The sequence below is a fragment of the Manihot esculenta genome, chromosome 9, assembly GCF_001659605.2.
Source record: "Manihot esculenta cultivar AM560-2 chromosome 9, M.esculenta_v8, whole genome shotgun sequence".
Taxonomy (NCBI): Eukaryota; Viridiplantae; Streptophyta; class Magnoliopsida; order Malpighiales; family Euphorbiaceae; genus Manihot; species Manihot esculenta.
Genome location: NC_035169.2, coordinates 17,742,888 through 17,814,976, shown reverse-complemented (window position 1 = coordinate 17,814,976; position 72,089 = coordinate 17,742,888). Strand labels below are relative to the sequence as shown.

Sequence of the window (72,089 nt, the reverse complement as noted above, 5' to 3'; positions counted from 1 at the left end):
ATTTATATTATTTTATGTTTTAATTCACACTTTAAAATTTTAATTAGTTTAAATTTTAGTTAATTCACTAGACTTTTATATTTGAGTGTAAATGGAATGTGAAATGTAATATTTTATTATTTTTTAAATATAAATTAATTATATATATATATAAATAATATTAACTCATTCTTAAATGATATATTTAATTATAAAGAGAATAGTAATCTAACTATATATTATGGAGTCAGCTTTAACAATAGAAAATTTTTATTTTTCATTAATAATTATGAAAATTTTATAATAAATATATTATTTTTAAATATTTTATATATTGTTATTTTAAATTAAATATATTTACTATAAAATATTTATAATTATTAGTGTAAAATAAAATTTACAACTAATTAAAAGATGTGAATTACTCCATTAACTATTAGATTATTTATATTTAATTTTGATTTTGAAAATTAACTAAAATTATACTGAAGAGTTAATTTATCTAAAATTTAAAATTTTGAATTTGTAATAAGATAAAAAATAATTTGACAATTTTAATATATTTTTTTATTGAAGTGAGTATATATACAGATTACAAGATTTTATTAAGGTAACTTCTAATAATCTTCTATCAATCAATTAGCTTATAATTATATAATCTCCTATAATTATATACAGATTATGTTCACACTCTAACATGCCCCCTCAAGTTGGATTATAGATATTTATCATGCCCAACTTGTTAGAAAGATATTCTATTCGAGACCCATTTAAAACTTTGGTGAGTAGATCATCCAGTTGCTCTCCTATCTTCACATAACTGGTGGAGATTAAATTTTTTTGAATCTTCTCACAGATGAAATGACAATCAACTTCAATATGCTTAGTCCGTTCATGGTATACTGGATTGGAAGCAATGTGAAGAGCAGTCTGATTATCACACTAATGTTTCTCAAGCGACACAACATCCATACCAATTTCCTTCAGCAGATGCTTTATCCATAGAATCGCACAAGTAGATTGAGTCATGACCCTGTATTCTGACTCGGCAATAGATTTAGACACCACATTTTGCTTCTTACTTTTTCAAGACACTAGATTTCCTCCAACAAATACAAAATAGCCTGTAGTCGATCTTCTATCACTTTTGGATCTCGCGCAATCAGCATCAGAAAAACACTCAAGTGCAGTATGTCTATGATCTTTGTAGAGTATACCGAGTCCAGGAGTCCCTTTTAGATAACATAGAATTTGTTCTAAAGTGGCTCAATGTTTCACCGTAGGTGCAGACATGAAATGGTTTATAATGCTTACTGCAAAAACAATATATGGCCGAGTCATCACCATAAGATAGTTAAGCTTTCCAACCAACCTTCTGTACCTCTCTAGATCATCATAAGTGTCTCCGTCATCTTTTGTAAGACATATATTAAAAATCATTGGTGTGCTACATGGTTTAGCTCCCATCTTCTCAGTTTCTGCAAGTAAGTCAATGACATACTTATTTTGAAACAGGAAAATTTTCTTTTTACTCCTCAAGATTTCGACTCCTAAAAAATACTTAAACTGATCCAAGTCTTTGGTATGAAAACTCACATGCAAGTAGTTTTTGAGAGAAGAGATCCATGTACTATCATTCCCTGTAATGACAATATCATCAACATATACAATAAGGAGAATAATACCAGTATCTGAATTTCTATAGAAGATTGAATAGTCATACTTGCTTTTTTTCAACCCAAATTTTTGAACAACTTCATTGAATTTGCCAAACCATGCACGAGAACTCTGCTTCAAACCATACAAAGATTTCTTCAAATAGCATACTTTTCCATACTCCCCCTAAGCAACAAACCCTAGTGGTTGCACCATATACACCTCCTCCTCTTGAAGGTCACCATGTAAAAATGCATTCTTGATATCTAATTGGTGTAAAGGCCAATACTGAGAAGCAACTAGGGAAATGAACAAGCAAACTGAGGTCATTTTTGCCACAGGAGAAAAAGTGTCAGAATAGTCAACGCCATGGTTTGGGCATAACCTTTGGCGACAAGACGAGCCTTAAGCCTCGTTATGGAGCCATTTGGATTGACTTTGATGGCAAAAACCCATTTACAGCCCACAACCTTCTTGCCAGAGGTAAATCAACTAGTTTCCAAGTATGATTTTCATCTAGAGTCTTGATCTCCTCAAACATTACATCACGCTATCTAGAATGAGCCAGGACCTTTTTAACTGTCTTAGGCAAAGAAATGGAATCTAGAGAGACTATTAAGGAGGTAGAAGAAGGAGACAGGTGATCATAAAACAGAAAGTTAGCAATAGAATGTATAGATTTACACTGTCGTTTACCTTTACAAAGACTAATAGGGAGGTCAAGGTCAATCAGTGGTGGATCTGATGGTGAAGAAGATTCTGGTGCAGGGCATATATCTTTAGGTACTGGTCTCCGAGAGTAAACTTGAACAACTGACGATTTAACAGGAGGCTGAGTATTAGGAGGAATATTACCATCAAATTGTACAGTAGAAGGCATACTCGAAGAGGTTCCACCATCAAATATGATTCTATAGATGAGCCACTCATCATCCTCTTCTTGATCAGGAGAGGTTTGTGCAATAGGATAAAAAGGAACTTGCTCAGAAAAGACTACATCTGTTGAGACTATATATATATATTTTTTATATATAGGAGGGAGAGATCCCAATTAAATTAATCTAAGCCAAGCAACTCCAATACAATCTACATTTAGCAGTAAGCCAGCCTCACAGTCGGGATTATCCAACCACACAAGCTCAGCCTCTCCTGCCACTGCTAATCTCGCAAAATGATTCACAACACTATTAGCTTCTCTAAAAATCTTTTTAACTTCCACCTCCCAACTTTGCTGTAAAAGGCTATTGATGTTCCTTAATAAATTAGCAATTTTGAAAGCTCCTTGACCTTGTCCTTGAACTAAAGCCACAGCAGCTGCATAATCAGATTGTAATTCAATCTTCTTCCAACCTCTTTCCCAAGCCAACCTTAAAGCACTGTAAATCTCCCACAACTCCACTTCCAAAGGATCACATCTACCCAAAGCAAGCGTAAAACCGCTAAGCCAGCGACCGAAATGGTCCCTGAAGACACCAGCACAACCTCCACCACGAGAATTCACACTACCATCTGTGTTAACAGTTATCCATCCTAAGCCACCTGGTTGCAAGCAATGAAAGACAAATACTTCAACCCATCCTTGTGCAGCGAGTCTCTCTGCCATGCCACCTGAACCGTTTTCGCCTCCTTCAAAATAAAATCCGATGAGAGCTCAGAGTGATGAGAATTACGATCAAAGACAAAGGAATTTTGCCATTTCCATAGCCACCATAGACCGACAGCAAACACAATATCCCAAGAAACACCATTGATCTAAGCATCAATACTCTATAAATTAGAGGCCAGCCACCTAAATACATCATTGGTATGAAAGAAATTATTCTCAATTTGTTCAGCACCAAGCTGATTCCACAATTGCATTGCCAAAGGGCAATCTCTTAAAGCATGGAAGATCGTTTCCAGTGTAGAAGAGCATAAGCCACAACCATCAAAATTAGTGAAATCTCTCTTCTTTCTCTCTATGTTACACATGATTTTTTCCATATGCAACCTCCCATATAAACATTCTAACCCGCTGTGTTCCTCTAGCCTTCCATATCCATTTCCAAAATTGCTGATGGTCTTTCCCATTAGGATTTAAAAGAACTTTATATCGTGATTTAATAGAATACCTACCCGATGAGTTTCTGCTCCAAATCACGCCATCAGCATCCTCAACACCATTAGATAGAGTTAACGGTTGTAAGAAGCTCAAAATATTTTGGGGAAGAACTTCCCTAAAGACATCTCAATTCCATCCTACACCTTCAATCCAGTAGTTGCGAATCTTGTCTGATAGACTCAAATGGGAAGTAAGCACCAAAGCAAACTCAATGAAATGTCCTATAGACAGCCATGAATCTGTCCAAGAGAGTATCTCATTCCCAGAAACCACATTGTGACTGATTCCTTTACGAAGAAGCTCCAAACCAAAACACATCGCCCTCCAATTCATAGATGCTCCACTTTTCATCTTCATATCCCATGAAGCTCTACCAGCAGCATATTTCTTAAACAAACATTTAGCCCAAAGCTCATCACAACTATGCAAAGCTCTCTGTAATACCTGGCTAGATCAGACATCAGAATTCTTACTGTCCGGTGGAAATCGAGGATGTCAGAGGTTTCTAGAAGGGTAAGAGAAAGGTTTTCTAAAATATTTTCAAGTGTTTTAAAGGTTTAGAATGGAATAGGATTGAGTTTTGAAGAGAAAAGACCAAGGGAACAAAGTGTGGGTTCGGCCGCCGAAAGTAAAGTTCGGCCGCCGAAAGTGCCCTAGATTCGGCCCCCGAAACTCCAAGTTCGGCCGCCGAACGTTGCATGGTTTTGCATGCAGGTTTGGCCGCCGAAGTTGAGGCGGTCAGTCGCCTATAAAGGGTCCTCAGTCGGTGAAATGGATCAGATTTGCTTCCTTTTCACGAACAGAGGTGAGTTCTTGTTCCCCTTGGAAGGTTTTCATGGTTTTTCATCTAATCTTTCAAAGTTAGTAAGTTTTATGGTGGTTTTTGAAGGTTTTGTACTTTGAGCAAAGTTTTGGAAAGTTTGGAGCTTAGATCCTCCATAGCTCTACGTTTGGATCACACCAGCCTTTGTTCTTCAAGAGGTAAGTGTTGATTCATGGTTTTTATGATGTTTTACATGAGTTTGATGAAGGAAAAAGGGAGTTTTGCATGAGTTTGCATAAGTTGTGCATATTAGGGTTTATGGACCCTTTATGCTTTATGTTTGTTTGATGAGTTTGTTTGTTGGAGTTTAAGTTGTCTTAAGCTCCTATGTGCTTGTGGTAGGAGTTATGCATGTTTTAGAAAGGTTGGCTGCATGTGTTAAGGGTTTGGAGGTTGGAGAAGCATGTTGGTGCACGAAGCTGAGTTCTGGATGAACTCAGGTTCGGCCGCCGAAGGAGGATTCGGCCGCCGAACATGCTGAGGAGGTGGCTTCGGCTGTCGAAGCTGCTTGAGCTTGCCCCCGAAAGTTTAGACTTTCGGCTCTGGAGGAGAGGTTCGGCCGCCGAAGGTGCCGCCGAACATGCCCGACTTTCGTCTCTGGAGGAGACATTCGGCCGCCGAAGGTGCTGCCGAAGGTGCCCTGTCCAGCCTTCCTTTGCTTGTTTTGCATACATGTTTTGAGGTGTTTTTAGGGGTTTTTAGGGAGATGTATAGAGGTATGTTAGAGTATGTTTGGTACCTCATTTGAGTCCTTCATTGTAGGGTTGGACCCGAGGAACCGAGGTGTTTAGCAGTAGTAGCTGCTTTAGAGTTAGAGGTAGCCCAGAGTTAGCCAAGCAGTGGCTACAGGTGAGTGGAACTAAACCTAATATTTTACTTGAGAAATGACACGTTTCTAGCATGATCCATGCATCATAAAAATGCCATGTTATGTATTAGGTTGTGTTGCATTAGAATCCACGAATATGATGCATTGCATAAGATGATACTTGTATGGATGAATGTTGGATGATCCTTAGCCCTTGATATAAGTAGAGATACTATGAGATCAGATGAGATATGGCATGAGATAGCCATACCAGGTCGCTCCTGGATAGTCCAGGTCGCTCCTGGTACTATGAGTTAGACAGTCAGTCTGTCAGATCAGATAAGAGAAGTCCAGGTGATGACCTAGTCTCCTTGGCACAGTGGGACATGTTATGATATGAGAGACATAAGAGAAGTCTAGGTGATGACCTAGTCTCCTTGGCATAGCAGGACATATTATGACATGTAGTAGGGCTAGTGGTGACAAGTTCATCCTTGAGATGATATGTTTGTGATGTGATGCACTTCATGAAAGCATGTAATTAATGAACTGTTTTATTGTTCCTACTCACTGGGCTATAGAGCTCATCCCACTCCCTTAACCCCAGTTTTGCAGGTTCTGAGATAGCTACGGGAAATCAAAGTCAGCAAGAGTAAAGAAAGATATGCATGAATGTATGTTGTAATAGCATAGTGGACATGATGTAATTAAAAGATAGTTGTAATGTAATGTATAGATATGTACTGTCATAGACTGGATAGAATTGTGCTTTACCCTAGTGTTTGTTTTACCTTAGTGTGGTGTATGATCTATCTCTTTGTACATGAATCCTGTTTTACGTTTCTTGATGAGAAATGTGTGAATCAGGCTTAATGTATGGCTTTGATGAGATACTAGTGGATTGTGTTACAGGCTTACAAAGGGTTTCTATCCCTTGACCCACAGGAGTTTGTAGTCACTGGTATAGGCCCTGAGGGCCGTTTCAGATTGGCATATCTGAGTAGCAGTAATTAAGCCTGGCAGTTTTACAGGATTGTTGATTATGTTTAATCATGTATGGGATTTATCAGGTACACAGAGAGTATAGTTGGCTTGCTACGGGTCCCGGCGGCCTTAAGCCAATCTGGATCCTAGTGCCAGTGATGGTTCAGACCGTTACAGAGGGGTATCGGTTTCCGGGTCGTTACAGATTGGTATCAGAGCATAGGGCCTCAAGAGTACGATGTGTTGAGTAAAGATGCTCAAGAAATAGAGATAGCTCACATCAGAAAGAGGTGTTGTCTTGTGTAGGAGGGTAAGCACAATAAGTAAAATCATGTCCAATAGGATAGAATGTGGAGTTTTGTCTTGCATGTTGATGTGGAATGCCATGATGAGATACATGTGCATTATTGATATGTTTTCTATATGTGTTGTGGATTCATGTGTTCTCACATGGATCATTTGATGTTTTGTGTGATGTTGTGCTTTTCAGACACAGGATGAGAGGAACTCGTCGATCTGCTAGATTGACTGGAGCTCCGCCAGAGAATGAGGGTATGGATACCTATCTCCCTGTTCTGCAAAGGACAACGTCAGGTAGATTAAGCAGAGAAGGTACATCAAGGGACCCTAGAAGGTCTTTTGACGAAAGTAGAAGGGGAGTAGCTCAGGGTGGTATGTCAACGGATATGAGGGAAGTAGAGGAGGATGAACAGAGAAGAGATGGTAGTTTGGGCATGAGTATGTTAGGAGCAGGTATGGGTGAGTTCCAAGGAGGCACTCAGGCCTCGAGATTTATTCCACCTCAGTATCCGCCCTACCCGTGGGGGTCAGGGTATCCGATGGGTGGTACAGTGGGTTTCCCTAGTTATAACCCATATCCCACCTTTATGCCCTATCCTCCCTTTTACCCGCCATATCCACAGAATACCATGTTCCCACCCTTCTTTGGTTATCCAAGTTTAGCAAACCCTACCTCAGGGAATATTGCACCTCCTCCACCACCAGTAACCCCAGTTGTCCAAACACCTAAGCCTAGTTCATCTGGAGGAGGTATGGTACAGATGACAGACTATTTGAGGTTAGATGTTCCCAAGTTTGAGACGGGTGATGACCCTTTTGAGTATCTTAGAATAGTAAAGATGATATCTGATGAGTTGGGAGCCAGAGAGAGTAGAGCCATTCAAATGGCAGGGTTCACATTGAAATGTGAGAAGGCAAGGGAATGGTTCAACCAGTATGTGGACCCGAGGGTAGAAAGCTTATCCTGGGAGCAGTTTGCTACAGAGTTTGCAGGATGGGCATTTCCAGATGGATCAAGTGAGCGTAAGGCGAGTGAATTGGAGCAGATAAGGCAGACAGAAAACATGAGTATAGACAGTTACCCAGAGAATATGGATAGTTTTCCTTTGGGTGAGACTGCTGCAAAGAGTAAAAAGAAAGTTAGAGGCCTGAAAGGGCCAAAGAAAAAAGAGTTCTGGAATAGATTCAAGTCTAGTATGGGTTTTAACGATGGCTTGAGTTCTGGTTGGAAAAGTTCTAGATGTACGAGGTGCGGTAGGATGCATAAGGGAGTTTGTCTAGTAGGGACAACAGCATGTTTCAGGTGTGGACAGGAGGGACACATAGCACGTGAGTGTTCCACCGCGACTTTGATAACACAGTCCCATCAGACAGCCTCAGACAGAGTGGCTCAGCCAGGAGCTCTAGCCATGGCGCAGGGCAGAGGCAGAGGGAGCGGGATCACTCCTTCTTCCACAGGTTCCCCAAGTGAAGGTCCATCAGTGCCAGCACGGATCTTCGCTTTGACACAGCAGGAGGCTCACACATCAGACATGGCGGTGACAGGTACTTTTCACTTCCATATGTTTTGATGTGTCTGCTGTTAGAGACTCTGATGTTTCGCTTTCCTTAGGGCCTTGAGAGCCACAGAGAGTAGGGGTTTGATAGCTTCTGGGATTAGAGTGTCCTCTTTGGGTCAGTGGACCTAAGTGTGATCCATCAGCGGCAGAGTCAGTCTGCCAGTTGAAGTCAGTGCTAGTTGTGAGTAGGTGCCTTTCAGCTGACCTAGTGGTGCTAGAGTGACTGTTTGATGTCATTCTAGGGGTGGAGGGGCTAGCTACTCATAGTACTGCCTTAGATAGCAGAGGCAGAGTAGTCAGTCTTAGAGATCAGGATGGATCACAGGTAGTCTGTTGAGGGGACAGTGTAGAGATGCCTAGAAGTTTGATATCAGCCCTATAGGCTCTTAAACCGTTCAGGAGAGGTTGTCAGAGGTTTCTTGCTTGATAAAGCATAGTAATTAGTCAGATTAGGGAGGGAACCAGTTTTAGTGCCCGTAGCCAGAGAAAAGGTTTAGATGTTGTCCCAGACAGGTTGCCAGGTTTACCACCTGCTAAGAGAATAGAGTGGGAAATAGGAGTGGTGTCTAAATTCAGAACCATTCCTAGTCTTCTCTGCAGGATGGCACCAGTAGAGTGAAATAGATAGTAAGAGCCAGATGAGTAGTTGCTAGAGTTGGTAGACAAGGATTGTATCCAACTTAGTACCTCACCCTGGAATGTTCCAGAGTTGTGATGGGAAACGAAGGATGAATCCGTGAAACTTTGTTTCGACTGTAAGTCGTTGGACAAAGTCACTACCAGCACGTATCTGTTACCTTGGATCGACGATCTACGTGAGACCAAATAATAGTCGCCAGTGGTCTTATCAGGACGGATCTGAAATCCAGGTACTATCAGGTAGGATGAGAGTAACCAAGAAAGTAAGGACAACGTCCAGAAAGAAATATGGGCACTAAGAATTACAGGCTAGTAATATCTTGATAGCATTCATGACTCTCATAAGTAGAGGTTTTAGTGCGAGTCTGAATCCCTCCGGTATTGATACTACCGTGGTAAGGTCCAGAAACATAGAGGAGAGTGCCCATTATCAGAAAATGGTGTTGCAAACCTTGAGAGAACATGGCTTATATGCCAAGTTCTTTAGGTGTGAGTTCTCGTGGAGAAGTAGTGCAGTCTAGAAGAGTTTAGTATCAGAAAAGGAATTGAAATACCCCAGGAAAGTAAAAGTTATAGCAATTGGCTTAGACCCATCTCTGTGACAAGGATGAGTAGTTATTGGGTTTTGGCAGATTGCTACAGAGAGGTCAGTTTAAGACATCCTTAAAAAGTGTCACTCTAATGAGCAAGAAAGACCCGAAGTTGTGTGACTAGTGTAACAAGGGTTGTGAAGCACTAAAGTAAAACTGACATCAATACAGTACCAGTGGTAGCTTTGTCTACCAATACAGGCTTTCACAGTGTTTTGTGATACATCCTTTGTGAGATTAGAGTATGTGGTAATGCACATGACAGGGTAATTGCTTATGTTTCTGAACAGGAGTGGAAGAAGCATGAGTTATATTATCCTACACGTGATTTCGGAAATAGTAGTTATCTCGAGATGTGGAGGTAATACCCGTATGGGGTAAAAGATGAGATCTTATCGATCAAAGGAGTTTACAGTGATGAGTCTGAAATAGAGATAATGGGTAAACTGTTTAGCGACTCTGAGTGTACAAACCAGTAGCTATGGGGTGAGGCAGATAAGATGTTAGCTGCCTTCAGTCGGAAGTCGCTTACCAGTTTATCCTATAGGAATAGGTATTACTTCAGATTGATGATCAGTTGGATCAGCTGGCAGGAGCCAGATGTCCTCCAAGTGAGATCTGAAATCTGGGTACTAGCTGTTGAGAGCTAGAGTTAGTCTCAGTGTAGCAGTGAGTGAGCAAAAGAGAGGAAGTCAGTAAAGTAAAGAAGAAGAAAGGCAGGCAAGGATCAGAGTGCGTAACGGAAAGTTACAGTGTGTTTATGGTGTCTCTAGGATATGGTAATCCAGTAAAGGTTGAGAGATAAGATGTTAAATACGTGGAATCCTAAAGAGAATGAAAGAGGTAGGATTGACCTGCTTCTAAGAGGAAAACCATTTGAGTTCCTTATTTCTTTTGTTCTGGAATAGTGTTGGATCCGATAGAGGTTCTGTATGAACCAGAGGTGGAGATCTCAGGGAATCTCACCTGTATAGCATAGTTAGAGCGGATCATACACACTCAGCTCACAGAATAGAAGAATAGGAAGATCTGAGAAGAGAAGTCCCTTAGAATCACCCCAGGAGTGTCGTAAGGATAGGAGACCCGGGAGTTTTTACTCCAGCGATATCTGCGTTTCTCTTTGAAAAGCAGATTTCCACTTGTTTGTTTATTTGTATGTTTGTTAACATTCGAGGATAAATGTTTTAAAGGGAGGAAGAATGTAATACCCGGCTAGATCAGACATCGGAATTCTTACTGTCCGATGGAAATCGAGGATGTCAGAGGTTTCTAGAAGAGTAAGAGAAAGGTTTTCTAAAATATTTTCAAGTGTTTTAAAGGTTTAGAATGGAATAGGATTGAGTTTTGAAGAGAAAAGACCAAGGGAACAAAGTGCGGGTTCGGCCGCCGAAAGTAAAGTTCGGCCGCCGAACGTTGCATGGTTTTGCATGCAGGTTTGGCCGCCGAAGCTGAGGCGGTCAGTCGCCTATAAAGGGTCCTCAGTCGGTGAAATGGATCAGATTTGCTTCCTTTTCACGACCAGAGGTGAGTTCTTGTTCCCCTTGGAAGGTTTTCATGGTTTTTCATCTAATCTTTCAAAGTTAGTAAGTTTTATGGTGGTTTTTGAAGGTTTTGTACTTTGAGCAAAGTTTTGGAAAGTTTGGAGCTTAGATCCTCCATAGCTCTACGTTTGGATCACACCAGCCTTTGTTCTTCAAGAGGTAAGTGTTGATTCATGGTTTTTATGATGTTTTACATGAGTTTGATGAAGGGAAAAGGGAGTTTTGCATGAGTTTGCATGAGTTGTGCATATTAGGGTTTATGGACCCTTTATGCTTTATGTTTGTTTGATGAGTTTGTTTGTTGGAGTTTAAGTTGTCTTAAGCTCCTATGTGCTTGTGGTAGGAGTTATGCATGTTTTAGAAAGGTTGGCTGCATGTGTTAAGGGTTTGGAGGTTGGAGAAGCATGTTGGTGCACGAAGCTGAGTTCTGGATGAACTCAGGTTCGGCCGCCGAACGTGCTGAGGAGGTGGCTTCGGCTACCGAAGCTGCTTGAGCTTGCCCCCGAAAGTTTAGACTTTCGGCTCTGGAGGAGAGGTTCGGCCGCCGAAGGTGCCGCCGAACATGCCCGACTTTCGTCTCTGGAGGAGACATTCGGCCGCCGAAGGTGCTGCCGAAGGTGCCCTGTCCAGCCTTCCTTTGCTTGTTTTGCATACATGTTTTGAGGTGTTTTTAGGGGTTTTTAGGGAGATGTACAGAGGTATGTTAGAGTATGTTTGGTACCTCATTTGAGTCCTTCATTGTAGGGTTGGACCCGAGGAACCGAGGTGTTTAGCAGTAGTAGCTGCTTCAGAGTTAGAGGTAGCCCAGAGTTAGCCAAGCAGTGGCTACAGGTGAGTGGAACTAAACCTAATATTTTACTTGAGAAATGACACGTTTCTAGCATGATCCATGCATCATAAAAATGCCATGTTATGTATTAGGTTGTATTGCATTAGAATCCACGAATATGATGCATTGCATAAGATGATACTTGTATGGATGAATGTTGGATGATCCTTAGCCCTTGATATAAGTAGAGATACTATGAGATCAGATGAGATATGGCATGAGATAGCCATACCAGGTCGCTCTTGGATAGTCCAGGTCGCTCCTGGTACTATGAGTTAGACAGTCAGTCTGTCAGATCAGATAAGAGAAGTCCAGGTGATGACCTAGTCTCCTTGGCACAGTGGGACATGTTATGATATGAGAGACATAAGAGAAGTCCAGGTGATGACCTAGTCTCCTTGGCACAGCAGGACATATTATGACATGTAGTAGGGCTAGTGGTGACAAGTTCATCCTTGAGATGATATGTTTGTGATGTGATGCACTTCATGAAAGCATGTAATTAATGAACTGTTTTATTGTTCCTACTCACTGGGCTATAGAGCTCATCCCACTCCCTTAACCCCAGTTTTGCAGGTTCTGAGATAGCTACGGGAAATCAAAGTCAGCAAGAGTAAAGAAAGATATGCATGAATGTATGTTGTAATAGCATAGTGGACATGATGTAATTAAAAGATAGTTGTAATGTAATGTATAGATATGTACTGTCATAGACTGGATAGAATTGTGCTTTACCCTAGTGTTTGTTTTACCTTAATGTGGTGTATGATCTATCCCTTTGTACATGAATCCTGTTTTATGTTTCTTGATGAGAAATGTGTGAATCAGGCTTAATGTATGGCTTTGATGAGATACTATGGATTGTGTTACAGGCTTACAAAGGGTTTCTATCCCTTGACCCACAGGAGTTAGTAGTCACTGGTATAGGCCCTGAAGGCCGTTTCAGATTGGCATATCTGAGTAGCAGTAATTAAGCCTGACAGTTTTACAGGATTGTTGATTATGTTTAATCATGTATGGGATTTATCAGGTACACAGAGAGTATAGTTGGCTTGCTACGGGTCCCGGAGGCCTTAAGCCGATCTGGATCCTAGTGCCAGTGATGGTTCGGACCGTTACAGAGGGGTATCGGTTTCCGGGTCGTTACACTCGCCATGCCAGCTTGCCCACAAGCGCCTAGTTCATGTGTTTCATACAACGTATACCCAGTCCACCCATATGTTTAGGCTTAGTCAATGTCGCCTAATTGACCAGGTGCAACTTCTTATCACTAGAATTTCCATGCCATAAAAAGTCCCTACATATCTTTTCCATTTCTTTGCAAACTGAAACAAGAAACACTGTAGTCTGCATTAAGAACACTAGAATTGCATTAAGAACCGAGCTAATCATAGTGACCCTCCCTGCTTTAGAAAGCGTAGAGGCCTTCTAGCTGGACAATCTATGTTTCATCTTGTCAATAAGCTCCCGAAATGAAGTTGGACCCACTCTCTCATGAAACGAAGGCATCCCTAGATGGCTGCCAAGACTATCAGTTCTAGCCATCCCTGCCATATTCACTAAACTTTCAGCCAAATCTGAAGTAATATTTGAAGAGAAAAATATGGAGGACTTGCTGAAATTTATTCGCTGCTGTAATACCCGGCTAGAGTCCGGCATCGAAATTCCTGTAGTCCGGTGGAATCTCGGGTGTCGGAACCCTCTAGAAGTGTGATACATATGTTTTCTAAAGCATTTTAACTTGTTTTAATGTTTTAAGAATAAAGGAAAATGAGTTTTTGTAAGAAAAGAACCAAGGCAGAAAAGCCAGGTTCGGCCGCCGAAGGTGATTTTCGGCCGCCGAACTTGCATGGCTTTCGGGTTTCATGTTTGGCCGCCGAAGGTGGTCTGGCCAGCCACCTATAAAAGGCCCTAGATTGGTCAAATGGATAAGATTTTCTTTCCATTTGCACGAGCTGAGGTGAGACTTGATCTTCCTTGAGTGATTTATGTGTTTTCTCAAATCTTTCATGGTTTTGATGGATTTTCATGTGGTTTTGAAGTTTTTGAGCAAAAGAGCAAAGTTTGGAAGTTTGGAGAATTTGAGAGAGGATTTCTCCATATCTCCACGTTGGGATCGTTTATTCTCTTGTTTGGAAGAGGTAAGTAAAGATCCTGAACTTCCTTTCTTGATTTTTGAAGGTTTTATGGAAGTTTTATGGATAGTATGCATGATAGGGTTTAGTTGAGGTTTTTGATGATTTTTGTGTATAAGCATGTATATGTGTTATGTGCTATGTTTGTTGGGGTTATAAGTTAGTTTTAGACCCTTTTATGCATGTTATATGGTATGTGCTAGTTGTGAGTAGTTGTTTGCATGTTGAGGTAAGTTGGGGGGAAAGTTTGCATGAAACAGAGCAGGGTTCTGCCCAACGGGCAAAACCAGGTTCGGCCGCCGAAGGAAAGTTCGGCCGCCGAACCCCTTGTGGAGGCAGTTTCAGCTGCCAAAGCTTGCCTCCGAAAATTGGGACTTTCGTCTCTGGAGGGAAGGTTCGGCCACCGAAAGTGCCGCCCAAGGTTGAGTTTCGTCTCTGGACGAGACTTTTGGCTGCCGAAGGTGCCGCCGAACATGCATGAGGTTCGTCTCTGGAGGGACTTTCGGCCGCCGAACCTGCCGCCGAAAGTGCCCTGTCCAGCCTTCTTTTGCATGTTTGATGTGATTGTTTTAGGATCTTTTAGGGGGGTTTTGGGGAGTTTTATAGAGATGTTCTTGAGTTAGTTTGGTCCCTCATTTGAGTCCACCTGTGTAGGAACGGACCAGAGGAACGAGAGAGGTCAGCAGTGAGCACTGCTTCAGAACCTGCAGAGTCAGTTCAGAGTCAGCCAAAGGTGAGTGGAACTAAACTTAACTATTTTAATATGAGAAATCAAATGCTTTAGCATGTTTCATGCATCATGACCATGTTATAGGTTGATTGCATTAGATATCACGAATATGAGGCATTGCATACTTTGTTATTGATGTGGGTGAATTCTGGATGATCCAATAGTCCCTGAGAGCTGGGTGCCTACCTCTACGCCCTGGCATAGATGAGACAGATAGTCAAGTGCCTACCTCTACGCCCTGACACAGAAAAGAAAGACCAGGAGCCTGCCTCTACGCCCTGGCAAATGGTAAGTAATGTATGCTATGTGATGAGATAGATAGTCGAGTGCCTACCTCTACGCCCTGACACAGATAGATGCTGGGACTAGTTGGTGATAGGTTTACCCTTGATGTGGCTTGTTTGTGATGTGATGCATTCCATGAGATCATGTTCTAATAATATGTTTTATAGTTCTGCTCACTGGGCTAGTATAGCTCATCCCTCTCCCTTAACCCCAGTTTTGCAGGTTCAGAGTCCAGAGAGAAGTCAGCAGGGTAGAGAAGAGTAAAGAGATGTAATAGCTAGTGTGGACATGTAATTATAAGAGATAGTTTATGTTGTATAGTGTATGGAGCTGTGCTTGTCCATTATAAGAGTTATAATTCTTCTGTATACATGATCTCTTTTATGTAAATGAGTTTACCTTATGTGTTTAAAAACCATGCTTAACATAGAATGAGTTTAGCCCACCTAGAGCAAAGATGAGAGCTCTAGTAGGGGTTTACAGTACAGAGTTAGTGCATGCACCGGTTGAGCCTTGGTACAGAGAAAAGTTTTAACTTTTACAGCAAATGTATGATCATGTATGGGAATTCACATGTACACAGAGTTCACAGCAGGCTTGCTACGGGTCTCGGCGGCCTTAAGCCGATCTGGATCCTAGCGCCGGTATCAGTTCAGAGAGAGTCGGGCTCATAGAGGTTCTAGTTGGTCAAGCACAATAGGAAAACATGTCCACTAGGATAGGATGTTAGTCCTGTCTATATGATGATGTGAAATGCCATGACTCATGCATGTGCGTTATTATATGTGATGTATGCTTATGTGCTTTGTTATGTGTTGTTTTCAGAGAGTTAAGATGCGAGGAACTCGTCGATCCGCAAGATTGACTGGAGTCCCACCAGAAAGTGAGGGTACAGCTGCTCGTCCTCCTGCACTGCCAAGGGCAAAGACTCACAGGTCAAGCAGGGAGAGAACATCAAGAGACCTTAGAAGGTCTTCTGACGAGAGCAGAAGAGGAGTAGCCAGAGGGGGAAGGTTAGAGGAAGAGAGAGATGCTATGGATGCTGACCAAAGTAGAGATGAAAGCATGGGTATGGGTAGGTCTGAAGAAGGTATGGGGGAGTCCCAGGGAGGCGCACAGGCCTCGGGGTTCGGCTATCCACCCTTTCCACAGGGCCCGAGGTATCCGATGGGAGGTACGTCGGATTTCTCCAGCTTTGCCCCGTATCCACCCTATATGGCTTACATGCCTTATCCATCCTTTTATCCACCATATTCCATGTATCCACCCCCACCTTTTCAATCAAGTTCAGCACACCCTGATCCTAGAGAAACAGTACCTCCACCACCACCAGAACCAGTAGCCCCTGTTGTTGAAGCACAGCAACCTAGTTCCTCAGGGGGAAGTAAAGTGAAAATGACGGAGTACTTGAAGTTGGATGCTCCTAAATTCAACACGGGAGATGATCCCTTTGAGTATCTCAGTGCAGTCAGAATGATAACTAGTGAGTTGGGAGCCGAGGATAGCAGAGCCATTGAGATGGCAGGGTTCACATTAAAATGCAAGAAAGCCAGAGAATAGTTTAAGAACTATGCGGACCCCAGAATAGACAGCATGTCATAGGAAGAGTTCGCCAATGAGTTTGCTGGGTGGGCTTTTCCTGACAGTTCCAGGGAGATGAAAGTTGTAGAGTTTGAACAATTGAGACAGACAGAGGAGATGAGCGTTGATGAATACACAGATAAGTTCCTGGAATTGTTACCTTACGTGGGTCAGGCGTATGATACTGATCAGAAGAAGGCAAGGAGATATGCCACGAGGCTTCATCCCAGGTATTGCTCCTTGATCCTTCCAGCAGAGAAAGAGAGTTTCCACTCTATAGTGGATGCAGCTAGGAAGATGGAGGCGAGTGCCATTATACAGGGAACAGTCAAACAGTCTAAGGCACAGTCTTCTGGTTCTAAGCCAGTTTCCTCCTCATAGAGTACAGCAGGTGCGAGCAAGAAGAGATGGGATAGAATAAGAGGTAAAAAGGGCAAGTTCTGGAACAGGATTAGATCTGGTCTGGGAATGGGTAGTGGCTCCAGCTCTGGCACAGACAATCCAGTATGCAAGAGATGTGGGAGACCGCACAGAGGAGTTTGTCTGATGGGATCTACAGCCTACTATAGATGTGGGCAGGAGGGACATATTGCACAGGAATGTCCTCAGGCGACCTTAATGGCACCATCCCAGCAGATAACCTCAGGCAGTGTGGCACAGCCAGCAGCTTCAGCCGTACCTCAGAGCAGTGGCAGAGGAAAAGGAAGAGGGTCAGCCTCTTCATCAGGGATGGGTTCCCGAGGTGCAGGTCCGTCAGCCCCAGCACGGATTTTCACCATGACTCAGCAAGAGGCAGACACGTCGAACACAGTGGTGTCAGGTAATCTCATCATTGGGTGTTCCGAGGTGTATGCTTTGATGGACCCCGGTGCTTCTCACTCTTTCATTGCTTCTAGAGCTGCAGAGAGGTTGGGTTTGATAGTCTCCGAGTTAGAGTGTCCTCTTTGGGTTAGTGGACCCAAGTGTGATCCATCTTTGGCAGAGTTAGTCTGTTGGTTCAGTCCAGTGTGCATAGAGAGTAGATACCTTTCAGCTGACCTGGTGGTTCTAGAGTTGATGGATTTTGATGTCATTCTAGGGATGGATTGGTTATCTACGTATAATGCTACCTTGAACTGCAGAGACAAGGTAGTTAGTTTCAGAGACCAGGATGGGTCAGAGTGTGTCTTCAGAGGAGACAGGAGGGGGACACCTAGGGGCGTGATATCAGCCCTTCAGGCTCGTAGGTTGTTGAGGAGGGGTTGTCAGAGGTTCATAGCTCATGTGAGGGAGCTAGATAGTCAGGTTAGGGAACCATCCTCAGTACCCGTTGTTAGAGAGTTTCCAGATGTGTTTCCTGAAGAGCTTCTAGGACTACCACCTGATAGGGAAAATAGAGTTCGAGATAGAGTTGATGCCTGGTACCAGACCGATCTCTATTCCTCCCTACAGGATGGCACCAGCAGAGCTGAGAGAGTTGAAAGAGCAGTTACAGGAGTTGGTAGACAAGGGTTTCATCCGCCAGAGTACCTCACCTTGGGGTGCTCCAGTACTTTTTGTCAGAAAGAAGGATGGATCTCTTAGACTTTGTATCGACTACAGGCAGTTGAACAAAGTCACTACCAAGAACAAGTATCCTCTACCCAGGATCGATGATCTATTCGATCAGCTATCAGGAGCAGGTTGTTTTTCGAAGATAGATTTGAGGTCCGGATACCACCAGCTGAGAATCAGGGAAGAGGATGTACCCAAGATAGCTTTCAGGACCAGATATGGGCATTATGAGTTCCTAGTAATGCCGTTTGGGTTGACTAACGCCCCTGCCGCATTCATGGATCTCATGAATAGAGTTTTCAGAGAGTACTTGGATCACTTTGTGATTGTCTTCATAGATGATATCCTAGTGTACTCCAGGAATGCAGAGGAGCATGCCCAGCATCTGAGGATAGTCTTGCAGACCTTGAGAGAGCATGGCTTGTATGCCAAGTTCTCTAAGTGCGAGTTCTGGCTGAGGAGCATTTCCTTTTTGGGGCATGTAGTATCAGATGAAGGTATAGCAGTGGACCCCAAGAAGGTAGAGGTAGTAGCCAACTGGCCTACACCCACTACAGTAACAGAGATCAAGAGTTTTCTGGGTTTAGCAGGCTACTATCGGAGGTTCGTTCAGGACTTCTCGAAGATAGCTGCTCCTATGATCAGACTGACCAGAAAGAACCAGAAGTTCGTATGGTCTGAGGAATGTGAAGAGAGTTTTGAGGAGTTAAAGAGACGGTTGACTTCAGCACCGGTGTTAGCTCTGCCGATCAGTGATGAAGAATTCACAGTGTTCTGTGATGCATCCCAAGTGGGATTAGGTTGTGTGTTGATGCAGAAAGACAGAGTGATAGCTTATGCTTCTAGACAACTGAAGAAGCACGAGCTGAACTACCCGACACACGATCTGGAGATGGCAGCTATTATTTTTGCACTCAAGATGTGGAGGCATTACCTCTATGGGGTAAAATGTGAGATCTTCACGGATCATAAGAGCCTGCAACACATCTTGAGCCAGAAAGAGTTAAACTTGAGGCAGAGACGGTGGGTAGAATTGCTCAGTGATTATGATTGCTAGATCTAGTATCATCCGGGTAAGGCTAATGTTGTAGCTGATGCCTTAAGCCGGAAGTCACTAGGCAGTTTGTCCCACATTACCGCAGAAAGGCGGCCGGTGGTGAAGGATTTCTATAGGCTCATAGATGAAGGGCTACAGTTAGAGTTATCTAGTACAGGTGCTTTGATCGCACAGATGAGAGTTACACCCGTGTTTCTGGAGCAAGTGGCTCTGAAACAGCACGAGGATCCTGAGTTAGTGAAGATTGCCAGGACTGTTCAGTCAGGCAACAGTGCAGGATTCAGATTCGACAGTGAGGGGATTCTTCATCACGGGAAAAGATTATGTGTACCGGATGACAGCAGTTTAAAGGAAGACATTATGAGGGAAGCTCATAATGCTAGATATAGCGTTCACCCTGGAGCCACCAAGATGTATCAAGACCTAAGAAGAGTGTATTGGTGGCCAGCGATGAAAAGAGAAGTGGCACAGTGTGTGTTAGCCTGCGAGATATGTCAAAGGGTGAAGCTAGAGCACCATAAGCCAGCTGGAATGCTTAACCCACTATCGATCCCAGAATGGAAATGGGAGAACATAGCGATGGATTTTGTAGTGGGGTTACCGGCGACGTCCAACAGACTAGACTCCATATGGGTGATTGTGGATAGACTGACTAAATATGCTCACTTCATTCCAGTCAGGAGCAACTATTCTGTGGACAAGTTGGCGCAGGTATATGTAGAAGAGATAGTAAAGCTGCATGGAGTTCCAGTGTCGATAGTATCAGATAGAGGACCACAGTTCACCTCCAGGTTTTGGCGGAGTCTGCAAGCTGCTATGGGCACAAGGTTGGATTTCAGCACTGCCTTCCATCCACAGACAGACGGTCAGTCAGAGAGGACCATCCAAACTATTGAAGATATGCTCAGGATGTGTGTGTTAGACTTTGGCGGTTCTTGGAGGCAGCATCTACCTTTGGTAGAGTTTGCTTACAATAACAGCCATCATGCTAGCATAGGGATGGCCCCTTATGAAGCTCTGTATGGGAGGAAGTGCCGAACACCTGTTTGCTGGGAAGAGGTAGGAGAAAAGGCTCTAGCAGGGCCAGAGTTAGTGGAAATTACCAGCAGATTAGTGCCGATCATCAGAGAGAGGATCAGAACTGCGGTAAGCAGATAGAAGAGCTATGCAGATATTCGCAAGAAGCAGATAGAGTTTCAGGAGGGTGATATGGTATTGCTGAAGGTGTCTCCAATGAAGGGAGTGGTTCAGTTTGAAAAGAAGGGTAAACTAGCTCCACGGTACATTGGTCCCTTTGAGATCTTGCAGAAGGTCGGGAATGTGTCGTACAAGCTGGATTTACCTGCATCTATGGAAAGAATTCACCCGGTGTTCCATGTTTCTATGTTGAGGAAATTTGTGTCAGATTCGAATAAGGTTCTTAGTGAGCCTGATGTAGAGATCCTAAGAGATCTTACCTATGTGGAGCAGCCAGTGCGGATCCTAGACACCCAGATCAGGAAGTTGAGGAACAAGGAGATACCAATGGTGAAAGTCCTTTGGAACCACCATAACCTAGAAGAGTGCACCTGGGAGACACGGGAGTCTATGCTCCAGCAATACCCATATCTGTTTTACGGTTAGTTTTCCCTCTTTTATGTGTGTTTATGTGTTTAGTTGTTCGAGGAACATTCGGGGACGAATGTTCTTAAGGGGGGGAGAATGTAATACCCGGCTAGAGTCCGGCATCGGAATTCCTATAGTCCGGCATCGGAATTCCTATAGTTCGGTGGAATCTCGGGTGTCGGAACCCTCTAGAAGGGTGATACATATGTTTTCTAAAGCATTTTAACTTGTTTTAATGTTTTAAGTATAAAGGAAAATGAGTTTTTGTAAGAAAAGAACCAAGGCAGAAAAGCCAGGTTCGGCCGCCGAAGGTGATTTTCGGCCGCTGATCTTGCATGGCTTTCGGGTTTCACGTTTGGCCGCCGAAGGTGGTCTGGCCAGCCACCTATAAAAGGCCCTAGATCGGTCAAATGGATAAGATTTTCTTTCCATTTGCACGAGCTAAGGTGAGACTTAATCTTCCTTGAGTGATTTATGTGTTTTTTCAAATCTTTCATGGTTTTGATGGATTTTCATATGGTTTTGAAGTTTTTGAGCAAAAGAGCAAAGTTTGAAAGCTTGGAGAATTTGAGAGAGGATTTCTCCATATCTCCACGTTGGGATCGTTTATTCTCTTGTTTGGAAGAGGTAAGTAAAGATCCTAAACTTCCTTTCTTGATTTTTGAAGGTTTTATGGAAGTTTTATGGATAGTATGCATGATAGGGTTTAGTTGAGGTTTTTGATGATTTTTATGTATAAGCATGTATATGTGTTATGTGCTATGTTTGTTGGGGTTATAAGTTAGTTTTAGACCCTTTTATGCATGTTATATGGTATGTGCTAGTTGTGAGTAGTTGTTTGCATGTTGAGGTAAGTTGGGGGGAAAGTTTGCATGAAACAGAGCAGGGTTCTGCCCAACGGGCAAAACCAGGTTCGGCCGCCGAAGGAAGGTTCGGCCGCCGAATCCCTTATGGAGGCAGTTTCGGCTGCCAAAGCTTGCCTCCGAAAATTGGGACTTTCGTCTCTGGAGGGAAGGTTCGGCCACCGAAAGTGCCGCCGAAGGTTGAGTTTCATCTCTGGACGAGACTTTCGGCTGCCGAAGGTGCCGCCGAACATGCATGAGGTTCGTCTCTGGAGGGACTTTCGGCCGCCGAACCTGCCGCCGAAAGTGCCCTGCCCAGCCTTCTTTTGCATGTTTGATGTGATTGTTTTAGGATCTTTTAGGGGGGTTTTGGGGAGTTTTATAGAGATGTTCTTGAGTTAGTTTGGTCCCTCATTTGAGTCCACCTATGTAGGAACGGACCAGAGGAACGAGAGAGGTCAGCAGTGAGCACTGCTTCAGAACCTGCAGAGTCAGTTCAGAGTCAGCCAAAGGTGAGTGGAACTAAACTTAACTATTTTAATATGAGAAATCAAATGCTTTAGCATGTTTCATACATCATGACCATGTTATAGGTTGATTGCATTAGATATCACGAATATGAGGCATTGCATACTTTGTTGTTGATGTGGGTGAATTCTGGATGATCCAATAGTCCCTGAGAGCCGGGTGCCTACCTCTACGCCCTGGCATAGATGAGACAGATAGTCAGGTGCCTACCTCTACGCCCTGACACAGGAAAGAAAGACCAAGAGCCTGCCTCTACGCCCTGGCAAATGGTAAGTAATGTATGCTATGTGATGAGACAGATAGTCGGGTGCCTACCTCTATGCCCTGACACAGATAGATGCTGAGACTAGTTGGTGACAGGTTTACAGTTGGTGACAGGTTTACCCTTGATGTGGCTTGTTTGTGCTGTGATGCATTCCATGAGATCATGTTCTAATAATATGTTTTATAGTTCTGCTCACTGGGCTAGTATAGCTCATCCCTCTCCCTTAACCCCAGTTTTGCAGGTTCAGAGTCCAGAGAGAAGTCAGCAGGGTAGAGAAGAGTAAAGAGATGTAATAGCTAGTGTGGACATGTAATTATAAGAGATAGTTTATGTTGTATAGTGTATGGAGCTGTGCTTGTCCATTATAAGAGTTATAATTCTTCTGTATACATGATCTCTTTTATGTAAATGAGTTTACCTTATGTGTTTAAAAACCATGCTTAACATAGAATGAGTTTAGCCCACCTAGAGCAAAGATGAGAGCTCTAGTAGGGGTTTACAGTACAGAGTTAGTGCATGCACCGGTTGAGCCTTGGTACAGAGAAAAGTTTTAACTTTTACAGCAAATGTATGATCATGTATGGGAATTCACATGATCATGTATGAGAATTCACAGGTACACAAAGTTCACAGCAGGCTTGCTACGGGTCCCGACGGCCTTAAGCCGATCTGGATCCTAGCGCCGGTAGCAGTTCGGTTTTCGGGCTGTTACAGCTGCCCAGACACAAGCGAAAAATCATTCAAAATCTTCAAGATACAACCCATCTGCTCAACCGAGACTTCAGCGAAGAGAACCATATCATCGACAAACATCAAATGAGATATAGCTGGGCCTCCTCTACATATAGGTATAGGCTTCCATAACCCTTCATTGACCGACGCAGCAATCATATTATTCAACTGCTTAATACATAAAATAAAAAGATAAGGGGACATAGCATCACCCTATCGAACCCCTTGGGAAGGCCTGAACCCTTCTAATTTTTTACCATCCTATAGTAATTTCAACGTAGCTGAGCTGACACGCTTCATAATATTATTGATCCAACCATCTGAAAACCCAGTATTGGATAAAACTAATTCAAGAAAGTCCCAATTAAGTCTATCGTAGATTTTTTCCAAGTCGATCTTCAAAGTCATATAACCCTTAACCCCTTTAGCCTTATTCATCGAGTGGAGCACCTCTTGATATATAACTATATTATCCACAATTTGCCTTCTTGGCACAAAACTGCTTTGTTCCGGGCCAATAAAAAATGGCATAACATACTTTAACCGATTAACCATAGTTTTTATAATAATTTTATATAAAACGTTACAAAGATTAATTGGTCTAAACTGAGCAATATGGGTCGGATTTTCAACCTTGAGAATTAAAGTGATTAAAGTGGAATTTAGCCCATCAGGTAAGAGATTACCATGCAAAACACCCAAAACAATATCACACATAGTATTACCTAAAACACACCAAGCACGTTGGAAGAAGCCTGTTGTGAAACCATCCTCACCAGCAGTTTTAAAAGGTGCCATCTGAAATAAAGCTCGAACCACTTTCTCTTTCTAATACGGTTTATCAAGGTCAGTACGAAGCTCCTCAGGGATTCAACGACAAATAATGCCTTCAAGATTAGACAACACATAAGTCAAATCATTAGTGAAGAAGCCCTTGTAAAGCTGAACAACCAAATTTTCTAACGAAGCCTCATCAGTCACCCACTGCCCATTAGAATCTTGAAGTGCTGAAATTAATTTTATCTTCTTTTTAACTTTAGCAGCTAGATGGTAGAATTTAGTGTTTCGCTCACCAGAGACAATCCATTATTCCTTTGATCATTAGAACCGATAGAGCTCTTCCTGTTTTAAAATCTCCTCCATCTTCTGACGTAAAAAAAAGTCCAGCTTGACTAAATTAGGAGAGTACCCGTTTAAAGCAAGAGCATATAAAATTTTAGGACTCTATTACAATTTATTATTTAATTTTTTTAAATTTAATTTAGTTCTCTAATTATAAATTATGACAAACTAAAAAAATATAATTTTTAAATTTAGTTATATTATTTAAGATTTAAAGTACCGTAAATATTTAAATTTTTCTACACAATACCCAAATATAATTCACTATGTTGTAATAGAAAAAAAAGACCTAAATCGCAACACTGCCGCCCGTCCCCTCCGCTTCTCCACCTCTCACTCTAATACAGCCGCACGCCTCCCTTCTCCCGCCGATCGCCCCTCTGCTCTTGACGCTGTCAAATTCGTTGCTGCATCCGCTGGTCCTGGTTGCTTCTCCGCTTCCGCCGCTTCCTCTGGTCCTCGTCGCTGCTTCCGCTGGTCCAGTACTTTTGCTGTCTGGTGCTGCTCCTCGTCCTCAATCACGCCGCCGTCGCTCCTCGCCGCGTCTTTAGTCACTGCAGGTTTGAATGGGTTTTGAGATTGTGGTTTCAGATATGTGCCTTTTGTGAGATCTATTGATGCGGGTTTCTGAAATTTCTGGAAATGTTAAGATTTATGTGGATGTGTTCGGTGTTGTATATGTGAGATTTATTGATAATTTGTTATAATAAAGACTATTGTGAATGGATTGGGAGTTGTTTTATTGAGATTTCTGAAAATGTAAGATTTCTGGAATTCTTGGAAATGCTAAGATTTATGCAAATGTGCTGAGGGTTGTAATTGTGAGATTTATTTAAAATTTGTTGAAATAAACACTATTTTGAATGAATTCAGTGTTGTTTTTATGAGATTGAAATGGGTTTCTGAATTTCATTAAAATGCTAATGTGTGATTTTGCCTGAAATTCTTTTTATTTTTTATTTTTTATTTTTTGTGATCACGAGTTAAATGGGTTTGGGAAGTTTTTGGTAGTATGGGTAATGGTAAATGGGTTTGGCACAGATACAGGTTTGGTATGGATTTGGGTAGTGTAATTTGTAAACAGGTGCGCGATCGGGTACTTAAAATTTCCTGGGTACTCTACCCGGTACCATCCCCTGGATGACCAAAGATGCACACTAAGATTAGCCCATTAGAACCTGTCTGCAGGTCAATTACTTTGTTCAATCGCTCTATTTAGAAGTATCTCTCTTTTATTTTTAACCTTTACGTATTTATTTTTTCATTTTAATCTTTAAATAAAATCAAATGCAGTTCAGTTCATTCTTCAGTTGTGCACGACTGTTGTGAGTAAAAATCAAAAGAGATGCATCAAGTGATAGAAGAGGAAAATGAGGAACGTCGCCATCAAAGGAAGATGGAAGAGGTTCTTGAAGTCAAATCCCTTAGGCGCATTATCAGTGCCTATCTCAAGTACCTCTCTCCAATCTCTTTCTCTCTCACTCTGGTATCCATTGATTGGTCAAATTATTTCTGGGCAGAGAAATGAAGTTGGATGATTTAACTTGTTCAGCTTCTTCTAGCTCTTTCTGAGTTTATTTGTTATTATGGCTTCATTTGACATTGGATGGAGCAAATAATTAAAAAATGCCAATTGAAGAAAGCTAAAATCTTTTGGAGACGTACAATATCAATGGTGGAGATTTTAATTTATTCTGTAGTTTTCTTTCCCCTGTGTTTGTTGAAAATTATAAACTCTTCTTATGGAGCTGAAGGTTTTAGACTGTTGTTCCAAAGATATTTAATTTCCTTCCAAATGAGTGTTTATTAATATTTTGGTTCAAGATCCCCTGATACTTCATTTGGTTTTTGTGCCTTTCTAACATATATAAAATGTCCTGATTTCTTGGTTCGCACCTTTGTTGAAAAAATGTATATGATTACAAACTCATTTTTTGAATTTTTTTTTTCTTATTTTCAGCATTTAAGGTCATGTTCATGACAACTCCCACCTTAAGAAAGTACTATTTATCTTATTGACTTTTTTCCTTCTTTATTCAGCTATCCAGATGCTGCAGAAGAGGATGTAAAAAGATATGAAAGATCTTTCAAAAAGCTTCCGCCTGCCCACAAGGTATTTTTGACTGCTTGACCAAGTGATTTATCTACATGTGAAACTTAACTGATGCCATGGTGTTTAAAGCTCAATATTTAATGGTTATCAAGTCAGTAGATAACTTATGATATTGAAGTCCACCTAGGACAATATATTCTTTGCAGTTTGCCGCAGTAGATTACTCAGGCAATACAGATTAGTATCAAAGTCAACTTAGACCTAGGATCATGGTTTTAAATAACGGCCGTTACGTTACATAACGGCTGTTATGTAACGGGTTTTGGGGGGCCGTTACCCGTTATATAACGGCCCCTCCTGATTTGCATGCGTAACGGCCGTTACGTAACGGTAACGGCCGTTACCAATAATTAAAATTCTTTTATATCTTTTATTTTTTGCTCCCTATTCTCATTTTCATTAGTTTCTACACTTTTCAGCAGCTTCAAAGACTATATTTTTTAAGTTTTCTCTTCCCTTTCTCTTTCAAATTTCAATCTTCCTTGCATATTTCTCATATAAACTTAGATCCATTATAAACTACTCTATTTCCAAGCTTATTTCTTCTAAAAAGTTAGTTAAATTTTATCTATTTTAGTTTTTAATTGTTGTTTTTTTTTCTTTTTTTTTTTTGTAAATTTTTGTGGATTAAAGTGTTAGTTTTGAGTTAAAATTATACTTTGAGCTATTAGTTTACTCAATCTATAAAGATTATGTTGATTTTTCTTATTTTAAACTATATGATGTTTAACTTAAGTTAAATAATCTATATTTTATATATTTATGTTTATTATGCATTTGTATACATTGTTCTAAATTAAATCTAATCAATATCATTTTATTTATGAACTTTGCAAATTTTTTTAAAAAATTTGCGTAGCGCCAGGCTGTTACCGTTACGTTACGGCCGTTATAGGTCTGTTTCCGTTACCCGCGACCACGACCGCAAACATGGCCGCGACCACGACCGCAAACATGGCCGCGACCACGATTTAAAACCATGCCTAGGATAACCAATTGGTTGTTTTTCTCGAGGTGTGCAAGACAGCAAGTTTTTCTCTTGGGGTGGATTTGAGTATGTTTTGCTTAAGTCTCAAGGGTGCATGCATTTGCAATATCTATTTAGTGAATCTGACCAAAGACCAAATTCTGATGGTTTACCTTGCATCAACAAAGTGCTAATATTCTTATCCCAATTCTACATTTGGATAGACCAAATTGGCATTGTAACATGTGTGTGAGTAGCCCACTGCTAATGACCTACAGTTTAAACTTTTGAACATTGTGGATTGATAAAATTAAGGACTCTAGTAGAGTCTAAACTTCTGAACATTGTGGATTGATAAAATTAAGAACTCTAGTAGTTGGAGGTTCAGTTGCCAACAGCTTCAAATCTGAGCTTTTCCAATATCTTAAATGTATATTGTAACTAATTTCGAGTCACATGCCTTACATGTGCGTTTTGGTGGTATTTAGCATTTAACCATACAATTCATCAAAAAGCTAACTGAAAAATTGTGAAAATAACTTGTATCAATTATTTTAAAAAATACGGGCTAGAAGTTATTTATATTATGTAAAAATACAAATTTTTGTCAGTAATGTGATTCAAAGTAACAATGACAAACACACACACACACACACACACACACACACACACACACACACACACACACACACACACACACACACAAGTATCAAGTGGCTTTACATAGTAACATTTCAAATGAGGCACATGATTACAAATAATATGTACATTTGAGTATTTCTTTCACCACCACTTGATTAAACAGCTTTTGCAAAACACTTTTCTAATAATTATTGTAAAAAGGTATACCCATAATTTGTAACCCAAAACTTGTATGCCATTATTTGTGAAGTAATACATGTATTAATATTCATAATTTATTAATGATTGATTTCAAGAGAATGGATAGTTTGCAGAAAAAAGTTTTCTACTTTTCCTTAGCAGTTAACAGATCATTTCATATTTATTACATGATTCATGTTGGTAGAACTGCAGTAAATGCTTTGTGGGTTATAAGCAAATGGATCCTTCTTGTTTTCTCTAAGACAAAATTGCTTGAAAGGTAAGAATAATATACGGACCATTATTCACTTTTGCATCCTGTCTGTTGTTTTGATGTTTTATAATTGCCATGTGTGACAATGCACTACTGGCAGCCTTACAACATTTTGGTGTGTGGGAATGAATATTTTCTTTTTTCCCCTGAAGTATTTAATTTCTACTCTCTAAGTTCCTTTGGTTTTCAAAAAAAAAAGTTTCTTTCCTTTGTGTCTATTTGTGGTTAATTCATTTGCTATGTTTTTCAGGCTTTACTATCCCACTATCCTTTGAAGTTTCAAAGACTAAGAAGGTAATATTCCCTTCTCTTAGTTCGTTTAGTTGGATAGTTACGATATTTTGGACCGCGAGTGTGCATGGTCTGATTTAGTGAACTTGTGCAAATTAATAGTTTATAGGAAGCAGAAGTTTGGACATCAACTTGACAATACCAATTGAAAATGGTCCAAATTGACCTGAGTTAAACCACACACAGTATACATAAAGGAAAAAAGTGTAACCTAAAATAAGGGAGTGTAGATATGTATTTTATTGTCCCATCAAGAGTTGAAACCCCAATTCATTACATATATAAACTAGTTGGGTTTTGCACAAAGGTAGATTTTTACTTGAGTTGAGGCGCAATTTGGCTTGCGTCAATTTGGTCCACTTGCTTCATTTGTTAATAATAGCTAAAAGGTATTATTACTTGAGGCACATAGCCTGCTTCTCTGTTTAGATTTTCACTTTTCTTTTCCATTTCAATTTTATTTATGTTGGAAGCTAAAATTTTTTCATTTGTGCTGTTTTTTGCATTTGCTTCTTATTTCTTAACTTAGCTTTAGGCATGGAATTACAACATAATGTGGTTCCTCTGGTTTGCTCGGCGATGGTACTTGTAATATGTAAGAGAAGTAGTATGGTAGAAAAAGAATGATAGAAAACAACTTTCGGTTTTCCAATTCTTTTTTGACAACATTGGTATGTATTGGAAAACTGGTGTACTTGGAAAATTATCAAGTAAAGTTCCTATTTATGTGAAAATCTACCTCCTTTCCCCTGTATAGGTTCTCACTCAACTTATCTTATTTAAAATTTTAGCATACTTAGAATTTCTAGGAAGATATAATCGAAATAAGCCAAAGTTTGGTGGATTATTAATTATTTACTTTTGGTTCATGCCTGGAAATTAGATGATGTTAAGTTAGTATTCATGATTCGTCTTCCAAATTCATGGTTTTTATAACGAGTATTAATATTCTTTTCAAGTTTTACTTTGATGAAGCTTGGAAATTGGGTGCAAAATGTGGGAGTTTATTTTTATATCTTTAGACTGGTGTGGATAGTGAAAGGCATGGTAGCAAAGTGCTTTTTATTTAATATGAGGCTAAAGGACTTCAATGTAAACTTATGCCTTATTTATTGTGTCCTGATATTTAGAGAACAGGGTTACTTACTGGTCCCCCTTTTCCCTTCCTCCTCACTCTCTCTTGGGGTTGTTATCGGACAGCCTATCTTATTTAATATATAAATTAGGGTTGTCCCCCACTTTCCACCTGGAACTGAGTATTTGGCATTTGCTACCTTTTTGCTCTGAAATTTCTCTCCCCTGTAGTGCTATAGTGCTTTCTTTTTAAATGAAGCTTTACAACATGCATGAAGAATGAAATATTGGTTACCACTATTGAATTATATTTATGCTTTTATTTCTGCAGGTGTATTTCTATGAATGCTTACTTCATATATAACATGCTTCAGGTGAGTTTGAGTTTCATTTCTCCTTGGGCAATCGTCTCTTCTATGCTGTTCCCCTCCTTTTCCTTTTTTCAAGTATTATGTCTTTAAACATTCCAGTTGGCTAATGCTATTTAGGCATTTGAACCTCCCTTGGATATGAGCCAAGACATGGATGGTTGTGAGGACTCGCACCTTGAACATGCCCTGCATGATAATCTATTCAGTGAGGGGAATTGCTGCTCCAGTCAGTCTACCTCAGCTACTGGAATGCATTGTTCCAAACCTGGTGGAGCCTGTTGTGGTCAAGGAAACAACACAATGTGCAGGTCACCAGATGGGGTGACAACTGATGAGGTCTCTGAGATAGTGATGTAGAATATTGCAAGATGACTGCTGAAACTGTAATGTCTGGTTGATTCCTTTTATGTCCTTTTCATTTAGAAGTTTGACTTCTGTAGATAACAACAGGAGGTGCAAATTGAAGGCTGCTGTGAGCCTGCTACTGGGAGCGATCGAGGAAGCTTGCAAAATAGTCAAACAACAGTTGAACTTGCTGAAAAATATCACTCTGACTCCAATGGAAATGTAATGTTCTTTAATTTATTGCATCTTTTTATTTCGTTGAAATGAAAATATTAAGTGTTATGAGTGGAAAATTAGTTAATGGTTAGTAAATGTTGTAGTTGATATCAATGTAGGTTAACAAGTGTTGCAATGGATCATCAGACCTGCATTTCTGTATTTTAAATTTGACATTAATCTCTTTCTTTCCCTACTAAATGATGACAATGATGAACAAACTATAAAATCAATGATTCTCGGGTTCTATATTATTTGGAAGATGAAAGATGTCATTGCTGAGGGTTAAGGATACTTACAAATTCCCAGCAAGAGTGGATTGGAAATCATGAATAGTGTTAGTTGTTAGTGGAAATGACCCATTATGCATTCTGAGTATTAATAACTTGCCTGTATCTCATGTTAACGTTGCTGGGTAATTTATACCAGTCGTCCTTCAACTTTGGTGGTTGTTACAGTTCAATTTCTCATCTTCAATTTGTTACCACAAACATGCTTATCTTTAAGAACCATTCCATAAAAGCCCATCATCTTTAAAACTGTTATTTAAGTTCCTCCTCTTTGAAAATGTCATATAGAGCACCCTCAAGCTATTTTCCATTTATTTGTTCATTAAAACGGATGTGTGGCAGTGCTACGATGTAAAAGAAAGAACTTTTAAAAAAATGCCATTTTCATTGATACTATTCTCTCTCTTCTCTCTCTCCCCTAAGATGTGGGAGAAGAGATATTATTATGAATATCTTATGGGTATTTTTTATTGGGATACTAATGTGAGAAGTTGAAAATATAAGTGGAGGGTGGTAGCCTGGTAGGTTTAAGCTACTGTCTGTCTTGGTCTGAAAATTACTTGTGTCTATTTACTTCTAAGGTGTTTCCAGTTTGTAAGTGGATCTAATTTGTAAAGAATTTCAACTGCAAAATACTCGGTTTTTTCCCTTGTTTGCTTGACTATGATTATTAGGTTTTCAAATATGGGTGAATATTGAGTTTTATCTTCATTCTCAATTTTGTTTATGAAATTACCAAAATTATGGTGCATTGCCTTGCAGTTTATGTATTTAAATAATTCTTCCACATGCTACCATGTACATTCAGGATGCTTTGTCACATCATGATTGGTTGGATCCATCACTCCAGTTTAATGTTCCCTTGGTTGATGTTGATAAGGTATATCACTATATTGTTTATCTTGTCATTGAAACTAATTTTACAAGCTCTCCTCTTATACTTGTTATTTGGTGCAATAATGAATAAATCTTTATAATTTGCTACTCTTAATTTGGAGTTATTTTTACCTGCATCACATATATTGACATGGCTACCCAGTTAGATGTTATTCTGTTGTGGTACCATACTTGCAAATTTGGGTTCAGAAACATTGACAAGCAAAGGGGAGAGATGTGCATGTAACTTATGAAAATATTTAGCAAATAATACTAATGCGTTGCAATTAATTTCATCTGCTAATGAAGCTGTCGAGGCGTCAACTCAACTGAGCCTTAAACCCAACATTTCTTTGCTGCATTACTCTTAATATTACTGCATTTCTGTACGCTACTTCTGTCCCCACTCATAATATTTCACCATCATAATTATGATACATCTGACCCTCATCCCTTTATCATGTTAACTGATGTACCATGTTCCTGTACCATGTTCCTGTTACATGTGCAAGGATAATAAGTTGATATCAAAATTTAGGCTTTTTATGAACTTTACTTGTCCCAGGAAGAGAAAAAGAGATCCTGACTTGTTAATTAGTCAAAAACACTACGTAAACACAATTAGGAGTTTTAGTTCAAGTTTCAAACTGTAGAAGCAAAAAGTACCACAGACGTGGAGTTGCAAGCTTTTGGATATGCTAGCTTTCATATCATATCTTGCACGTGATTTTTTGTGACTTTATAACTCATTAATGTATAAATTTTTATTTTATAATAAAATACTTTTTGCAATTACAGTATAATAATGAATGCAGATATATTACTAGTAGAATTATCAATTGTAGTGTCATGAAATTTTATAACGAAAACATAAAGCACAAATCAAATATGTGAGATGAATGAAGTTTATGGTATAATATGAATAGTTATTTTGAGTATACAGCTAGCTCAAATAGTTATAAGAGATTAATTTACTAATGGAAAAAAGTTAGGAAATTAATATTGATGATGGTCTTAATTGAACAAGTCAAAAACTATGAAGAAAAATAATCTATAAAGGTTTCACAAGTGGAAAAAAAGAAAAAAAACTGAGAAAATAACAAATTAAATGAATTATATAATTGTATTGAACAATTATCACTTTGTTGTTCTCGAAATAAGTATCTTTGTACAAAAAGTTGTATCATGCATCACTTTTTATATTCAGAAATATGATAATGTTATCATTTTCCAAGAATAGGAATTTGTATGAAAATAAAATACTTATCAAGTAAAATAAACAAACAGCAACTACAACTATGTAAAGAATTTTTTTTTTTTATTAATGATGAGTTTAAAAGTCAAGTTTAAATGTTAAAATAACTATTTTATATTGCATCATCATTAATGTAGGTTTTGTTTTCTTTTGAACTCTACTCGATATTTATGGTGTAATGTAAACTAGAAAAAGGGAGTCAGAACATTCAACCTATATGTTAAACTTGATATGTTCATTCAGATTATGAAATCAGATAAGACATGATGAAATGAAATTAAGATTAAAGGTATATTGAACATCCAGATTTCATCTCCACTTTTTAATATGCAAGTGTCAAGTATGAAGTGGTGAAGTATGAAAATCTGTCAGTGCTGTGAACAAAAAGATAATAGTAATTTAAATATTGTTATACATATATGATATTCGTGTGCATATATGAATTCTATGTACCTATATATAAAATTTATTCGCTGTGGAAGTCTCTAGAATCTTCTCATATTAGCTTATATAAGATACTCATGAAAATTTCTTATGTACAAATTAATCTGTACAAGCTTTCTTTAATTTATAATGAAAACTATTCTGGTAAATGTTTAATCTTTCTAAATTTGCATTACAATGTATTGTTCAAAACTGATAGCCAGCAATTGCAAATCCCTTACATCTCAAGTGAAAAAGTTCACAAAATCAACAGCTTCACAATTTAGCCACCAAAGAATGAATAGCCTGAACTCATTACTATTAACATACTGTGCTAGAATTGGTGATCACCTGATTCAATTGGCTTTCATTGGATGAGTCTTGGTTACTGTAATCTTTATAAAAGAGAAAAAGTGACAAACTACATGAAAGTGTTGATTATACTAACTTGTATGCATAAAGAATGAATAGCCTGAACTCATTACTATTAACATACTGTGCTAGAATTGGTGATCACCTGATTCAATTGGCTTTCATTGGATGAGTCTTGGTTACTGTAATCTTTATAAAAGAGAAAAAGTGACAAACTACATGAAAATGTTGATTATACTAACTTGTATGCATAAATAGTTTAAATTTATAGAATTTAGTAGTAAATGGGATTTTACATAATTTTGGATTGAAAATTTTGAACAGTTTAGTCATGGGTCCCTTATTGCTCACATAATTATTTTACCATGCTTCTTATTTGTCCATTCTTGTGTGCCCCTGCAATCAGTGCTTTTAAGTATATATGGTAAAAGAACTTCCCATCTATTGGGCCAGTATAATTGATACAAATATCACTGTTTGTCTACCTCTCCTTCCCCCCATTCCTCGGTCCCCTTCTTTTCTGAAAGATGCCAACCATTGCATGAATTCTCTGTAATATATACAAGTATGAGTTAATTTTTCCTTTACAGGTCCGATGTATAATAAGGAATATAGTAAGAGACTGGGCAAATGAGGTAATGATGCTTCACATCTGCTAGTTCTCTATTATGTTGTTTGTGATATCTGAGATTTATTTGTGCCTATTATTATGAATTGGTCTAGGGACAAAAAGAACGTGATCAGTGCTACAAGCCTATTCTTGATGAGCTTGATTCTTTATTTCCTAACCGCAGCAAGGATAGGTACATGATTTTTATTTTTTTCTGTTTCTTATTTTAGGATAGCTTCTTCTCTGGACAAGTGTAACGTGTCAAGACTTCTGATTCATTTCTTCATCTGTATTGTTAATCTATTATTCTACTGTCTTAACTGTAAATTCTATTCAACAGTCCTCCTATGTGTTTAGTTCCTGGTGCTGGTCTTGGGCGGTTGGCCTTGGAGATCTCCGGTTTGGGTATGTCGTAGATGCTAAATTAGTCACAAATCTACTTGATTCAATTTCATTCTGCTCTTAATTTTTCTTCTATCACGAAACAGGTTTTGTAAGCCAGGGAAATGAATTTTCATACTATATGATGATATGCTCAAGTTTTATTCTTAATCAGTAAGAATTTCTTAACTATTGTTCTGTGATAATGCTTTGTTTATGCATTTTTTTAAAGTTGATCTGTGAAAGAGTTAACCTCTCTCTTACAATGGGTGCTTTGTGTTATTAGCACTCGGGCTGCTGGAGAGTGGACTATACATCCTTGGATCCACAGCAATTGCAATTCACTTTCAGACAGTGACCAGCTTCGTCCTGTTTCGATTCCTGATATTGTTCCAGCAAGGTATACATACCATTATTTGTGTTTCTTCTATCAGTGAAAGCTTTGCATGTTATTTAACACCAACTCTTTACCCTTGAGTACATGTTGTATAAGAATAGTAGAAAATGTTAACACTTAAAATTAATGAGAGAACCTATGAAGCTTTTAAAAAATTGGCTAGTTCAACTCCCAGTTTTATGTTTTTATGAATTTTGCCCTTTGAGGTTCTTGATTATTTTCTGGAATGTGGGATGGTATTTTTGCATTTGTAATGTTAAATTGAACCTGCAAAATTGTGTTACAGGGATTTCAAGACAGTAAATAATCATCAATGTCTTCCATTTATCATTATGCTTGTGTTGAGACAACCATTGTAACAGAGAAAGGAGATGAGAAGAGAGTAGATGAGAAAAGAATAGAATGGAGGTGAGAGGAGAATAGAATTTGAGAGAGAGAGAGAGAGGGGGAAGATTTCTTTATTGATTCTTGTTCAATGCCAGCTGGATCCTTCTCAGCTCTTATTTATACTCAGGAGGTAGTTATAACTTATAACTGCCTCTTAACAGAATAGCTGACCTGTAAATGTTTTCCTCTATTCTTTCCTCTCATTATTCTTCTTCTTTCTTCTAAAATATGTGATGATACCCTCCTCTCGAGGATCTTCTTGTCACTAAGAAGATTGAAAATCAGGAAACTGAGTCAAGATGAAGGACTTAAATTCCCTCGTAGCTTCTTCTAGAGGTAAGGTGGCCTACAGAATGAGCCCTTGTAAAACTCTTTGGCCATCCCTCAATATTGTTCTGTTCGTATTGGTTGTATGAGGACCTCATCATCCTTGGGAGAAGGCAAATCTTGTTCTACTGTCGTTCCCTTCCCTATCTTCTTCTTCAATTATGAAAAATGAAAAACAGGATGAATTGTTTGTATCTACTGGCAGTTGGAGCTTATAGGCTATTACTTATTTCTCTATTATCTGATATGGCCCATAATACCTTGCAGCTTGCTTGAAGAAGTCTGTCTGTATGGCTGCAATTTCAAATATACTCTATTCTCCTCTTCAAATAGACGATCTGACATCTTCTTATCTGCATATTGTTTCATCCTGTTCTGTGGTGCCAGCAAATTATCCCTTATCAACTGAGACATAGACTGCCCTTTCTTTAAAAATTCTACCACTGCTTCTACTGGAATTACTTGCAATGGCAGTAATCCCCATGGAGCAGGGGGATAACTGGACATCCATAGAGTGCCTCAAATTGAGACATTTTCAAGGCACCATGGTGACTTGTATTATACCACCATTATGCAAGTGGTACCCATTTAACCCAGGATTTAGGCTGCTAGTAGCACAAACACCTTAAGTATCCCTCTAAACTCTGGTCAAGTCTTTCAGGTTGCCCATGTGATTGAGGGTGATAGGCTGAGCTGTAGGCTGAAGTGGTCCCCAATCTCTTAAGCATCTCTCTCCAAAACAAGGTAGTAAAGACTTTGTCTCTATCAGTGACTATAGATGCTGGCATCCCATGCAACTTGAATATGTTGTCCAAAAATATTTGGGCCACAGATGAAGCAGAAAAAGGAAGCTACGAGACCAAGAAATAGGCATATTTGTTGAATCGACAAATTACCACCATTATAGTATCCTTGCCCTTGGATTTTGGGAGCGGCTCTATAAAATCCATAGAGACCTCCTTCCAAGGCTTGTGAGGACGCATGGAGTGGCCGTAACAACCCAGGGGAAGCACATTGCTTTGCTTTGCACCTAGCACGTGTCACAGCTTTTTACCCGTTCCGAAACATCCTTAAGCATACCTGGCCAATAGAAGTGCCTCTTTAATCTGACATAGGAGCATTGATGCCCAAATGACCCCCCAATTGAGAACAGTGAAATAATTGTCTCCTCAGGTGCCTCTACTGCCCACATACAATTTACCCGATGTGCATTCTCATTAATGGAAGGTGAGAAATTATATCAGTCATTGCATTGTTCCCTTTATAACTACTGATCACCTGGTTCATCCAAAGGGGTTGAAGAGAAGACTGCATTATTGGCCTTAAGTGTTTGTCCCCTATAACTCTTGACAAAGCATTTGCTACGTTATTGTCTACGTCTTTTTTATACATTATTTAGTACTGCAGTCCCAACAACTTAGTGACTCCTTTCAACTGCAGATTATTATGTAATCTTTGCACCAGCAGATATTTACATGATCAATTTTGATATAAAAGAGTTCTTGCTCCAGCCTCTCAATTATGTCTCCATTTGGAGACAGTAAAAGTGATTGCTAATAGCTCCCTTTCATAAACTGACATGGCTTTGTTCCTTGGCCCAAATGCTTTGGATATGTATGCAATGGGGTGTCCATTTTGCTGCAGTACAACACCCATACCAGTACTGCTAACATCAGTCTCCACAGTAAAAGGCTGAGTGAAATCTGGAAGAGCTAACACATGCTTGATACATAGCAAACCTGAGTTGAATGAATGCCTATTATGCAGCAGGTGTCTATTGAAAGGCATCTTTCTTCGACATATCTGTGAGAGGCTGGCTGATAATGCCATAATTTCTCACAAATTTTCTGTTGTATCCCGTGAGCCCCAGGAAGCTTCTCCATTCCTTAATTGACTAAGGAACAGGCCAAGAAACCATGGCTTGGACTTTGACTGGATCTGTTGAAACACTTTTACCAAATACAATATGGCCCAAATACTCAATTTCAGCCTTGGCAAATGCACATTTGCTAAGTTTAGCAAACAATTTCTGCTCCTGTAAGACTTTGAAACCTCTTCCAGATGTTGTAAGTGTTGTTGCTAGGATGGACTATAAATCAAAATGTCATTAAAAAAGACCAAAACAAATGTCCTCAATTGTAAGTAGTTGCCCCATGCAATTCGTTGAGGAAATCATCTATAATAGGAATGGGGAACTTCTCCATATACCATCCTTTTTTTGACAAGTAATACATGTGAGGCATGGGGGGCTATTGTTGGGTTGTATTATACCATTCTCCAACACGTCAGTCACAAGTTTTTCTATTTCAGCTTTCTATAAATGGGTATATCTATATGGCCTGATATTAACAGGCTGTGCTTGTGCTTTCAAGGGTATGGAGTGATTGTGAGATCTAAAAGAGGGCAAACCTTTTGGCTCCTCAAATATTTCTTTGTACTTCTCTAATAATCTCTGGTACTCCTCTTCTTTGACTTCAGGGAATGACTTCTGTGATGAACTATTCACTGCCGCATCTTGAAAACTGGCAGAAAGGAACGCAGAATAGTGGACTCATGAAATCTTCACCCTTCTTGTGGTTTAACTGTGACTCACACAGTGCGGCTGCTCAACTCTTGCTTCAGATTCTCCTAAACCCTTTAGAAATATTAGTGCTCCTTGTTTTGGGAAACTGATAACTGATTGCTGGAAATCAAATAGGAAGGGATTGTGGGCTTTCATCCAATCCACACCCAATATGACATCAAAACTTCCCATGGCCAACAATATGTTGTCAAAAGAGAATGTCTGCCCTTGGATCCTCCGCTTAAAGCCAAGTGAAGTACCCTTACTGTACACTTTGCTGCCATCTGCTACTGTAACTGTAATGACAGAAGTCTCCACTACTTGTACTTTTAATTCTTGGGCCACTTTTTCATCCAAGAAGCTGAGTGCTTCAACTGTCTGCAAAGATCATTAGATCAATAGCTGCCTGTTCTGATGCTGCCCTATCATCCTTATGGTCTCATCCTCTTGACTTACTTCTAAGGCATGCACAGACAAAATGGCTTCGTTTTGCATAGGAGCCACATCTCCCTCTGTAAAATCATGCCACTCTTCTGTTTCTTCCTCAGTACGCCGTCCACTTCCTGCATGCCCAATGGTTCGCGATACATGTTTTAATAGATTAATAAATATTTATGTTGGATCCAGAAAGGGAAAAACATACTACTGAAGTAATAAATGTATTATTTTACTTCTGAAACATTAGATTTGCAAGGATCTCTGTGCTTGTTGCAATTGCCTTTGCATTTTCATGACTACCTTTATTATTATTCCTTAAAATCTTTGTTGAATTTTCTTGCAAGCAGTGCAGGGATTACTGAAGGTTTCTCCATGTGTGGTGGAGACTTTGTTGAAGTATACAGTGATCCAAGTCAAGTAGGTAAGACAACTAAAATGATTTCATTTATTATTATTAAAATAAATGTGCTAGTAATAATTATATCATCATTTTTGTTACATGCACAAGCATAGCTGTTGTACGCTTCTATCATCTAAGATGCTATTGAGTTATGGATTTAAACGAGAATGAGGCTTGAACTCTTTAATGCTTGTAGAAAGATAATATTTATTTTTGTATATCACAATAGAGATTATAACCTATTTATACATGAGAGACGGTAACTAAACAGGAAGGAAAATCAAGCCTATAATTATACAATCCCTAAGATTAAGCAACTGATCCATCTATCAATATTTACTTCCTATATTAACATATTTACTTTCTATAACTTATAACACTCCCCCTCAAGTTGGATCATAAATGTTAATCATGCCCAACTTGTTACATATATAATCAACTCGAGTCCCATTTAGAGCTTTAGTGAAAATATCTCCTAATTGTTCTCCAGTTCGGATATGTTCTGTTGATATTATCTTTTGTTGGACCTTTTCACGAACAAAATGACAATCAATCTCAATGTGTTTAGTCTTCTCGTGAAATACTGAATTGGAGGCAATGTGGATAGCTGCTTGATTATCACACCACAACTTAGCAGGCACCAAATTTGTGAACCCAACTTCTTCCAACAGTTGACGTACCCACAAGATTTCACAAACGCTTGTGCCATAGCTCGATATTCAGATTCAGCACTAGAACGGGAGACCACATTTTGCTTCTTACTTTTCCATGAGACCAAGTTACCTCCCACAAAAACACAATACCCAGTAATTGACCTCCTATCAACTTTCGAGCCTGCCCAATCAGCATCACAAAAGCATTCAATATTTGAGTGCCCATGGTTACCATAGAATAGGCCTCGCCCTGGGGCCCCTTTAAGGTAACAAAGAATCTGTCCCAGAGCATCCCAGGATCTGCAAATGGCTCACTGTCTTCTGTGGTAAGTTGAAGGTTAGGGGTCATTGGGGCACTACAAGGCTTAGCACCCAATTTTCCTGTTTCTTCCAACAAATCAAGAACATATTTTCTTTGAGACAAGAAGATGCCTTTCTTACACCGCATAACTTCGATTCCCAAGAAATATTTCAAGGAACCCAAATCCTTTGTATGAAACTGTGTTTTAAGAAATTCTTTTAGGGATGTGATGCCAGCAATGTCACTTCCTGTGATAACGATATCATCCACATATACTACAAGCAGAATTACTCCACTATCAGAATTTTTATAAAACACTTGAGTGATCACACTTACTCATCTTCATTCCAAATTGTTGGACCACCTCACTAAACCTGCCAAACCATGCCCGAGGACTCTGTTTCAAGCCATAAAGCGATTTTCGAAGTCTACAAACCTTACCTGACTCCCCCTGAGCAACAAAACTAGGTGGTTGCTCAATATAAACCTCCTCCTGAAGATCACCATGAAGAAAAGCATTTTTAATATCCAGTTGATGCAAAGGCCAATCATGAGTAGCCGCCAAGGAAATAAACAATCGGACAGATGTGAGCTTGGCAACTGGGGAGAATGTATCAGAATAGTCAACTCCATAAGTTTGTGCATAACCTTTGGCCACTAAACGGGCCTTGAGGCGAGCAGTAGATCCATTAGGATTTACTTTCACTGCAAACACCCATTTGCACCCAATAGCCCGCTTTCCTGGGGGCAAGGACATCAATTCCCAAGTACCATTAGTGTCAAGGGCCATCATTTTCTCTTCCATTGCAGCACGCCAACCAGGATGGGACAAAGCCTCAATAACAGTTTTGTGAATTGAAATAGAATCTAAAGCAGTGACAAAACAACGAGAAGAGGAGGATAATTGATCATAAGAGACACAAGATGAAATAGGATAAGTGCAAGTACGTTTACCTTTACGAAGAGTAATGGGCAAATCCAAATCAGACAATGAAGGATCAGTAGGAGCAGGATCTGTCGACGAAGAAGCGGGTAGCGGAACGGAGTCAGAGTCCTCTAAGCGTCTGGAATACACATGAAAGATGGGAGGGCGACCTGGCACATGAGCGAAAGGTGTAGGAGTAGGAGACGAAGAGCGAACAGTGTATAACAAGAGGACATCTTCCTCCTCCTGGGTGTTATAAACAGATGATGGCGGAAAAAACGGAGTAGACTCAAAGAATGTTACATCCGCAGACACAAGATACCGATTCAGATTAGGAGAAAAACACAACGATACCCTTTCTGACGTCGAGAGTAGCCAAGGAAGACACATTTGAGTGATTTGGGATCCAATTTAGTAACCTGTGGACGAACATCACGAACAAAACAAGTACAACCAAAGAGACGTGGCTCAATAGGAAACAAAGATTTAGTGGGAAATAAAATGTTATAAGGGATATCACCATGAAGGACGGAGAAAGGCATGCGATTGATCAAAAAACAAGCAGTGGATACAGCATAAGAGGGCTCTGGCTACTTCAAGAAGATGTCGATTTTTTCTTTCAGCAACTCCATTTTGTGAAGGAGTGGCAACACAAGAGGACTGATGAAGAATCCCTTTTTGTAACAAATAAGATTGAAATTCCCCAGAGAGATACTCTTTAGCATTATCAACTTTGCAATATACAGATGGAAGTATTGAATTGGGTTTGGATTTCAGCATAAAATGCATAAAAAATAGAAAAATAATTCTGAACGACTCTTCATTAAAAATAACCAAGTAGTACGAGAGAAATCATCAACAAAAGTAACAAAATACTTAAAGCCAGACTTAGACACAACAGGACAAGGACCCCAAACATCTGAATGGACTAACTCAAAGGGAGATGAAGCCCGTTTATTGACTCGAGACAGTGTAGGTAAACGATGATGTTTGGCAAATTGACAAGACTCACAATCTAGAATAGACAAAGAATGAAACTGTGGATATAACTTCTTCAAAACTGAGAGAGAAGGATGCCCTAAATGACAATGAACATCAAAAGGTGTTAAACGCGTGGAGCATACCAGAGATCGAGGAGATCGAGGTAGTTGCTGATCCAAGACGTAAAGACCCTCTGACTCACTTCCTCTACCAATAATCTGCTTCGTCGAAAGATCCTGAAAAACACAGTAATCAGGAAAGAATGAGACAACAATTTAATGCACGGGTGAGTTTACTCACGGAAAGCAAATTAAATGCGAACTTAGGGAGACATAACACAGAGGATACAGAAAGAGAAGGGGTTAAGTTGACATGACCAGAACCCATGACAGACGATTTAGTGCCATCAGCAAGAATAACATAAGAAGGCGATGTATGAGACTCAAGATTGGACAAAAGGGTAGAATTTCCTGACATATGATCGGTACCATCAGAATCAATAACCCATTTGGAGAATGAAGACACAAGACATGCAGTAGAGTTACCTGACTCGGCAATTGCAGTGATAGAGGAGGAATTAGAAGATTGATGCCTGGTATTGGATGAATTGTGCATACTCATCTGCAGATATCAAAATTCCCTGATCGGAAGATCCATTCAATTTGTGTTCCGTGATTTTAGTCATCATAGGAATCACATCAGTTACGGTGGTGGTTTTAACTCCAGCCATAAGGACAACCAACCCAAAAACGATAGCAACAAAAGAAACACAGAATCAGAAAACAGTACCCGGCGTGAACAGTACCGATGAACAGTACCTGACGTGAACAGTACCGATGAACAGTACCACGTGAACAGTGCCGATGAACAGTACCAAATAAAACACCTCCACCCAACACCCGAACGGCAAACAAACCTCAAATCTGACAAGGAGTCGGTGTGGTGATTCCAGCGATGGTGAGATCCAAATGTTACCCTTTATGGATAACCCAAATGAACGGAGCCCTAAGTCTCCCAAAAAAAATTTTAAAACTTTACGAGAGAGAAAAGAGAAAAAAAAATCTCTATGAGAAAGGTTTTGATACCATGTAGAAAGATAATATTTATTTTTGTATATCACAATAGAGATTATAACCTATTTATACATGAGAGATGGTAACTAAACAGGAAGAAAAATCATGCCTATAATTATACAATCCCTAAGATTAAGCAACTGATCCATCTATCAATATTTACTTCCTATATTAACATATTTACTTTCTATAACTTATAACAATGCTGAAGTGTCAACGAAATTTACATCTTTCTGTATTATATACATATGTGTGTGTGTGTGTGTGTATCGACTGATGATGATTTATTATAATTTGCTTATTAATTTAGGTTTAGGGTGTTTTAAGGCATTGAAAATACTGGTACAAGTTTGTATTATATATTGTTTACTCAATTTAAAGGATTTAGAAGAATGTTAGCTCCCTTGCCTTTTTATCATCTCCATATTTTTTTTTGGCATTTTGCATATCTATTATGCAAAAGCTAGGTTGTTAATGCAAGAAGGGACGCTAAGACAACATGATACCTTATGGCCTTAGGCAAGATACGAGGCAAAAAGCAAAGTATCTCCAGAGAACAACGAGAACAAAACATAAAATTTCTCAAACCAGGAAATAAAAATAAAACAAGTTACTGTCGTGCTAGTTTCAGGGTTTCAGGAAATGGATCTAGTTAGGGGCGAGTGGGTGGAGTTGAGAGATTAATGGCTGATGGAGAAGAAATCTTTTTCTTCTTTCGACCTACGATGACAGTAACACAAGCTCATTAAGGGAGAACTTGAAAATCTCGAGTTAGGTATTCAATAACTTTTGGCAAATTAATCATGTCTCTTTTATTGACTAACTCATCTGAACTTAAATACAAGGAGGGAAGAGATAACCTCTTCCTATAAACAAGGAAAGTTAATTAGCATAGTTAATTAGCATGATCAGAATATGAAGGATCATCCTCCTACAATTAAGAAAAGTGGAAAAAAATAAAGCAAAAGACCAACAACAAAACTAATAAGCACTATTAACACATAGGAGACAACATTACCAGCAAGCAGGACATCATGGGCATCATAGTTGTGAAAGGCTCAAGGGCATCAAGGTGCAATGGGGGTTTGGAGCCTAGGTGCAAGGCACAAAGCGCAGGCACGCGGCTGAGCAATTTGAGGCGCAACAAAATTAAAAAGTAAAAAATCCATTAAAATTCAAGTAACATAAAGCTAAATGCAATAAAATCAAACACCAAACATCAAATGCAATATAATCTTTACTTGTTTTCTACTTTCACAATCACAAATCACATTATCACAGTCCACAATCTGCAATTCGCATTCACAATAAACTCTAAACTATTGTTTGCTAACTATATTCACAAATCTCAATTTACTTGATTAATTAATATGATAATAATATAAACACATAATTAACATGAAGTTAAAAAAAAATCAACAATGACAACACAATAGGTGACTGGTTGGCAATGGCAGAGCAACATGCCAACAATATGACAACCATGGGGAGAGAAAGAGTAAAGAGAAAGAGAAAAAGAGAGAATAAAGAAAGGAAGGAGAATGATAAATTCAAAAAAAAGAATTATATATTGAGAATGAACTGCAGAGATGAAGTCTAGGCATGTTGAAGTCTTGAATGTTGATTTTTTCTTCCTCTCCTTCCTCTTTTTCTCTTCCTTTTTCTTCCTTCTTTTCCCCCTCCTCTTTTTCCTTCTCTCTCCTACGACTGCTAAATGTTGTTAAAGTCTAGTGCAAATTTTGAAGCCCTTTTATAGAGGGCGCCTGGAAGGGCATGGGCATGCCTTGCCTGTGCCTTGCGCTTGGTGCGCCTAGCGTGCCTGAGGAGCGCTTCAGGCATAGTGCCCGTGTGGTGCCACCCCAGGCGCTAGGCGCCTTTCATAACACTGATGGGCATATGTTGCTAGTTTTTCTTAACTGCATTAGTGACTTGTTTGGTCTGCATTCCCTTCTTTCCATGAGTGAATCTCTTGTAAATCTAGAGAGGATTGTCTACATGCTTGTCCTCAAGCACCTCAAGCACAATATGGGAAAATTGTTGTTGCAATTGAAAAGTATTTGCCCATGAGGCATCAATAGGAGATGAAGCTGTCCAATGAACCAACACTTTAGGTTGTCTAGCTTGAATGCGCGTTCCCAAATTAGCCAAGGGTTGTGACTGCTCAGTTCGTGGTAGAGTCGGAAGAACTGGAAGAGTGCTAGAATGGTGGCAAAGTAATGAATTTGAGTTTGTTCACATGAAAACTGGGCTTATGCGAGATTCCGTGGTCAAATCCAATCTGTATGTAGCCGTTTTTCCTAAACAATGAATGGCCCATAATGTTTTGGTCCTAATTTCTGATTACGTCTTGCAGCAAGGGACATTTGGCTGTAAGATTGAAGCTTGAGTAACACGTGATCCCTTATTGTGAATTTAGATGTCATGATGATGCTTCATCTTTTGTTGGGCTGAGAGCAGGTTCTGCCTTAAAGAGGATAAAAAAGCCTAGTGACTTTGAAGAATAGAATCCAATGCATCAATGTTAGAGCTTCCACGAGGTGGCAGCCTCCTGTAAACAACCTCAAAATTTGTCGTTTTCAAGGAGGAATGATAGCTGGTGTTATAGCAACATTCAGCTCACGCAAGCCAATCCAACCATCTGTTGGGTTGCTCACTTGTGAAACATCGACGGGACATTTCAATTGTATGATTTGCTACCTCCTACCTCTGTTTGGCTATTTGATTGAGGATTGTATGCTGAACTAAAAGCTATGAACGGAATAGTCCAATCCAGAAAACGCTAGTAATTGTGACATTTGGATCACTAACCATTGTTTCCAGCAGCCCATGCAACTTGAAAATGTAATCAAAGAATAGGCGAGCGACCCTTACAGCTGTATATGGATGGGCAAATGGAATAAAGTGGGCAAATTTTGAAAACCACCAAAATTACTTTCTTACTCCTAGAAGTTGGGTAGCCTTCCATAAAGTCTAAGGCAATATCTGTTCAAATTTGAGAAGGGCTGGTTGTAGAGTGATGTTGGCAAGAACTGCAGCTGTGGACAAAATCTTTAACTTGATTCTTCATTCGCGTTCAATGGAAGTCTCAAGGTGATGCAATACAATGTCTTTTGATACCCTTCGTGCCCTTGATTATCCAAGGCTGTCAAAACAACTTGAATATGTGGAGAATCTTTGGGCAAGTATACCCTATTTTTGTACAACAAGAGTTCTTGTTTAGAGGACCATTGTAGGGCTGCTGTGCCATTTTGAAGTTCCTGAAATTTTTGTTAAACTTCAGGGATTGTTGCTGCTCATGTCGGATTGCATCAAATAAACTCAACTGGGGTATCGAGATTGCCATAAAAAATAGATGTATCGTCACTCCTTCGTAAAAGAGAATCCGGAACTATATATGTTATATCTATTTCCTATATTTAGCCGATGTGGGACAGATCCCACAATTACGTGGACGGTGCATATGTAATTTTCATGCCGCTGGAAAGGATAGTCTGCAAAAGAGATTCCCAACCCCATCACCTTCTAATATTTTTAACCTGTTAATTTTGTCTCGGTATACATGCTCTCATACGAACAATAGCAGCCACATAAGATAATTCAACACATTGTATTGATACCTTATGGATGTATTTTTTGTTGCATGCAGGAGTATGGGATGCAGTTGTAACTTGTTTTTTTATTGATACGGCACACAACATTATTGAATACATAGAAATCATATCAAGGATTCTGAAAGATGGAGGAGTAAGTTCTTCTTTGCATCACTGTCTGAAATTCCTTTTCTTTAACATTTGAATGACGTGATCAATTCTATCAATGACAGATTTGGATAAATTTGGGACCCCTACTATATCATTTTGCAGATACGTATGGGCAAGATGTAAACTTCATTTCATTTATTTACTTGTTTATCCTCAATATATGTAGTGGATTATTTTGCTCGTTTCTCTTGTTTTATCTTTTATTTTCCCCCCACTTTAGGAGATGTCCATTGAATTGAGTTTGGAAGATGTAAAGAGAGTTGCATTATATTATGGGTTTCAATTGGAGGTAAGCCCATTTCTGGATATTCTCTGGTGACTTAGCATGCTTGATATTCTGTGCAACTACATCTGAAAAAATTGTTATTAATGGACTGCAGAAGGAAAGCAGAATTGAGACAACTTACACAACAAATCAACGTTCAATGATGCAAGTAAGCCTCTTATACCGTGGCATAGTATATTCTCCTATTAAAATTTCTGGATCTTAGTGTGTTATGTGATGGAGAGGGACAATCCAAGCCTCTGGTGTCTCCCTGAATTGTCATTTTCAAGAGTGACAATTAGAGCTGATTCAAGTTCAAGTATGGCTGAAAACAGTTCAATTGAGACCGCAATTTGGAACCGAACTGAATTAACTGAACCATATGACTCAGAACTGACCAAACTGAACTTTCTAAACCCTGTTTTTAATGATTTTTTTTACCAAACTGGAACAAAATTATCAAGATACATCATAATGTATAATTCTTTTCCAGATTTCAAAATCACAATTATCAAAAGTTAAAAAAATTGCAAGAGGATTCCAAATAAACACAATAGATATAGAATAATGCATAGTTGCATAAAATATGGGTTAATTGCCTTCGTTGATCATTCAACGGGACAGGATTTATGTAGCTTTTGCAATACCACTTTATCCGAATTCCATAAGCATGGATTTTTATTTTTTCTTTTTCATATTCATACAAACTAGGGCTGCGCATGTAGGAACTGAACTGGAACCGAAAAGCACCGATGGTGTAGGAATCAAACCAGAACCAAAAAGAATTGATGATGTAAGAACTGAACCGTATCAAACCAAATTTATTTGGCTGTTTGATTTTGTTTGGTTTTTGTTCTGGTTTTTTGTTAAGAATCGTACCGGAATTAAATTGAAACCGTACCGAACCGGAACCGTATCGATGAATCGAATTATATATATATATATATATATATATTTATATATTTTAAATAATTTATAATGATATTATAATTCTAATATATAGTTCCAATAATATATTTTATATATTGTTGAATGAATCGCACATTGGTTGTTGAAAGGGGTAATGTGCTCTTTATATGGGCCATAGGCACTCCTCCCCTTTGAGCTAGCTTTTGGGGTGAGTTAGGTCTGACCCAAATTTAACATGGTTTTAGAGCCTCCCCATTCGATGTTGGGCCTCGCATAAATATATCGCATCAGTAAAAATTCTGGGCGTGAGGGGTGTGTTAAATCTCATATCGGCTGTGGAAAGTGGTAATGTGCCCCTTGCATAGGCCACAGACACTCCTCTTCTTTGAGCTAGTTTTTGGGTGAGTTAGGCATGACCCAAATTTAACATATATCATATAATTTTTATAAAATAAACACATATAATTGCAATATTGTTTAATTATTAAATATTTCTTATCATTTTATTTAGCCAATTTAGTTAGTTGATTATAGATATTATATTTAAATAGATTACATATATATAATATATACACTAATAGAATTATACTATTAGAATATAAATTACTAAAATAATTATATATATATATATATATATATATAATTGTTATTATTATTATCTATATATATAATAACAATATAAAATTATTATATCTTTTAGTCATTGGTCAATTATTAAATATTTATAATGGTATAATTTAACTAATTTAATTAGTTTATTAAAGTTCGTCCTATCTAAATAGATTCTGTATCTGCACTACCTCAATATTAATAGAATTATATTAACAAAATGTGAATTACAAAACTAATTATATATAGATCGATATATGTGAGTATATATAATTGCAATGTTATTAGTAGCTATATATATATATATATATATATATATATATATATATATATATATATATATATATATCAAATAATATATATGTAATTGCTAACTAGATTATTTATTAATAAAAAATAAATTAATAAAATTAGAAACAAATTAAATTAAAATAATTGTAACTGTTTAAAAAATACTATACTAATTATATATAGATCGATATATGTGAGTATATATAATTGCAATGTTATTAGTAGCTATATATATATATATATATATATATATATATATATATATATATATATATATATATATATATATATCAAATAATATATATGTAATTGCTAACTAGATTATGTATTAGTAAAAAATAAATTAATAAAATTAGAAACAAATTAAATTAAAATAATTGTAACTGTTTAAAAAATTACTATTCAGCTAAACTATATTATTTTAGATATTAAGTTTTATCTAAAAAATAAACTCCAACTAAATAAATTTGTAACATATCAGAAGAATGGTAAAAATTTATCTAGTTGGAGTTTATTTTTTGTGGAAATATTACAACAAAGTTTTTGGAAGCTTTATTGGGAGTTTTTTTATTTTTTTTTCTCCGTCTTTTAAGAGTTTGGAAATTATAATAGAAAGATTATATTATGTTTGGTTATTTAGTATCTTGATATATTTTAAATGAAAATATTATATGATATTGTGGATATTTGATATTATTTTGAAATTGAAATATGAGACTTGTTAATTTGAAATAAATAATAGGAAAAATTACTTTTTAGTCCTTGAAGTTTAATGTAATTAACATTTGTCCTATTTTGGCGATCCAACACTTAAGTCCCTTACTTTCTCTTCCGTCCAAATTCATAGTCCTTTCGTCCAAAATAGTCGTTTGGGACACGTAAATTGACAAAATTGATCCTCACTAAAAGTCCCTCTATTTCAAAATCACGAAGCCCAAACCCAATGCCTTTTCACTGTAGATTCTCCTTCTTCTTCCTTTTCCTCATACTATTTCTCCAACTCTTCATCTCCAAATCACTGATCCCTCTGCAGCTCATGGTGCTCTTTCTGCTACTCGAATTCTCAAATGGCATTGGTCTAGCAAACACAAGCTTGGCTTTCTTTGGTGACAAACTCTATGCACTTGGTGAGTCTGATTTACGTTACGCTGTGCGTTTAACATCAAATGGAGATATTGAGACTCTGGGTTGCCATGATTTTGATGGAAAGTTGTTCTTAAGCATGACTGCTCACCCCAAGATAGATTTTTAGACAGGTGAAACCTTTTCCTTCCGATATGGTCCTGTTCCTCCATTCTTAACATACTTTCGGTTCGATTCAAATGGAAATAAACAGCTAGATGTGCCTATATTTTCCATGGTGAATCCATCTTTCATTCATGACTTTGCTATCAGCAAGAAGTATGCTATATTTGTAAACATTCAGATTCGAATGAACCCCATGGAAATGATCTTCGGGGGAGGCTCTTTGGTGGGTTCAAACCCAGCAAAAGTATCAAGAATCAGAGTCATCCCTCGATATGCAACTGACGAAACAAAAATGAGATGGTTCGATATGCCTGGATTCAACGCAATACACGCCATCAATGCATAGGATGAAGAAGACGCCTTAGTGATTTTGATTTTATCAGTTGAACATACTCTTGAGAGAATGGAACTTGTCCATGCGTTGGTGGAAAAGGTGAGAAGAGACTTGAAAACAGGCATAGTTACAAGAGAAGAAATATGGAAAAAAGGAAAAAAAAAAGGATAATCAACAATGGGCAAAAGGAAATAGAGAAGATATGAAACAAAAGAAAGATGGAGGGATTTCATGTTGAGGGGGGGTTTTAACAAGTTCATTAAGGGCATTTTTGGAAAAAATTCTCATCTCTCACCTTTGACTATTTGATCAAACGGCTATTTTGGACGGAATGTAACACTCTTTACCCTATCAAAGTGTAGACAGAGCAAGGAATGTCACAAACTATGCCTTTTACTATGCCTTTTTAGATACAGACTAAACAATTTCTTTTATCTGTAAATACCAAGTTTTTAGGTAATGCATGTAAATTTCATCAAGTGATTAAAATAAATGTGAGATTTTAAATCAAAAAGTTAGCAGAGTCTCATCTGTTTCATCAATATTTCAACCTGTAGCACATATGAAAAACACATGAAAAATTATCAACTGATATTTGACATCTTACTATTCTTTGATTTACATAATCTTCATAACTCACTCTATTTAATATGTACATGCCAAAATATAACTGTACTATGACTTAGAGACTCAAAACAACCAGCTATGATAATGGCCTTGATATCTGATGTAGACTTCTGATGAACTTCGCGTGCCTACTTTATCTACAACCTGTGTGAGATAAAAACCAACACGCTGAGCTAATGCTCAGTGGGTGATAGCAAACAAAAACAAAATAGAGCAAATAAGTTCACGTATACAGATAATCAGGTAAACAATTACAAGCGAGTCAAATGTTGTTAACATGATACAAAGCATACTTGTCAACTTCTATGTATAAAATATGAGTGCCATATGTATACTTGTGCACGATAAGAATTTTCTTCATATTCGATAAAAACATCTTCTTTTTCCTTTATTGCACATTTTCTATCAATAGCAAATCACCATAGATTAGTGCATGTAATAGATGCAGACATGTTAACATTCAGTGATAAGTTCTCAAAATCGAGTATCAGTCTTAATTAAGTTCTCAGCCTTTATAAACACATAGTAGGATCGACTAGGTAGATAAGGAGTTATAACGGTAGGCACAAGGCGTCTACCGTTAGGCACAGGGTGCCAAACGGTAGGCTCAGAGGCCGAACGGTAGGCTCAGAGGCCGAAATTGTGATAGCAGGGCTCTGTGACCATGCTTTTGAGGTACCTGATATGTAACCTCAAATATATATATATATATATATGTATCGGTAGCAGTACTGCGAACTCTGTATGTTTATATGGCATGCCATACCCTTAAACTAACCTCGACTCCTATTACGTTTACTAGGGCCAAGTATCATTAATTCAGTGTAAATGCATATCATTTGAAGCTATTTGAATTCATTTCCAGAATATATAATTCATATGTCATAGTTAACAAGATGAGAAATACATGGCAAATGGTACAAAACTTTGTCAACAAAGCATTCCAATTTGAGAAAACTGCATTCTGCCATATATTGCATAAACTTTTGAAGCAATTTAGAGTTACAATTTGATTTCAGTTTCTTCATAAAAAATGTACATTTATGTCTTATCTTTCCAACAAGTTATAATTCATGCAATTCTGATTCCCCTAGCTTGAGTTATGAATTTTTCTTTACAAACTGCTCAATAAGGTTTTAATCAGTCCAGTATTGGTACTTGTTTATAATATCACAAAACATATCAGATTCATGAATTTTCAGACAAATTCAAACTTAAGTGTCCTCTACAAAGTTTTAGATATACTTCTTAAGATTCATTTGGCACTAGTCTTAACAAATTTCACTAAGTATATAATTAGTTATGGTATAATCAATACACTCTGCTTGGTCAATTCATGAAAGTTTTAGCTCTTTGTCTCAGCTTTCATTTGGTATATCTTAGGCCTAATTTCAATGAATACACAATAAGTTATAAAGTTGTTAACACAAGCTGCCCTGTTACAACCTATTCTTCTAGGTTTACACTTTTAGCTCTCATGTTAAATTTCTTTACTCTAAACCTTTCAAACATCATTTTAACATTCATAAAACATATTTATATAATCAAAGAAACATTTTCAGCAAGTAAAATCAACCCCTAATTTCACTTATTCATGGCAGAATCAAAGGAAAACAGAAAATCATACAAATACAAAACCTTTCTTGAATTCCTCCTTTTCCTCTTCTAATCTCTAGCTATCTCCTTTCCCTTTGATGTTCCTTCACCTAGGTCAATTTATATCTTAGGTAAGGTTTGAATAAATTGTAAATTAAAGCTTTATAATTCAAATTCATACATGAAGAAATGAGAAGATGCCATTTCCTACTCATTTATAAGCTCCCTTTTGATTTTCAAGCTTGGTGTATATGGAACCCTAAACTTTTCTTCTTCAATTCTTTCAATATATGGCTGTTCCTTTAGCTCTTGGTCTTAGGGTAAATTTTGGTTAAAGGAAGAAGTTGTTTTAGTGAGGTTTTGGCTTGGCTTTGGTGGGAGAAAGAAAAGCAAAATTTCTTCTTTGAAAAGGGAGTGACCTACAGCAATTGTGTGGGTGGAGAAGACAACCCACCTTTATCACTTTGTCATTCTTTCATGCATGGTTAGGTGACACATCATCTTTTAACTTTCCATATTCACACTTTAACCTACTAAACTCTTTATCATGTTTCAATTTAGTTTTTCAAACTTTCAATAATCATAGATTGACCTGCTAAATTATGATTTTAGCCTTTATAAGTCCTTTTCACTTAAGCAAGCATGACGGATTTAAACACGCACCTCAAGCAAGTACGTCAGGAAACGCTAAGCACCTCCCGAAAATGACTCGTTCCTGACTTGCTAATCACATTGTCTACTTTATTTCTGGATACGTCCGTTTCTTTATTTGAGTTTTCTATAATTCAGTTATTAGCAGATTACGGTTAAGCTAGCACCTCCCCTAATGCCACTTACTCTAGTAGTGAAATAGCTTAACTCATACCTAATGATGGCACCACTCTAGTTATGGATTTGAGGATGTTACACGGAAAGACTACGAATTTGGACGAAAAAGAAAATGAGGGACTTAAGTGTTGGATTGCCAAAATAGAGGAATAAAAATGTTAATTACGTTAAACTTTAGGAACTAAAAAGTAATTTTTCCTAAATAATATTAGTACTATGTTAGAAGTATTTAATATTTCGTTCAAATTTAAATTTTATTAGAACCGAGGATCATACCGAGAGTGGAATTAAAATAAGAACCGATAATAGAATCAAACCGGAATAAAAAAACACATAAAATCATGTCGGAACCATACTGAAATTTGGTTCTGGTTTCAAAAGATTTAAGGAACTGATTTTCGGTTCTGGTTCCTGTAAGGAACTGTCCTGGAACCGGAACTGAACACCCCTAAATTACAAACCCGGGAAAAAAAATAATGAATAGAGCGATCAACAAGGAAATGCAACTGTTGGGTTTTTTCTCAAGTAAATGTTCAAAACGTTTTGAAGTGTACAGTTGATAATAATATGGGAAAGGTGATCCAGGAAGTGAATAAATGTGAGATTTATTATTATTATTAAGAGATGAAGCTTGAACGAATCAATTAGAAAATATCCGTACTATTGTTTTACCTGTATAATATAGTTTAAATTAATATTTGACCTAAAAATAAACTGAAAAATAACCTTTCATGGCAATAGGAGGCAGCAGAAATATAGCCAAGAAATTAGGGTTCTCTATTTAATCTTAGGGAAAAACAGGCTGCATCGTACAGCCTATTATATTTTAATTGAATTTTGTCTGTTTGATTAAGTTAATTTGGATGAACAGCCTAATAATGAACATCCCAGGAGACTTGAGCCAATATGCAGATTTATGTTTATACTGATGCAAACACAGTTCGGATTGGTTGGTTAATAGGCAATTAAAAAGCAACGTGAACGGACATTTTGGGATAGAAACCAAGAAGGGCCATCTTTTTGTTTTAGAAACCAACTTCTTGGGGTTGATTTGGATTGATTTGTCAGTTTATTCTTTTGAGTTCCCTCAGCTCTTCCTCTTTTTCTGCATGTACCCATTTAGTCTATTTAGGTTGAGTTATCCCAATTAGACGCCTTAGAAACCTTTTTAGTCGTTTTGATAAATTTGATTTTTCTTGTTCAGCTGTTTCACTTTCAGCTTCATTGACTCAATATTTTGCTCCTCTTTGCAGAACCGGTACTTCACTGCATTTTGGACGATGAGAAAGATGTCCACGGCAACAGAGAAGAAGCAATCTACAGAATAATTAGTTGCTCTTGTGTTATAATGGTCTCAAAATTATTGCTTCTCGAAGTATGCACCTATTAATCAATTATTTAATGTTTATTTTTGGTCACCTGTAGAGTATGTGTTGATTTGTTTATACATCAAATTATCTGCAGCTGCAGGTACAGGTGCGTTCATTTCTTGGTGAAGTCCATATTAATTTATATTTGCACTGGGCTCTGAAGATTTGCATTGAGATTATGGATTTGTATCAAGAAGCTAGTGGCCATTATTGAGGCTTGAAAAAGTGAGAACTACTTTGTGCTAATTTCTCCTTAGCCTTTCATGAAAAGGCAAAAGTCTCTCGATTCTCTTTGTTCTTAATGATTTTCTTCTACTGATTGCCTTGTGGCGGGAATTAATCATAGTGGTTTCGTTTATAAATAAATCGGGGATAAATTCAGTTTAGGTGAAGTATTTTTAAACAAGTCCAAAATTTAATTGAGCCCTCCATTTATATCTTTGATGTCAATTGGACACCCATCTTCTAAATTAACTCGATTTAGCCCTTTGATCTCTAAATGAGAGCACGTGCAACGTTCGAAGCAATTGAATTTCCTTGAGGTGCTTTAAAAAATATATTCACACTGGAGCTCGTGTATATATATATATATATATATATATATATATATATATATATATATATATATATATTTGTTGAGGGTGTGGTGTGGTCGAACGGTATTTCATATTTAATTTTAAATAGTTTAAAAAGTATTAAGTGATAATTTCAGTTTAAATTTATTATTAAAAAATTAAATAAGTTAAATAAAATAAAATAAATTGGATAGATGGCTATTCGCATTCTAAATCTGTAATGACCTTATTTCTATTAAGAGTTAAATTTGGATAGAAAGAATTTTGATAATTTTAGTTCTTACCTTATATTTTAGAGTTAGCAAAAGAAAAATCGCTTTAAATGGTTTTGGCAGTTAAAGCACGAGCAGCATAAGTTTCAATTCTCTTAACATGATGAAGAAAAATATACAATTAAAGGAAGAAGAGATAAAAGATATATTTGATCAAACCTAGAATTGAGAATATTGTGACCATAAATAGCTTGAACCACCATCAATAAGTTCCCTATAAATCACAACAGCCTGGAACCCATATTTAGACTTAACATCACTTCTTCCCTACAAATGAGGCATTTAAGATTTTAGAGGTTAAAAAAATATAAAAAAAAAAAATTAAGGAGAAATTATTAGTAAATTTTTTAAAAAGTTAATAATATTTTAATACGTTTTTAAAATTGAATGATTAATTAGTCATTTTTTTATATTATATGAACTAAATGGTAATTTTTTTAAAATATTATGAAATATATAGCAATTCCAAGTCTTCAAAATGCAACAGAGCAGAGGCAATAATATCATTAAACATCCTCCATAGCGTTTTAGAAAATCATGTTGTTCTAGCTCTTCCATATGTGCCACAAAAGGAACACTGCAAACTGGATAAGATAAATCCCATCCTAATGCACATCTAGAGAATGATAAATAGCCCAACAATATTTAATCTCCCAATCAGAAAAAAGGATAGAACATATTCTTAAGGGAGAATTTATGCAAACTGCAGCGACTCAAGGGCAGGAAAAGGATCCTTTGCACCATATCACTTGCATGTTAGATTTAGATGAGGCATTCGATGATAGGAGAAGATCATTACAAGATAGACGATTTCTAAGCATTATCCACAAGAAGATTGAAATTTTTCTCGGTACAAGAATCTTCTAAACACTTTCAAAACCCATCCAAGTTTAGTAACGAGCTCCTTCCCGAATTGGAAATAGAGATGGCTAATTGATGGAGTGCGACCATATATCCTGACTTAACAATGTAAATACCTTGTTTGTTATAAAGCCACACGGTTGAGCACTTGTCTCTTCCAACAATGTGTAAATTGGCCATTCAACTAAAAGACCTAGTTAATCTTCGAATTGTGGTCTTGCCTTGGAAATGCTCGAGAAGGATAGGCTTTAGGCACCTATTTATCTAACTGGCAAATGAATTTTCCATTTCCGACTTGCCATCATAAGCTATCACGAAGAATTGACTTTTCTCACAGGATGCTTTGCCATCCCTAAGCTGCCAGCTCGGACATATAAAAACTTAGTGGAGTGAAAATATTTTCCTTTTAAGCATCCTAGCCAAAAGACACTTTAGATTTTACAAAATCCACAAGCTCTGGTTAGTAATACGAACCATTTTAAAACATTGAAGATCTATGAATCCCAATCCTACTTTAGATCTGACCAAGTGATCTAATGCATTTTGTGATTTGCCTTGTTATTACTCCACCAAAGTTGGAGATAAGAGCATTTAAATCATGACATAAGGTTAATGGTAATCTAAAACAAAATGTAACATAAATAAGAATTGCTGGCAGAATTGATTTAATTTAATTAGAACTAGAAAGTCAGTAGATTTTTTTTTTATATATATATTGAAGTATATAAACATCTAAAACAGTAATGGTTCAATAATGAGAATTATAAAATAATTTCGGTATACTTCAAATTAATTTTATAAAATAATTTTGGTATATTTAAAATTAATTTTAACGGTTCTGGAGAAGTATTTTATGTCATAAAAAAATAAAAAATAAAAAGTGATAAAGTAAAATAAAAAATAATTTATTTAGTAATAAAATTAATTTTATAATTTAATAATTGAAAAAAAATAATTAAATGAAAAAAAAAAAGAAAAAAAGGAAAAAAGAAAATATAACATATAAAAGAAAAAGATAAAAATTAAAAAATAGGAGAGGCACCGCCTCTCTTATAAATTATACTTTAATTTCTGAATTTTAATATGATTAATGAATCAGTCTCTTTATTTTTAAAATCAAATACTTAAACTTTATATTTTTATTCGACTCAAACTGGAGATTATTCTGTTTTAAAATCTGTTAAAATGGAGAGAGAAATAATTTAAATTTCATAAACATCATTCCTTGAACTATCCTTCTCTTCTTCGTTTCATCTTCTCAAACCCACAAACCCTCTTTTGAGAATAATAACTTATTCATCTGATCCAAACTAAAAATATAAAAATTTAAAGGTTCGATTTTAAAAATAGAAAGATTGATCCATTAATTATATTAAAATTTAGAAACTAAAGTATAATTTAACTTAATAATAATACAACTTTTTTTTTTCCTTAAAACTCTAATGAAAATTATTTTTCTTTGAAAAATTAATTTAAATGTGTTGGTTATATCAACATCAATTTTGATTTGAAATTTGACAACAATATAAATTCTATACATAAAATCACGGGAGCAATTACACATGTTCGGATTTTCTATACTGATTAAAAAATATTATGATTCTTTAATTTTTTTAAATTTTTTATGAAATTCAATTCAATTTTCATATATTACTTGCATTTTTTTTTATTGAATTAGTTATAAATTTTTTAAATTACTCGAAATTTCAAGTATCAATAATATGATCTTTAGATCACCAAATGAGATGTTCGTGAGGCTAAAATCAAGTTTGAAAAGTGCATTATAATTTTTATATTTTGAGTTTTTTATGTTTCTATAATTTGTACTTCAACCTGCTGCAATAAGAATAATTAGAAAAATACGAGTCTCTTTGGTGTCTATATTTTTCTTCTTACACTCTATGTATGTAAGACATCTCCATAAAATTTTATAATTTTTTGACAATATTTTCTTTGAATTTTGATTTCTAATGTCAGAATTGTCATTAATTATTTATGTTTTTATATTCTGATTATTTATTTATGTTTTCTTATATTTTTATATTTTAATTCATATTGTTAACTTGTATTTAAGCCTTGTAATTGGTGGTAAAAAGCGGTTAGGATTTTCCTTCCGTGGTTAGGATTAGTCAAACATTTTTTTCATACTTGAGAGATTTGATTTGCTTCTTTTTTTTTTTAATTTATTTTTTTTTAAATTTCAGATCTGATAAGTTATCTAATTGTTTTAACTTTCTTAATTTTTATTATTTCTTGCTTTATTTAAATTTATTTTTTATGATATATTTAACTTATTTTCTTTTCATGTTTGCATAACTTCCTTCCTTATCTAATTTTGTTGCTTACTATATTTGTGAATATCCCTTTCCATATTAGAATAAATTTCTTATCTTAATTACAAAAGTCAAAAAATATTTTTTTATTTTTTTTAATTTATTTCTTTTCTTAATTAAAAATATTCCTTTCTTTAATTAACTTTATTTTTTCCATATTTGAATTATTTTCTTACTTATGAGTTATTTCCTTTCATTCTTTAATTTATTTTCTTGCCTTTTTGGTTTACTTATTTTTTATTTTTTTTTTCTTTTTCAATAATGGTAAGTTGAATTATGGTAAGAGAGATTGAAGTAAAAAATGAGATCTCCTCTTATTTTTTCTACTTTAGCCAAATAGCATTTCTCTTTTTAGTGAGCAATTTTCTTTCTTTGTTGAACTTATGGAGTATATGGTGAAAATCCATTTGAACATGGAGACCCATTGGAATATCTTGAAAATCCTTTGCAAAGGGTAATGAGCCAAAGGCCTTGCAATAATTTAGGTTTAGTAAGTGAATTTTAATCTTTTTTATTATGGGTATATAAATTAATTCTTTTCTCCTCCCTCCTTTCTTATGGCCATTGTGATTAATTCTATTCTCATTCCTCTTTGTTTAGCTAAGGATTTAAATTTGGTTAATTCATTTCTCCTTCTCTTTCTTTGGATGGTTATGCACCTCACTTAGGATGTTTATGCACCTCGCTAAAAATGCATGTAATTAAACTAGTAAATTAGGTATAACTGACTTGGTAATTCAAAAGCAATTTTTGTGTAATAGAGACATGGTTATGCATGCTTAGGAGATGATCTACGCTTTGGTATAAAAAGGACTGAGTAGTAATAACCTTAGAGTAAGATGACTATAAAATTGGACTTCAAAGATGATCGCTAGAAACCTAGTGAGATTTTTTTGCTATGTGCTAAATGTAACTTAAAAATTATATATGATTAGGTTCCCCTCTTTGGTGCAAATTAGTCAATAATATAAAATGAGCATAAGAACATGATTAATTAGGACAACTTGGTAAGTCCTTTATATTAAATTAAAGTAGAAACTCGGCATGCTTAGGCTCATGGATGCGCATGGTTGCTTTTGCATGATCCATGCACGTGCAATAATTAGATTGCATATTTTTTGAAACAAATTTCCCAATAAATACTTAAAGACGGGATATAAGAATCAATATAGTAGGCTGGTACTGGTTCTTAGGTAAAGTCCAAGCGAGAAGGTTGTCTTAACACCTTCTCTTTACCCACTATTCCAAATCTAGACCATTAGGTTATGGAATTAAGAAGGATAGTTGACCCCTGCTAAGGGTAGGCTGTGCAATCATGTCCTTCTAATTGTTTTCTACTTTCATTAGGGTGGCGACTCCTTTCCTGCCCTCTTCACTGAGTGTTAAAATACCTAGGTCCCATGGTAGTGTTATAAGAAGATGAGACCTTAATCAGTTATGGAGAATTCGTGCATCCATAGTTTGGCGTCTCCACTAGGGATGGAGGATATGATCCCGTATGATTCTTGTATTCTATTTCTGTATTTTTTAAAAAATCTATGCATTGCATGAGAATCTTGACATATATTGATGGACCATTAAGTCTTTAGCCCTGTAGTGTGGATCAAGGAGTTGCTAGTTCTGCTCAAGCTAGTGTGATCATTGAAGCATCACCACTCGCTCGCCTAGTACCCACAAGGTATATTAAAAGGATTCACCTTTGTCTGTCCTTTGTGCTTGCAATAGGGGGGCTAACGGTTGAATGCAGGGGATCATAACCCAAGACGGTTCCTCTCCACTCAACAAATAATGATTATCGAACTTCAAAGTCAGATGTATAAGAGTACCTCCATTTGCCCCTTAGGAGATGTAATGAGCTTGGGCTTTACCTTTCCATGGGTTATATGAATTTGATGTTCCATTATAGTGCTCAAGCCCATTGCATGATCCTTTGATCTTATACATCTAACACATAAGGTAGATACGCAACACATAGCATGCACAAGGGTCCTAAGGCCGCATGTTTCTAAGGTTTAGCATGGGTTCCTCCTTATACTTCATCTTGGGTCACTAGATGGCTACCACTACCAATGAGCCATAGGTATATGGATTGTTACATGTTCAAAGAAACCTACCCTTTTATACATGAGTATTGGAGAGATAAGGAAGGTGCCTTTAGTATAGGTTCTTTAGCTCTATCGAATTGATTTACCTAGTTCAAGACAATTTTGGTTCCAAGCATAGGTTTAAGGCTAAGTATCATCACATGCATACATGCATACATGCATACATGCATTCTATCCATATCTTGCTCATGCATCATGTTGATTCCTTATGTTGTACAACCATCATAGCTCCAAAGAGAACGAATAGAACTTCTAATCCAATTGCATGGATAAGAGCAGGTGGTAGATTTCATCAAAGAGAGAGATCACTAAGTGTTAAGTCTGAAATAGTTCCAATGGTTGATGATAAAGCCCGTGCTTTAATTCAAGAAGTTCTGGATGAGATCTTAAATGGAAAATTGGAAGAAATGATGGCTAGGGGTCTTAGGGTTGTTGGAAAGAAACCTGTGGAATAGAATAATGGAATTGGCACCAAAAACAAAGCTTGATATGGGGTTAATCCAATAGTTAGGGTTGCTAACACCACAGAAGCTAACGTTTTTTATGTTGATAAATACTTTAAGGATAAGGCTGCTAAGGCTGAGAAAGATTATGCCAATAGTTTTGAATTGATGAGTCATAAGTTTGAAAAGCTTTAAGCCTCCCTTAAAAAGCAAGCTGTTGAACTAGAGTTTTATGATACTGAGGATTTTGATATTGAGGTTAAGGGGGAATTGGCAAAGAAATTCAAGATGCCTAACTTGCCCAAATTTGAAGGGACTGAAGATCCAAGGGCCCACCTGATAGTTTATCTGATTTGTATGAAGACCGTACAATTGAAAAAGGAATAAGTGGTTCAATTCTTTGCTCTGTCACTTGAGGGATCTACCTCTTCATGTTACCATAGTCTAGAAGCTATTTATAGGAAAAATTGAAATGAATTAGTCAAGAAGTTTATCTAATAGTATGCCTATAATACTGCTCTGGATATTATTTTGAGGGATCCAGAGATGACCAAGCATAAAGCTAATGAGACCTTTTCTGATTTCTTTCTAAGATGGAGGAAGAAAGCTATGAAAATGACAAACTGCCCTACTGAAAAAGACCAAGTTAGATTGGTGGTGAAAAACTTACTACCTATCTATTATGAAAAGTTGTACTACTTGCCTATTTCCACCTTTGAGCAGCTTTATGATATGGGGATTCAATTGGAAGATGGAAGGACTGCTAGATTGAATGCTTACCAACCCAAGAGATTCAAGTATTAGCCTGCTTCCAACCAAGCAAGTGAGGAAGTAGTTGCGGTTCAAGCAATAGAGGGGGGGGGGGAATCGAAGGACCTTTTCTCAGTTTGAAAAGCCCCTTTCTGAGGTGTTTGAGAAGTTGAAAGCTAAAGGACTAATGCAACCTCTAGTCTATAGACCATTGCTCGAGCCTCTTCTTGCCAACTTCAACACAATCTCTACTGTCAATTTCATTAGATTGCTAGGTATGATATTGGCAACTGCTTTCAATTGAGGCATGGGATTCAAGACCTCATAGATAAAAAGAAAATAGCTAATCCTAGTAGGAGGACAAATACTCGAATCAACCCCTGATAAAGCATAATTTGGACCAATTTATCATGACATAATTGATGTTAATTTACATTATTTCTACCTAATTTTGTGATATTAATCTTATTTTGCAGAAAATGGTGTAAAGAGACAATGTGGTGAAAATGCCCCTAAAACTGCCTTAAATAGAGCAAAGGAGAGCAAGCATGCCAAGTGCCACTGAAAGGAGCCAAATAAGGAAAGCAATTTGAAATTCAAATTTCAAATCCTTGAGAGAATTCAAAATTCAAAATTCAAAATCAAGATTCAGCTCATTAAGGAAAGTGCTAAATAAGGAAAGTGGCAAATAAGGAAAGTGCAGTCAAAAGAGCAGTTTGAAATTCAAGATCTTCAAGAATCATTTTCCTTATTTAAGAAGCCATCTTCAAGATGCACATTCAGATTTGAAATTCAAATTCAGCTTGTCAAAGAAGCCAAAGAAGTCACACATGCTACCTCAAATCTTGCACATTCAAATTTCAAAATTCAAAAGAGAGGCTCCACCTCATTAATGCAAGATATGGGCGGCATGGGCAGCATATGGGTAGCCAAGACTTCAACTTGGGCAGCAAGCAAGACCTAGGGCAGCACCTTGACTCTATAAAAGGGTCACTTGAAGGACCGGCCACCTCTTCTACACACTTCTTTCGCAACTCTTCAACAAAGGCTGCCGCTCTCCCTTCTCCTTCTTTCTCTTCTTCTTTTCTTTCTTTTTGGTTTTGGTTCAGCCATGAGTGGCCGAAACCTTTTATTCTAGTTGAAGATTGGTTGAAACTTTAGTTGTTTTATGGATTGTGAGATCTGAACATACATTGTTGTCTTTGGTTTATTCAATATTTATGCAGTTTCATGCTTGATTGCATTATTGCTTTGTTATTATGATCAATGTGGCCACTTGATTCTTGATTGCAAGGTAATATATTGTTAGTTTGAATAATTTTGAGTCCGTAATTGCTTAGATTGTTCAAACACAAGAACACTTGGTGTAAAAACTAAGGAAATTGCATGATCTAGCAGCATCTCCATGCGTTTGGGTAGCTAGGATTAGATTTCTCTATTTCTTAATGCAATTGACAGTTGTTTTGATGCCTAAGGCCCAAGGACGTTCCTTGGCAACTTGTTGATTAGTGATCAATTAGAGGACGTTCCCTAATTGGTTTATGATTAAGGAGAGACATGGTGGTGAGAAGCGTTTTCCATCTCCATAACTAATCTATTGAATCAATCAAAAGAACATAAGCTTCAATGATGAATCCCAACAACTGAAGTGGATCCAATTCTTCAATTAGAGCTTTCTTATAATTGATTTCTCTTTATTTTTACTATTCGCTTCTTTTATTGCTTTCTTAATTAGTTCAACTAAATCAATCTCAAACCCCTCCTTTTTACTTTACTCTCACTTTATTTTTATTTTGCTTTCAGTTTTTGTGCTTTCAGTTAATTCTTTTGGTTTTGATAAGGGAGATAGGTAAGTTTTCAATTCCCTGTGGATTTGATCCTTTCACCACTATCTACAGTTGTAAGATTGTTGATAACCAGAAAGGTTATTTTTGACTGGCTTCAATAACCGCGAGTCAAAAATTGGCGTCGTTGCCGGGAAATTGATTTAACTTGTTTATTTTTCTTTCATGACTAGATCTAGACACAAGGAGACTCTATCTTACGATCCAGAAATTGAGCGCACAATCAGGAGATTAGGAAAGCAAGCATCTCGGCTTTGGGAGACAGCTGAAGCCGAATCTGCGCAGGAAGCACACCAAATAGCAGATCCACCTTCTGAATCATCTGAATCACACCACCAAGCCACGAAAATGGCTGAAAACATGGCACAACCTGCTGTCCATAATGAACATGCTGTCCGTAATGAAATAATACAAGAAAATCGAGCCATGAGGGCCCCAGTGCAAAGAGAAAGAACCATGAGAGAATTAGCAGTACCTATTGGTGATCAAGCACCTCTTTGCATCACTTATCCACCTCTGACAGTTTCCTTTGAACTGAAAACAGGTTTGATTCATCTACTCCCTAAATTTAGAGGTTTAGAGAATGAAAATCCACACAAGCACTTGAAAGAATTTAACATTGTCTGTTCATTCATGAGGCCGCAAGGCATAATTGAAGGACATGTTAAATTGAAAGCTTTTCCATTTTTGCTTGATGATTATGCTAAAGATTGGTTGTTTTATTTACCACCTAGATCTATCACTTCTTGGGATGATATGGTAATAGCTTTTTTGAATAAATACTTCCCAACTTCTAAAGCCATTGGCATAAGAAGAGAGATCAGTAGCATTAGGCAAAAACAATCTGAGGATTTATATGACTATTGTGAAAGGTTCAAAAGATTGTGTACAGGTTGTCCTCAATATGATATCTCAGACAAGTCACTCATAGAATTATTCTATGGAGGTTTGCTACCATCTGAAAGGAGATTTATTGATGTGGCATGTGGAGGTTCCATTGCAGATAAGACACTTAGGGAGATGAGAGAGTTGATCTCAACACTTGCAGCCTCATCTAGGCAATATGGAGAAGAAAAACAACTGCAAAGAGGAGCCAATGAGGTAAGTACATTCCAACCAGCAGCTTGAGAAAATGATAGAGACATTGGCAAACTCTGTACAAGCTCTCCAATAATAGGTGGGACAGATGGCTATATCTATAAGCATGTCTGAATCCTAAGGTAAGCTGCCTTCCCAAACTGAAACTAATCCTAGATAGAATGTCAGTGCTATCACATTAAGAAGTGAGAAAGAGCTTCGAGATACCAAATCTGAGGAAGAAAAGCCAAGGGCGCAAGAACAAAGTGTTTCAGAAAACCAACCGGCGCACCACCTCTCCAAGCCGCATGAGCAAGCCAAACCGGTTCAACAGCCAAGTGCAAGTCAACAGGTAAGTTTCAAAATTCCTCCTCCTTTTCCAAAAAGATTTGAAAGGACACAAAAAGAAAAAGAAGAAAAGGAAATTCTTGAGACCTTCAGGAAAGTGAAAATCAACATACCTTTGCTAGATGCTGTTAAGCAGATTTCTAGGTACGCCAAATTTCTGAAAGAACTATCGTACCAACAGAAGAAAGCTTGCTGAGAGAGAAAAGGTAAGTGTAGGTGAGGTTGTTACTGCTGTTATTAAAAGAGAACTCCCAACCAAATGCAAAGATAAAGGAATGTTTGCTATTTCTTGCAAAATTGGCAATGTTGGGATAAAGAAAGCCATGTGTGATCTTGGTGCATCCATTAATGTTATGCCTCTTGCTATTTATAATTCTTTGAATGCAGGTGCACTGAAAGACACAAGAGTAGTAATTCAATTGGCTGACAGATCTGTGGTGTATCCAAAAGGAGTTCTAGAAGATGTTCTAGTGCAAGTGGATGAACTTGTCTTTCCAGCAAACATTTATGTGATTGATACAAAGCAAGACAACTGTAATACTTCTTCAGATATCCTTCTTAGACGACCTTTCTTAAGCACAGCCAGAACTAAGATAGATGTGCATGATGGCACATCAACTATGGAATTTGAAGGGGATGTAATAAGGTTTAATGTTTATGATGCTATGAAATATCCCCATGACATGTCCCCTATTTATGGTCTTGATATTATTGATTGCTTGAGCCAGGAAGTTTTTGATATGAATCAAGACGATATATTAAACCATGACCTTTGTAGGGAAGAGAGCCAGAAAGAGCCAGAACTGAAAGAAACAGTCTGTAGCATTCAACAGGTAAGTTGTATCCAAACGCAAGGAGAACAGGAACTGAAAGCCACTCTTTAGCTTGGATCGCAGGAAGCCGAGACGCCACTTCAGTCTGGATCACAAATCAGCTCTCCCAGCTCTCCAACGCAGACAGGTCTTGCGCAGAAGGAGAAAGCTGAAACCAGTTCAGCCAGACACCCCACTCAGACAGACACTTGCTCCCCCAAGTAGCAGAATACAAGTCAAAAAATTTCAGAACCAGATCTGAAGCCTCTTCCAGACCACTTGAAATATGTGTACTTGGGAGCTAAAAAGACACATCCAGTGATAGTGTCAAATCAATTAAGCCAGCAGGAAGAAGAAAGCCTCCTAAAAGTACTGAGAAAGCACAAGGGAGCCATATGATGGACCATAGATGACATAAAAGGCATCTCCCCTGCCACATGCATGCATAAAATACACATGGAGGAAGAATGCAAGCCAGTCAGAGATGCTCAAAGAAGGCTAAATCCTCCTATGATGGAGGTGGTGAAAAAGGAGATAGTCAAGCTTCTGGATGCAGGTATCATCTATCCAATCTCTGATAGCAAATGGGTAAGTCCTGTACATGTAGTCCCAAAGAAAACTGGGATCACCATTGTTCCAAATACTGAAGGAGAACTTGTTCCAACTAGAGTTCAGAATGGGTGGAGAGTATGCATAGATTATAGGAAGCTAAATGCAGTAACACAGAAAGATCACTTCCCTCTACCTTTCATTGATCAGATGCTGGAAAGGCTCGCAGGTAAGTCTCACTATTGTTGTCTTGATAGTTTTTCAGGTTTCTATCAAATTTCAGTAGCTCCAGAAGACCAAGAGAAGACCACCTTCACTTGTCCTTTTGGCACCTTTGCATTTAGAAGAATGCCATTTGGACTCTACAATGCACCTGCTACCTTCCAGCGATGCATGATGAGCATATTCTCTAACTATGTGGGGGGAAAACCATTGAAGTCTTCATGGATGACTTCACAATGCATGGTGACTCCTTCGAAGAACGCCTTGCCAATCTTGAAAAGATACTACAGAGATGCCTTGAATCTAATCTTGTACTTAATTATGAAAAATGTCACTTTATGGTTAACCAAGATATGGTCTTAGGGCATGTTTTTTCAGCTAAAGGTATTGAAATGGAAAAAGCCAAGGTAGACACAATAAAAAATCTGCCTTATTCTACAAATGCTAAAGAAATTCGCTCTTTCCTTGGTCATATAGGATTCTACAGGAGAGAATAAATTGAAAGATGTGTGAATGAACTTAACATGACTTGTTTTAGCAATTGGTGTTGATTTGCCCAATGCATTGATTAAAGAAATTCGGCAATGGCCTAGACTTCATGAGCACAAATAGAAAACTATTCCAATGGTTGAAAGACTATGGACAGAGCTAGTAGCCACTTGGACAGGTGACCAACTGAGTAACTGGGGGTGGGTATCACAAATATGTACCTTCACGTCAAAAGGTTGGTGACTTTTTCAAGCAAGATTAAAGTGCAAAAGGCTGAATAAAGTATTTCAAGGTAAGGCCAAATCACTCTGAAAGCTAGAAAGAGTCTTAGTTGAATAAATAATATGTACATGTGTAATCTCTCTCTTGAGGAAAACAAATCCTAGCCATGGTAAGTAAAGGGAGACAAGGAAAGAAGGTGAGTAACCTTGATGCATATATTCTTCATTGCAATGCTTCAAAATAGGGGTCTAGAGTAAGATCTTAAGTGGCAATAAGGATCAAGTAGCAAAGAGAGCTTGTTTGACTAAGTTTATTTGCTTAAGGACAAGCAAAAGGCTAGGTGTGGGGGTATTTGATAGAGCATAATTGACAGTGCGGTTGTCGAAGCCGGTCAAAAATAACCTTCTTGGTTACCTACAATTTACAACTGCAGATAGTGGTGAAGGATCGTATCCACAGAGAATTGATTACCTATTTATTTATCTCAATCAAGACCAATAGAACTAATTAAAAGCACAAGTGAAAGCAAGTAATCAAAGAGAAATAGAAACAAGTGCAAGGAAAGTAAAAAGGGGGGGTTTTGAGATTGATTTATTTAAAAACTATTAAAAGCAATTAAAACAGCAAGTAATCAAAATAAAACAAGAAATCAATATGAGAAAAGTCTAGTTGAAGATATGGATCCACTTTGGTTGTTTGGGTTGATCATTGAAACATGGTTATCTTGATTGATTCAATAGGTTGGTTATGGGGGTGGAAGACGCTTCTCACCACCATGTCTTTCCTTATGAACAAACTGATTAGGGAACGTCCTCTAACCAATTACTAATCAACAAATTGTCAAGAAACGTCCTTGGGCCAAAGGCATCAAAACAATTGCCAATTGCATGAAGATCAAGAGAGATCCAAACCATAGCTACTCAAACGCATGAGATGTTGCTAGATCATACAATTTCTTGGGTTTTTACACCAAGTGTTCTATGGACAGAATATTTCCAGCAATTACGGACTAACAAATATCCTAATCCAACAATCAATTAACTTTGCAATTAAGAGTCAAGTGGCCAATTTGATCAAAACAACAAAGCAATCTTAGAATTAAGCATCAATTGCATGAATATTGAATAAAATCAAAGACAAAAGTTTCTGTTCAGATCTACAACCCTTTAAACAACCTTAGTTTCAACCAAACTTCAACTAGAAAGAAGGTTTTCAGCCACTCATGGTTGAACCAAAACTGAAAATAAAAGAAAAGAAGAAAGAAGAAGAAGAACTAAGGTGGAGAGAGAGCCTTGGAGAGGCTGCCGATTCTTGGAGAAGTGGTGGAACCAAAAATCTGTCTTCTTGTCTTCTTGAAGCCAAGCCTTTAAATAGATCTTGAGAGGCTCCTTAGGGTTTGGTGGCTGTCCATGAGTCTTTTAGAGGCTGTCCAAAGTGCCCTTGGTCCCATATGTGCCTTCTTTGTGCATGGGTGAAGGCAAAAACGAGATGCATGTGTTGGGAGGCAAGTGGGGGCTCTTTGGTCTTTTTAATTGCTGCCCAAGGTCTTCAAGATGTTGCCTAAAGAGTTAAGAGGCTGCCCATGCACTAATAAGAAAGGTGGAGCCTCCTTTTGAATTTTGAATGTGCATGACACTAAGTGGGAAACATGTGATCTTTGGATTTGACTTCCTTAAATAGCTTGATCTTGAAATCCAATATTTGAATATGAATCTTGAAGATTTGGATCTCAAAATACTTCCCTTGTTTGGCTCCTCAAATATGGCAACTTGGGATATGGCTTCTTGAATAAGGAAAGAGTGCATTGAGAGGAAGATTCGGCCGCCTAAAATGAGTTTCGGAGGCTGGACTTTCGGCTCTGGACGCAAGGTTCGGCGGCCGAAGGTGCCGCCGAAGGTGGTCGACTTTCATCTCTGGAGTCCTCTTTCGGCCGCCGAAGGTTGCCGCCGAAGGTGACTGATTTTTGGCTTCCGAAAGTAGCTTCCGAAGGTTGCTTTCTTAGTTTTGGCTTCTTTTGGCATTTTTAAGAGCATTTTCTCCAATTTGTTTCTTCACACCTAATATTTGCAAAACATGATTAAAACCACAAAATTAGATAGAATAGGTGCAAATAAACATCAATAAGATCATGAAAATATGGACTAAAATATGCTCTATCAAATACCCCCACACTTAGCTTTTTGCTTGTCCTCAAGCAAATAAACATAGTCAAATAAGTTCTCTTTGCTCTAGATCCTTATTACCACTTAGGCTCATACTCTAGACACCTATTTTGAAGCATTATAGTGAAGAATATATGCATGAAGATTACTTACCCCCTTTCCTTGTTTCCCTTTGCTTACCATGGCTAGGATTTGTTTTCCTCAAGAGAGACATGCACATTAATTTGTTAAGACTTTTTCTAACTTTTGGATTGACTTGCCCTTACCTTGAAGTACTTTATTCAGGATTTTGCACTTTAGATCTTGCTTGGAAAGGTCACCAACCTATTTTTGATGTCATGGTTTATATTTTTTAGTTGGTCACCTATCCAAGTGGCTACTAGCCTTGTTCATAGTCTTTTGACCATTGGAACAATTTTTGAATTTGTGCTTTTGAGGTCTTTGCCTTTGCTGAATTTTCTTTCTCTCAATGATTTGGGCAAATCAACATCAATTGCTAAAGCAAGTCATGTTAAGTTCATTCACACAACTTTAATTTATTCTCAATCAATTGAGGGTCATCAATATATTTTTCACCATGGCAAACTCAAAGATTCAATTCAAAAGGCAATTCTCAAACATGAATACAACTCACTGCAATTGATTCAACATAAGTTTAAAGAGTTATCACATCAATGGGGTCATGGAAAGAAAAACTCATCCAACATAGTTCATCAGTTCGAGTAGAGCAAAACAAAAAGAAGAAGAAGGTTGTGGTTGTGTGTGTTTTATTGAAAGCATAAACAAATTAAAATTCAACTGTGGCTAATTAACTGAAAGGAATGCAAAACTGAAAGGAAAAAGAAAAAATTTTGCAATCTGAAAGCATGAGAAATCGTAGAAGAAGAGAAGAGAAGAAGAAGAAAGAAAAGAAAAGGGAGAAGAAGAAAGAAGAATGAAGAAGAGATATGCACCCCCACACTTAAATCATGCATTGTCCTCAATGTAAAAGAAAAGAGAAGAGGAGAGGGGAAGAAAAGAGAAGAGAACAAAAGGAACTGAGTACTTCCCTGGGGTGTGGTGTGCATGGCAGGATCCTCTAGGCAAAAGGATGTTGTAGTGGAATTTCTTCCACCACTTGTACTGCGAACCCTTCAAAGTATGGTTTCAGACGGTGTCCATTCACCTTGAAGATTTTTTCAGTTTCTATGCTTCGGATGTCTACAGCTCCATGTGGGTAGGCATGTTCTACAATGAATGGTCCAATCCACCTAGACCGTAGCTTTCCTGGGAACAGTTTCAGACGAGAGTCAAAGAGTAAGACTTTATCACCAACCTCAAATTGTTTTCTTGAAAGATGATTGTCATGGGAGGCTTTGGTCTTTGCTTTGTAGTTCCAAGAGTTCTCATATGCATCTCGTCTTATTTCCTCAAGCTCTTGCAGTTGCAACTTGCGATGGTGGCCAGCTTCCTTGAGGTCCATGTTGCAATTCTTTACAGCCCAATACGCCTTGTGCTCAAGCTCAACTGGAAGGTGACAAGCTTTCCCATAGACAAGTCTATAAGGAGACATACCTATGGGGGTCTTGTAGGTAGTTCTGTAGGCCCATAAGGCATCCTCTAATCTTAAGCTCCAATCCTTTCGGTTGGGAGAAACTGTCTTTTCAAGGATGGCTTTGATTTCTCTGTTGGACACTTCAGCTTATCCATTCGTCTGAGGGTGGTAGGCTGTGGATGTTCTATGGATCACATTGTGTTTTCAGAGAAGGCTTTCCACTACCCTTTTGCAAAAATGGGTCCCTCTATCACTGATGATTGCTTTTGGTACTCCATGTCTGGCAAAGATGTTGGTCTTCATA

The 72,089-nt window shown here is 37.7% G+C and overlaps 1 protein-coding gene and 1 pseudogene across 11 annotated transcripts; both read left to right on the top strand.

Annotated features, from left to right (window-relative positions):
- The first annotated feature begins 24,473 nt into the window (after positions 1-24,473).
- Positions 24,474-55,573, top strand: LOC110622623 (carnosine N-methyltransferase). 11 transcript variants are annotated; one of them, XR_006352078.1, is made up of 20 exons: positions 24,474-24,784; positions 25,518-25,676; positions 26,265-26,337; positions 28,651-28,694; positions 30,097-30,139; positions 30,254-30,472; positions 30,587-30,703; positions 31,796-31,867; positions 34,504-34,548; positions 34,637-34,716; positions 34,864-34,928; positions 35,012-35,078; positions 35,191-35,304; positions 39,364-39,437; positions 46,996-47,093; positions 47,173-47,216; positions 47,331-47,399; positions 47,491-47,544; positions 48,101-48,168; positions 55,071-55,159. XR_006352078.1 is itself a non-coding variant. In XM_021767201.2 (20 exons), exons 2-19 carry the CDS (start codon positions 25,570-25,572, stop codon positions 55,143-55,145), a joined length of 1,473 nt encoding a protein of 490 aa, XP_021622893.1. In that variant the 5' UTR covers positions 24,474-24,784; positions 25,535-25,569; the 3' UTR covers positions 55,146-55,192; positions 55,282-55,573. The 11 variants fall into 11 exon arrangements, 7 of the variants coding, with proteins under 7 accessions (XP_021622893.1, XP_021622892.1, XP_021622891.1 ...); XR_006352077.1 differs by having other exon boundaries at positions 48,087-48,168; XR_002489143.2 differs by having other exon boundaries at positions 47,173-47,229; positions 48,087-48,168.
- Positions 49,669-51,454, top strand: LOC110622625 (annotated as a pseudogene).
- Positions 55,574-72,089: the final 16,516 nt, after the last annotated feature.

Excerpts from the sequence above, each read along its gene's own strand:
- LOC110622623 (XM_021767201.2), top strand. The coding sequence starts at position 25,570 with ATGCATCAAGTGATAGAAGAGGAAAATGAGGAACGTCGCCATCAAAGG. Across the intron at positions 35,079-35,190 it reads TCAAGTTTTATTCTTAATCA|CACTCGGGCTGCTGGAGAGT; the intron begins GTAAGAATTTCT and ends TTGTGTTATTAG. Across the intron at positions 47,545-55,070 it reads ATCAACGTTCAATGATGCAA|AACCGGTACTTCACTGCATT; the intron begins GTAAGCCTCTTA and ends TCCTCTTTGCAG.